This window comes from Scyliorhinus torazame, chromosome 2 (genome assembly GCF_047496885.1).
Source record: "Scyliorhinus torazame isolate Kashiwa2021f chromosome 2, sScyTor2.1, whole genome shotgun sequence".
NCBI lineage: Eukaryota > Metazoa > Chordata > Chondrichthyes > Carcharhiniformes > Scyliorhinidae > Scyliorhinus > Scyliorhinus torazame.
Window position 1 is genome coordinate 313,887,124 of NC_092708.1, and position 71,846 is coordinate 313,958,969.

Sequence of the window (71,846 nt, forward strand, 5' to 3'; positions counted from 1 at the left end):
GACTGATAGTTGATACGGCATGATTGGTACTGGTTCTGCTGTTATTAGTAGTTGTTATGGTTTGATGAGTAGTTGTTCTGGTGCGATTGGTAGTTGTTGTGGTGCGGTTGGTCATTGTTAGGGTGTGATTGGTCGTTGTTATGGCGTGATTGGTAGTTGTTATGGTATGATTGGTACTGGTTCAGGTGTTATTAGTAGTTGTTATGGTTTGATGAGTAGTTGTTCTGGTGCGATTGGTAGTTGTTATGGTGCGATTGGTCATTGTTATGGTGTGATTGGTAGTTGTTATGGTGTGATTGGTAGTTGTTATGGTGCGATTGGTCATTGTTATGGTGTGATTGGTAGTTGTTATGGTGTGATTGGTCGTTGTTATGGTGTGATTGGCAGTTGTTATGGAGTGATCGGTCGTTGTTATGGTTTGATGAGTAGTTGTTATGGTCTGATTGGTCGTTGTTATGGTGTGACTGGTCGTTGTTATAGTGTGATTGGTAGTTGTTATGGTATGATTGGTAGTTGCTCTGGTGCGATTGGTAGTTGTTATGATGTGATTGATAGTTGTTCTGGTGTGATTGGTACTGGTTCTGCTGTTATTAGTAGTTGTTATGGTTTGATGAGTAGTTGTTATGGTGTGATTGGTCATTGTTATGGTGTGATTGGTAGTTGTTATGGTATGATTGGTAGTTGTTATGGTGTGACTGATAGTTGATACGGCATGATTGGTACTGGTTCTGCTGTTATTAGTAGTTGTTATGGTTTGATGAGTAGTTGTTCTGGTGCGATTGGTAGTTGTTGTGGTGCGATTGGTCATTGTTAGGGTGTGATTGGTCGTTGTTATGGCGTGATTGGTAGTTGTTATGGTATGATTGGTACTGGTTCAGGTGTTATTAGTAGTTGTTATGGTTTGATGAGTAGTTGTTCTGGTGCGATTGGTAGTTGTTATGGTGCGATTGGTCATTGTTATGGTGTGATTGGTAGTTGTTATGGTATGACTGGTAGTTGTTATGGTGTGATTGATAGTTGATACGGCATGATTGGTACTGGTTCTGCTGTTATTAGTAGTTGTTATGGTTTGATGAGTAGTTGTTCTGGTGAGATTGGTAGTTGTAATGGTGTGATTGGTCGTTGTTATGGTGTGATTGGCAGTTGTTATGGAGTGATCGGTAGTTGTTATGGTTTGATGAGTAGTTGTTATGGTCTGATTGGTCGTTGTTATGGTGTGACTGGTCGTTGTTATAGTGTGATTGGTAGTTGTTATGGTATGATTGGTAGTTGCTCTGGTGCGATTGGTAGTTGTTATGATGTGATTGGTAGTTGTTCTGGTGTGATTGGCAGTTGTTATGGAGTGATCGGTAGTTGTTATGGTTTGATGAGTAGTTATTATGGTCTGATTGGTCGTTGTTATGGTGTGATTGGTAGTTGTTATGGTGTGATTGGTAGTTGTTCTGGTGCGATTGGTAGTTGTTATGATGTGATTGGTAGTTGTTATGGAGGGACTGGTAGTTGTTATGGTCTGAATGGTAGTTGTTATGGTGTGATTGGGTACTTATTATGTGTGGTTGGTAGTTTTAATGGAGGGACTGGTAGTTGTGATGGTGTGATTGGCAGGTGTTATGGAGTGATCGGTAGTTGTTATGGTCTGATTGGTAGTTGTTATGGAGTGATTGGCAGTTGTTATGGAGTGATCGGTAGTTGTTATGGACGATTGGTAGTTGTTATGGTGTGATTGGTAGTTGTTATGGTGTGATTGGGTAGTTGTTATGTTTGGTTGGTAGTTGTTATGATGTGATTGGTAGTTGTTATGGTGTGATTGGTAGTTGTTATGGAGTGATTGGCAGTTGTTATGGAGTGATCGGTAGTTGTTATGGTCTGATTGGTAGTTGTTATGGTGTGATTGGTAGTTGTTATGATGTGATTGGTAGTTGTTATGATGTGATTGGTAGATGTTATGGTGTGATTGATAGTTGTTATGGTGTGATTGGTAGTTGTTATGGTGTGATTGGTAGTTGTTATGGTCTGATTGGTAGTTGTTATGGTGTGATTGGTAGTTGTTATGGTGTGATCGGTAGTTGTTATCGTCTGATTGGTAGTTGTTGTGGTGGGATTGATAGTTGTTATGATGTGATTGGTAGTTGTTCGGGTGCGATTCGTTGTTGTTGTGGTGGGATTGATAGTTGTTATGGTGTGATTGATAGTTGTTATGGTGTGATTGATTGGTAGTTGTACTGGTGCGATTGGTAGTTGTTCGGATGCGATTGGTAGTTGTTGTGGTGTGATTGGTGGTTGTTGTGGTGTGATTGGTAGTTGTTCTGGTGTCATTGGGAGTGGTTGTGGCGGGATTGATAGTTGTTATGGTGGGATTAGTAGTTGCTACTCTGTGATTGGTAGTTGTTATGGCGCGATTGGTAATTGTTACGGTGTAACTATTTGTTGTTATGGTGCGACTGGTAGTTGCTCTGTTGCAATTGGTAGTTGTTCTGGTGTGATTGGTAGCTGTTACGGTGTTACCTATTGTTGTTAAGGTGTGATTGTTCGTTGTTATGATGTGATTGGTAGATGATACGGCTTGATTGGTACTGGTTCTGGTGTTATTAGTAGTAGTTATGGTTTGATAAGTAGTTGTTCTGGGGCGATTGGTAGTTGTAATGTTGTGATTGGTCTTTGTTATGGTGTGATTGGTAGTTGTTATGGTCTGATTGGTCATTGTTATGGTATGATTGGTAGTTGTTATGGTCTGATTGGTAGTTGTTATGGTCTGATTGGTCGTTGCTATGGTGTGATTGGTAGTTGTTATGGTCTGATTGGTAGTTGTTCTGGTGCGATTGGTAGTTGTTATGGTGTGATTGGTCGTTGTTATGGTGTGATTGGTAGTTGTAATGCTATGATTGGTACTGGTTCTGGTGTTATTAGTAGTTGTTATGGTTTGATGAGTAGTTGTTCTGGTGCGATTGGTAGTTGTTATGGTGTGATTTGTCGTTGTTATGGTGTGATTGATAGTTGTTATGGTATGATTGGTACTGGTTCTGGTGTTATTAGTAGTTGTGATGGTTTGATGAGTAGTTGTTATGGTCTGATTGGCAGTTGTTATGGAGTGATCGGTAGTTGTTATGGCCTGATTGGTAGTTGTCATGGTGTGATCGGTAGTTGTTATGATGTGATTGGTAGTTGTTATGTGTGGTTGGTAGTTGTAATGGTGTGATTGGCAGTTGTTATGGAGTGATCGGTAGTTTTTATGGCCTGATTGGTAGTTGTTATGATGTGATTGGTAGTTGTTGTGGTGAGATTGGTAGTTGTCATGGTGTGATAGGCAGTTGTTATGGTGTGATTGGTAGTTGTCGTGGTGTGATAGGTAGTTGTTATGGTGTGATTGATAGTTGATACGGCATGATTGGTACTGGTTCTCGTGTTATTAGTAGTTGTTATGGTTTGATGAGTAGTTGTTCTGGTGCGATTGGTAGTTGTTATGGTGTGATTGGTCATTGTTATGGTGTGATTGGTAGTTGTTATGGTGTGATTGGTCGTTGTTATGGCGTGATTGGTAGTTGTTATGGTATGATTGGTACTGGTTCAGGTGTTATTAGTAGTTGTTATGGTTTGATGAGTAGTTGTTATGGTTTGATTGGTCATTGTTATGTTGTGATTGGTAGTTGTTATGGTATGATTGGTAGTTGTTATGGTGTGATTGATAGTTGATACGGCATGATTGGTACTGGTTCTGCTGTTATTAGTAGTTGTTATGGTTTGATGAGTAGTTGTTCTGGTGAGATTGGTAGTTGTAATGGTGTGATTGGTCGTTGTTATGGTGTGATTGGCAGTTGTTATGGAGTGATCGGTAGTTGTTATGGTTTGATGAGTAGTTGTTATGGTCTGATTGGTCGTTGTTATGGTATGACTGGTCGTTGTTATAGTGTGATTGGTAGTTGTTATGGTATGATTGGTAGTTGCTCTGGTGCGATTGGTAGTTGTTATGATGTGATTGGTAGTTGTTCTGGTGTGATTGGCAGTTGTTATGGAGTGATTGGTAGTTGTTATGGTGTGATTGATAGTTGATACGGCATGATTGGTACTGGTTCTGCTGATATTAGTAGTTGTTATGGTTTGATGAGTAGTTGTTCTGGTGCGATTGGTAGTTGTTATTGTGTGATTGGTAGTTGTTATGGTGTGATTGGTAGTTGTTATGATGTGATTGATGGTTGATACGGCACGATTGGTACTGGTTCTGCTGTTATTCGTAGTTGTTATTGTTTGATGAGTAGTTGTTCTGGTGCGATTGGTAGTTGTTATGGTGTGATTGGTCGTTGTTATGGTGTGATTGGTAGTTGTCATGGTATGATTGGTAGTTGTCATGGTATGATTGGTAGTTGTTCTGGTGCGATTGGTAGTTGTTATGATGTGATTGGGAGTTGTTATGGTGTGATTGGCAGTTGTTATGGAGTGATCGGTAGTTGTTATGGTTTGATGAGTAGTTGTTATGGTCTGATTGGTCGTTGTTATGGTGTGACTGGTCGTTGTTATGGTGTGATTGGTAGTTGTTCTCGTGAGATTGGTAGTTGTTATGATGTGATTGGTAGTTGTTATGGTGTGATTGGCAGTTGTTATGGAGTGATCGGTCGTTGTTATGGTGTGATTGATAGTTGATACGGCATGATTGGTACTGGTTCTGCTGATATTAGTAGTTGTTATGGTTTGATGAGTAGTTGTTCTGGTGCGATTGGTAGTTGTTATGGAGTGATTGGCAGTTGTTATGGAGTGATCGGTAGTTGTTATGGTGTGATTGGTAGTTGTTATGGTCTGATTGGTAGTTGTTATGGTGGGATTGATAGTTGATACGGCATGATTGGTACTGGTTCTGCTGATATTAGTAGTTGTTATGGTTTGATGAGTAGTTGTTCTGGTGCGATTGGTAGTTGTTATGGAGTGATTGGCAGTTGTTATGGAGTGATCGGTAGTTGTTATGGTGTGATTGGTAGTTGTTATGGTCTGATTGGTAGTTGTTATGGTGGGATTGATAGTTGATACGGCATGATTGGTACTGGTTCTGCTGATATTAGTAGTTGTTATGGTTTGATGAGTAGTTGATCTGGTGCGATTGGTAGTTGTTATGGAGTGATTGGCAGTTGTTATGGAGTGATCGGTAGTTGTTATGGTGTGATTGGTAGTTGTTATGGTCTGATTGGTAGTTGTTATGGTGTGATTGATAGTTGATACGGCATGATTGGTACTGGTTCTGCTGTTATTAGTAGTTGTTATGGTTTGATGAGTAGTTGTTCTGGTGCGATTGGTAGTTGTTATGGTGCGATTGGTCATTGTTATGGTGTGATTGGTAGTTGTTATGGTGTGATTGGTCGTTGTTATGGTGTGATTGGCAGTTGTTATGGAGTGATCGGTCGTTGTTATGGTTTGATGAGTAGTTGTTATGGTCTGATTGGTCGTTGTTATGGTGTGACTGGTCGTTGTTATAGTGTGATTGGTAGTTGTTATGGTATGATTGGTAGTTGCTCTGGTGCGATTGGTAGTTGTTATGATGTGATTGGTAGTTGTTCTGGTGTGATTGGTACTGGTTCTGCTGTTATTAGTAGTTGTTATGGTTTGATGAGTAGTTGTTATGGTGTGATTGGTCATTGTTATGGTGTGATTGGTAGTTGTTATGGTATGATTGGTAGTTGTTATGGTGTGACTGATAGTTGATACGGCATGATTGGTACTGGTTCTGCTGTTATTAGTAGTTGTTATGGTTTGATGAGTAGTTGTTCTGGTGCGATTGGTAGTTGTTGTGGTGCGATTGGTCATTGTTAGGGTGTGATTGGTCGTTGTTATGGCGTGATTGGTAGTTGTTATGGTATGATTGGTACTGGTTCAGGTGTTATTAGTAGTTGTTATGGTTTGATGAGTAGTTGTTCTGGTGCGATTGGTAGTTGTTATGGTGCGATTGGTCATTGTTATGGTGTGATTGGTAGTTGTTATGGTGTGATTGGTCGTTGTTATGGCGTGATTGGTAGTTGTTATGGTATGATTGGTACTGGTTCAGGTGTTATTAGTAGTTGTTATGGTTTGATGAGTAGTTGTTATGGTTTGATTGGTCATTGTTATGTTGTGATTGGTAGTTGTTATGGTATGATTGGTAGTTGTTATGGTGTGATTGATAGTTGATACGGCATGATTGGTACTGGTTCTGCTGTTATTAGTAGTTGTTATGGTTTGATGAGTAGTTGTTCTGGTGAGATTGGTAGTTGTAATGGTGTGATTGGTCGTTGTTATGGTGTGATTGGCAGTTGTTATGGAGTGATCGGTAGTTGTTATGGTTTGATGAGTAGTTGTTATGGTCTGATTGGTCGTTGTTATGGTGTGACTGGTCGTTGTTATAGTGTGATTGGTAGTTGTTATGGTATGATTGGTAGTTGCTCTGGTGCGATTGGTAGTTGTTATGATGTGATTGGTAGTTGTTCTGGTGTGATTGGCAGTTGTTATGGAGTGATCGGTAGTTGTTATGGTTTGATGAGTAGTTATTATGGTCTGATTGGTCGTTGTTATGGTGTGATTGGTAGTTGTTATGGTGTGATTGGTAGTTGTTCTGGTGCGATTGGTAGTTGTTATGATGTGATTGGTAGTTGTTATGGAGGGACTGGTAGTTGTTATGGTCTGAATGGTAGTTGTTATGGTGTGATTGGGTACTTATTATGTGTGGTTGGTAGTTTTAATGGAGGGACTGGTAGTTGTGATGGTGTGATTGGCAGGTGTTATGGAGTGATCGGTAGTTGTTATGGTCTGATTGGTAGTTGTTATGGAGTGATTGGCAGTTGTTATGGAGTGATCGGTAGTTGTTATGGACGATTGGTAGTTGTTATGGTGTGATTGGTAGTTGTTATGGTGTGATTGGGTAGTTGTTATGTTTGGTTGGTAGTTGTTATGATGTGATTGGTAGTTGTTATGGTGTGATTGGTAGTTGTTATGGAGTGATTGGCAGTTGTTATGGAGTGATCGGTAGTTGTTATGGTCTGATTGGTAGTTGTTATGGTGTGATTGGTAGTTGTTATGATGTGATTGGTAGTTGTTATGATGTGATTGGTAGATGTTATGGTGTGATTGATAGTTGTTATGGTCTGATTGGTAGTTGTTATGGTGTGATTGGTAGTTGTTATGGTCTGATTGGTAGTTGTTATAGTGTGATTGGTAGTTGTTATGGTGTGATCGGTAGTTGTTATCGTCTGATTGGTAGTTGTTGTGGTGGGATTGATAGTTGTTATGATGTGATTGGTAGTTGTTCGGGTGCGATTCGTTGTTGTTGTGGTGGGATTGATAGTTGTTATGGTGTGATTGATAGTTGTTATGGTGTGATTGATTGGTAGTTGTACTGGTGCGATTGGTAGTTGTTCGGATGCGATTGGTAGTTGTTGTGGTGTGATTGGTGGTTGTTGTGGTGTGATTGGTAGTTGTTCTGGTGTCATTGGGAGTGGTTGTGGCGGGATTGATAGTTGTTATGGTGGGATTAGTAGTTGCTACTCTGTGATTGGTAATTGTTATGGCGCGATTGGTAATTGTTACGGTGTAACTATTTGTTGTTATGGTGCGACTGGTAGTTGCTCTGTTGCAATTGGTAGTTGTTCTGGTGTGATTGGTAGCTGTTACGGTGTTACCTATTGTTGTTAAGGTGTGATTGTTCGTTGTTATGATGTGATTGGTAGATGATACGGCTTGATTGGTACTGGTTCTGGTGTTATTAGTAGTAGTTATGGTTTGATAAGTAGTTGTTCTGGGGCGATTGGTAGTTGTAATGTTGTGATTGGTCTTTCTTATGGTGTGATTGGTAGTTGTTATGATCTGATTGGTCATTGTTATGGTATGATTGGTAGTTGTTATGGTCTGATTGGTAGTTGTTATGGTCTGATTGGTCGTTGCTATGGTGTGATTGGTAGTTGTTATGGTCTGATTGGTAGTTGTTCTGGTGCGATTGGTAGTTGTTATGGTGTGATTGGTCGTTGTTATGGTGTGATTGGTAGTTGTAATGCTATGATTGGTACTGGTTCTGGTGTTATTAGTAGTTGTTATGGTTTGATGAGTAGTTGTTCTGGTGCGATTGGTAGTTGTTATGGTGTGATTTGTCGTTGTTATGGTGTGATTGATAGTTGTTATGGTATGATTGGTACTGGTTCTGGTGTTATTAGCAGTTGTGATGGTTTGATGAGTAGTTGTTATGGTCTGATTGGCAGTTGTTATGGAGTGATCGGTAGTTGTTATGGCCTGATTGGTAGTTGTCATGGTGTGATCGGTAGTTGTTATGATGTGATTGGTAGTTGTTATGTGTGGTTGGTAGTTGTAATGGTGTGATTGGCAGTTGTTATGGAGTGATCGGTAGTTTTTATGGCCTGATTGGTAGTTGTTATGATGTGATTGGTAGTTGTTATGGTGAGATTGGTAGTTGTCATGGTGTGATAGGCAGTTGTTATGGTGTGATTGGTAGTTGTCGTGGTGTGATAGGTAGTTGTTATGGTGTGATTGATAGTTGATACGGCATGATTGGTACTGGTTCTCGTGTTATTAGTAGTTGTTATGGTTTGATGAGTAGTTGTTCTGGTGCGATTGGTAGTTGTTATGGTGTGATTGGTCATTGTTATGGTGTGATTGGTAGTTGTTATGGTGTGATTGGTCGTTGTTATGGCGTGATTGGTAGTTGTTATGGTATGATTGGTACTGGTTCAGGTGTTATTAGTAGTTGTTATGGTTTGATGAGTAGTTGTTATGGTTTGATTGGTCATTGTTATGTTGTGATTGGTAGTTGTTATGGTATGATTGGTAGTTGTTATGGTGTGATTGATAGTTGATACGGCATGATTGGTACTGGTTCTGCTGTTATTAGTAGTTGTTATGGTTTGATGAGTAGTTGTTCTGGTGAGATTGGTAGTTGTAATGGTGTGATTGGTCGTTGTTATGGTGTGATTGGCAGTTGTTATGGAGTGATCGGTAGTTGTTATGGTTTGATGAGTAGTTGTTATGGTCTGATTGGTCGTTGTTATGGTATGACTGGTCGTTGTTATAGTGTGATTGGTAGTTGTTATGGTATGATTGGTAGTTGCTCTGGTGCGATTGGTAGTTGTTATGATGTGATTGGTAGTTGTTCTGGTGTGATTGGCAGTTGTTATGGAGTGATTGGTAGTTGTTATGGTGTGATTGATAGTTGATACGGCATGATTGGTACTGGTTCTGCTGATATTAGTAGTTGTTATGGTTTGATGAGTAGTTGTTCTGGTGCGATTGGTAGTTGTTATTGTGTGATTGGTAATTGTTATGGTGTGATTGGTAGTTGTTATGATGTGATTGATGGTTGATACGGCACGATTGGTACTGGTTCTGCTGTTATTCGTAGTTGTTATTGTTTGATGAGTAGTTGTTCTGGTGCGATTGGTAGTTGTTATGGTGTGATTGGTCGTTGTTATGGTGTGATTGGTAGTTGTCATGGTATGATTGGTAGTTGTCATGGTATGATTGGTAGTTGTTCTGGTGCGATTGGTAGTTGTTATGATGTGATTGGGAGTTGTTATGGTGTGATTGGCAGTTGTTATGGAGTGATCGGTAGTTGTTATGGTTTGATGAGTATTTGTTATGGTCTGATTGGTCGTTGTTATGGTGTGACTGGTCGTTGTTATGGTGTGATTGGTAGTTGTTCTCGTGAGATTGGTAGTTGTTATGATGTGATTGGTAGTTGTTATGGTGTGATTGGCAGTTGTTATGGAGTGATCGGTCGTTGTTATGGTGTGATTGATAGTTGATACGGCATGATTGGTACTGGTTCTGCTGATATTAGTAGTTGTTATGGTTTGATGAGTAGTTGTTCTGGTGCGATTGGTAGTTGTTATGGAGTGATTGGCAGTTGTTATGGAGTGATCGGTAGTTGTTATGGTGTGATTGGTAGTTGTTATGGTCTGATTGGTAGTTGTTATGGTGGGATTGATAGTTGATACGGCATGATTGGTACTGGTTCTGCTGATATTAGTAGTTGTTATGGTTTGATGAGTAGTTGTTCTGGTGCGATTGGTAGTTGTTATGGAGTGATTGGCAGTTGTTATGGAGTGATCGGTAGTTGTTATGGTGTGATTGGTAGTTGTTATGGTCTGATTGGTAGTTGTTATGGTGTGATTGATAGTTGATACGGCATGATTGGTACTGGTTCTGCTGTTATTAGTAGTTGTTATGGTTTGATGAGTAGTTGTTCTGGTGCGATTGGTCGTTGTTATGGTGCGATTGGTCATTGTTATGGTGTGATTGGTAGTTGTTATGGTGTGATTGGTCGTTGTTATGGTGTGATTGGCAGTTGTTATGGAGTGATCGGTCGTTGTTATGGTTTGATGAGTAGTTGTTATGGTCTGATTGGTCGTTGTTATGGTGTGACTGGTCGTTGTTATAGTGTTTTTGGTAGTTGTTATGGTATGATTGGTAGTTGCTCTGGTGCGATTGGTAGTTGTTATGATGTGATTGGTAGTTGTTCTGGTGTGATTGGTACTGGTTCTGCTGTTATTAGTAGTTGTTATGGTTTGATGAGTAGTTGTTATGGTGTGATTGGTCATTGTTATGGTGTGATTGGTAGTTGTTATGGTATGATTGGTAGTTGTTATGGTGTGACTGATAGTTGATACGGCATGATTGGTACTGGTTCTGCTGTTATTAGTAGTTGTTATGGTTTGATGAGTAGTTGTTCTGGTGCGATTGGTAGTTGTTGTGGTGCGATTGGTCATTGTTAGGGTGTGATTGGTCGTTGTTATGGCGTGATTGGTAGTTGTTATGGTATGATTGGTACTGGTTCAGGTGTTATTAGTAGTTGTTATGGTTTGATGAGTAGTTGTTCTGGTGCGATTGGTAGTTGTTATGGTGCGATTGGTCATTGTTATGGTGTGATTGGTAGTTGTTATGGTGTGATTGGTCGTTGTTATGGCGTGATTGGTAGTTGTTATGGTATGATTGGTACTGGTTCAGGTGTTATTAGTAGTTGTTATGGTTTGATGAGTAGTTGTTATGGTTTGATTGGTCATTGTTATGTTGTGATTGGTAGTTGTTATGGTATGATTGGTAGTTGTTATGGTGTGATTGATAGTTGATACGGCATGATTGGTACTGGTTCTGCTGTTATTAGTAGTTGTTATGGTTTGATGAGTAGTTGTTCTGGTGAGATTGGTAGTTGTAATGGTGTGATTGGTCGTTGTTATGGTGTGATTGGCAGTTGTTATGGAGTGATCGGTAGTTGTTATGGTTTGATGAGTAGTTGTTATGGTCTGATTGGTCGTTGTTATGGTGTGACTGGTCGTTGTTATAGTGTGATTGGTAGTTGTTATGGTATGATTGGTAGTTGCTCTGGTGCGATTGGTAGTTGTTATGATGTGATTGGTAGTTGTTATGGTGTGATTGGTAGTTGTTCTGGTGCGATTGGTAGTTGTTATGATGTGATTGGTAGTTGTTATGGAGGGACTGGTAGTTGTTATGGTCTGAATGGTAGTTGTTATGGTGTGATTGGGTACTTATTATGTGTGGTTGGTAGTTTTAATGGAGGGACTGGTAGTTGTGATGGTGTGATTGGCAGGTGTTATGGAGTGATCGGTAGTTGTTATGGTCTGATTGGTAGTTGTTATGGAGTGATTGGCAGTTGTTATGGAGTGATCGGTAGTTGTTATGGACGATTGGTAGTTGTTATGGTGTGATTGGTAGTTGTTATGGTGTGATTGGGTAGTTGTTATGTTTGGTTGGTAGTTGTTATGATGTGATTGGTAGTTGTTATGGTGTGATTGGTAGTTGTTATGGAGTGATTGGCAGTTGTTATGGAGTGATCGGTAGTTGTTATGGTCTGATTGGTAGTTGTTTTGGTGTGATTGGTAGTTGTTATGGTCTGATTGGTAGTTGTTATGGTGTGATTGGTAGTTGTTATGATGTGATTGGTAGTTGTTATGATGTGATTGGTAGATGTTATGGTGTGATTGATAGTTGTTATGGTCTGATTGGTAGTTGTTATGGTGTGATTGGTAGTTGTTATGGTCTGATTGGTAGTTGTTATGGTGTGATTGGTAGTTGTTATGGTGTGATCGGTAGTTGTTATCGTCTGATTGGTAGTTGTTGTGGTGGGATTGATAGTTGTTATGATGTGATTGGTAGTTGTTCGGGTGCGATTCGTTGTTGTTGTGGTGGGATTGATAGTTGTTATGGTGTGATTGATAGTTGTTATGGTGTGATTGATTGGTAGTTGTACTGGTGCGATTGGTAGTTGTTCGGATGCGATTGGTAGTTGTTGTGGTGTGATTGGTGGTTGTTGTGGTGTGATTGGTAGTTGTTCTGGTGTCATTGGGAGTGGTTGTGGCGGGATTGATAGTTGTTATGGTGGGATTAGTAGTTGCTACTCTGTGATTGGTAGTTGTTATGGCGCGACTGGTAATTGTTACGGTGTAACTATTTGTTGTTATGGTGCGACTGGTAGTTGCTCTGTTGCAATTGGTAGTTGTTCTGGTGTGATTGGTAGCTGTTACGGTGTTACCTATTGTTGTTAAGGTGTGATTGTTCGTTGTTATGATGTGATTGGTAGATGATACGGCTTGATTGGTACTGGTTCTGGTGTTATTAGTAGTAGTTATAGTTTGATAAGTAGTTGTTCTGGGGCGATTGGTAGTTGTAATGTTGTGATTGGTCTTTGTTATGGTGTGATTGGTAGTTGTTATGATCTGATTGGTCATTGTTATGGTATGATTGGTAGTTGTTATGGTCTGATTGGTAGTTGTTATGGTCTGATTGGTCGTTGCTATGGTGTGATTGGTAGTTGTTATGGTCTGATTGGTAGTTGTTCTGGTGCGATTGGTAGTTGTTATGGTGTGATTGGTCGTTGTTATGGTGTGATTGGTAGTTGTAATGCTATGATTGGTACTGGTTCTGGTGTTATTAGTAGTTGTTATGGTTTGATGAGTAGTTGTTCTGGTGCGATTGGTAGTTGTTATGGTGTGATTTGTCGTTGTTATGGTGTGATTGATAGTTGTTATGGTATGATTGGTACTGGTTCTGGTGTTATTAGCAGTTGTGATGGTTTGATGAGTAGTTGTTATGGTCTGATTGGCAGTTGTTATGGAGTGATCGGTAGTTGTTATGGCCTGATTGGTAGTTGTCATGGTGTGATCGGTAGTTGTTATGATGTGATTGGTAGTTGTTATGTGTGGTTGGTAGTTGTAATGGTGTGATTGGCAGTTGTTATGGAGTGATCGGTAGTTTTTATGGCCTGATTGGTAGTTGTTATGATGTGATTGGTAGTTGTTATGGTGAGATTGGTAGTTGTCATGGTGTGATAGGCAGTTGTTATGGTGTGATTGGTAGTTGTCGTGGTGTGATAGGTAGTTGTTATGGTGTGATTGATAGTTGATACGGCATGATTGGTACTGGTTCTCGTGTTATTAGTAGTTGTTATGGTTTGATGAGTAGTTGTTCTGGTGCGATTGGTAGTTGTTATGGTGTGATTGGTCATTCTTATGGTGTGATTGGTAGTTGTTATGGTGTGATTGGTCGTTGTTATGGCGTGATTGGTAGTTGTTATGGTATGATTGGTACTGGTTCAGGTGTTATTAGTAGTTGTTATGGTTTGATGAGTAGTTGTTATGGTTTGATTGGTCATTGTTATGTTGTGATTGGTAGTTGTTATGGTATGATTGGTAGTTGTTATGGTGTGATTGATAGTTGATACGGCATGATTGGTACTGGTTCTGCTGTTATTAGTAGTTGTTATGGTTTGATGAGTAGTTGTTCTGGTGAGATTGGTAGTTGTAATGGTGTGATTGGTCGTTGTTATGGTGTGATTGGCAGTTGTTATGGAGTGATCGGTAGTTGTTATGGTTTGATGAGTAGTTGTTATGGTCTGATTGGTCGTTGTTATGGTATGACTGGTCGTTGTTATAGTGTGATTGGAAGTTGTTATGGTATGATTGGTAGTTGCTCTGGTGCGATTGGTAGTTGTTATGATGTGATTGGTAGTTGTTCTGGTGTGATTGGCAGTTGTTATGGAGTGATTGGTAGTTGTTATGGTGTGATTGATAGTTGATACGGCATGATTGGTACTGGTTCTGCTGATATTAGTAGTTGTTATGGTTTGATGAGTAGTTGTTCTGGTGCGATTGGTAGTTGTTATTGTGTGATTGGTAGTTGTTATGGTGTGATTGGTAGTTGTTATGATGTGATTGATGGTTGATACGGCACGATTGGTACTGGTTCTGCTGTTATTCGTAGTTGTTATTGTTTGATGAGTAGTTGTTCTGGTGCGATTGGTAGTTGTTATGGTGTGATTGGTCGTTGTTATGGTGTGATTGGTAGTTGTCATGGTATGATTGGTAGTTGTCATGGTATGATTGGTAGTTGTTCTGGTGCGATTGGTAGTTGTTATGATGTGATTGGGAGTTGTTATGGTGTGATTGGCAGTTGTTATGGAGTGATCGGTAGTTGTTATGGTTTGATGAGTAGTTGTTATGGTCTGATTGGTCGTTGTTATGGTGTGACTGGTCGTTGTTATGGTGTGATTGGTAGTTGTTCTCGTGAGATTGGTAGTTGTTATGATGTGATTGGTAGTTGTTATGGTGTGATTGGCAGTTGTTATGGAGTGATCGGTCGTTGTTATGGTGTGATTGATAGTTGATATGGCATGATTGGTACTGGTTCTGCTGATATTAGTAGTTGTTATGGTTTGATGAGTAGTTGTTCTGGTGCGATTGGTAGTTGTTATGGAGTGATTGGCAGTTGTTATGGAGTGATCGGTAGTTGTTATGGTGTGATTGGTAGTTGTTATGGTCTGATTGGTAGTTGTTATGGTGGGATTGATAGTTGATACGGCATGATTGGTACTGGTTCTGCTGATATTAGTAGTTGTTATGGTTTGATGAGTAGTTGTTCTGGTGCGATTGGTAGTTGTTATGGAGTGATTGGCAGTTGTTATGGAGTGATCGGTAGTTGTTATGGTGTGATTGGTAGTTGTTATGGTCTGATTGGTAGTTGTTATGGTGTGATTGATAGTTGATACGGCATGATTGGTACTGGTTCTGCTGTTATTAGTAGTTGTTATGGTTTGATGAGTAGTTGTTCTGGTGCGATTGGTAGTTGTTATGGTGCGATTGGTCATTGTTATGGTGTGATTGGTAGTTGTTATGGTGTGATTGGTCGTTGTTATGGTGTGATTGGCAGTTGTTATGGAGTGATCGGTCGTTGTTATGGTTTGATGAGTAGTTGTTATGGTCTGATTGGTCGTTGTTATGGTGTGACTGGTCGTTGTTATAGTGTGATTGGTAGTTGTTATGGTATGATTGGTAGTTGCTCTGGTGCGATTGGTAGTTGTTATGATGTGATTGGTAGTTGTTCTGGTGTGATTGGTACTGGTTCTGCTGTTATTAGTAGTTGTTATGGTTTGATGAGTAGTTGTTATGGTGTGATTGGTCATTGTTATGGTGTGATTGGTAGTTGTTATGGTATGATTGGTAGTTGTTATGGTGTGACTGATAGTTGATACGGCATGATTGGTACTGGTTCTGCTGTTATTAGTAGTTGTTATGGTTTGATGAGTAGTTGTTCTGGTGCGATTGGTAGTTGTTGTGGTGCGATTGGTCATTGTTAGGGTGTGATTGGTCGTTGTTATGGCGTGATTGGTAGTTGTTATGGTATGATTGGTACTGGTTCAGGTGTTATTAGTAGTTGTTATGGTTTGATGAGTAGTTGTTATGGTTTGATTGGTCATTGTTATGTTGTGATTGGTAGTTGTTATGGTATGATTGGTAGTTGTTATGGTGTGATTGATAGTTGATACGGCATGATTGGTACTGGTTCTGCTGTTATTAGTAGTTGTTATGGTTTGATGAGTAGTTGTTCTGGTGAGATTGGTATTTGTAATGGTGTGATTGGTCGTTGTTATGGTGTGATTGGCAGTTGTTATGGAGTGATCGGTAGTTGTTATGGTTTGATGAGTAGTTGTTATGGTCTGATTGGTCGTTGTTATGGTATGACTGGTCGTTGTTATAGTGTGATTGGTAGTTGTTATGGTATGATTGGTAGTTGCTCTGGTGCGATTGGTAGTTGTTATGATGTGATTGGTAGTTGTTCTGGTGTGATTGGCAGTTGTTATGGAGTGATTGGTAGTTGTTATGGTGTGATTAATAGTTGATACGGCATGATTGGTACTGGTTCTGCTGATATTAGTAGTTGTTATGGTTTGATGAGTAGTTGTTCTGGTGCGATTGGTAGTTGTTATTGTGTGATTGGTAGTTGTTATGGTGTGATTGGTAGTTGTTATGATGTGATTGATGGTTGATACGGCACGATTGGTACTGGTTCTGCTGTTATTCGTAGTTGTTATTGTTTGATGAGTAGTTGTTCTGGTGCGATTGGTAGTTGTTATGGTGTGATTGGTCGTTGTTATGGTGTGATTGGTAGTTGTCATGGTATGATTGGTAGTTGTCATGGTATGATTGGTAGTTGTTCTGGTGCGATTGGTAGTTGTTATGATGTGATTGGGAGTTGTTATGGTGTGATTGGCAGTTGTTATGGAGTGATCGGTAGTTGTTATGGTTTGATGAGTAGTTGTTATGGTCTGATTGGTCGTTGTTATGGTGTGACTGGTCGTTGTTATGGTGTGATTGGTAGTTGTTCTCGTGAGATTGGTAGTTGTTATGATGTGATTGGTAGTTGTTATGGTGTGATTGGCAGTTGTTATGGAGTGATCGGTCGTTGTTATGGTGTGATTGATAGTTGATACGGCATGATTGGTACTGGTTCTGCTGATATTAGTAGTTGTTATGGTTTGATGAGTAGTTGTTCTGGTGCGATTGGTAGTTGTTATGGAGTGATTGGCAGTTGTTATGGAGTGATCGGTAGTTGTTATGGTGTGATTGGTAGTTGTTATGGTCTGATTGGTAGTTGTTATGGTGGGATTGATAGTTGATACGGCATGATTGGTACTGGTTCTGCTGATATTAGTAGTTGTTATGGTTTGATGAGTAGTTGTTCTGGTGCGATTGGTAGTTGTTATGGAGTGATTGGCAGTTGTTATGGAGTGATCGGTAGTTGTTATGGTGTGATTGGTAGTTGTTATGGTCTGATTGGTAGTTGTTATGGTGTGATTGATAGTTGATACGGCATGATTGGTACTGGTTCTGCTGTTATTAGTAGTTGTTATGGTTTGATGAGTAGTTGTTCTGGTGCGATTGGTAGTTGTTATGGTGCGATTGGTCATTGTTATGGTGTGATTGGTAGTTGTTATGGTGTGATTGGTCGTTGTTATGGTGTGATTGGCAGTTGTTATGGAGTGATCGGTCGTTGTTATGGTTTGATGAGTAGTTGTTATGGTCTGATTGGTCGTTGTTATGGTGTGACTGGTCGTTGTTATAGTGTGATTGGTAGTTGTTATGGTATGATTGGTAGTTGCTCTGGTGCGATTGGTAGTTGTTATGATGTGATTGGTAGTTGTTCTGGTGTGATTGGTACTGGTTCTGCTGTTATTAGTAGTTGTTATGGTTTGATGAGTAGTTGTTATGGTGTGATTGGTCATTGTTATGGTGTGATTGGTAGTTGTTATGGTATGATTGGTAGTTGTTATGGTGTGACTGATAGTTGATACGGCATGATTGGTACTGGTTCTGCTGTTATTAGTAGTTGTTATGGTTTGATGAGTAGTTGTTCTGGTGCGATTGGTAGTTGTTGTGGTGCGATTGGTCATTGTTAGGGTGTGATTGGTCGTTGTTATGGCGTGATTGGTAGTTGTTATGGTATGATTGGTACTGGTTCAGGTGTTATTAGTAGTTGTTATGGTTTGATGAGTAGTTGTTCTGGTGCGATTGGTAGTTGTTATGGTGCGATTGGTCATTGTTATGGTGTGATTGGTAGTTGTTATGGTGTGATTGGTCGTTGTTATGGCGTGATTGGTAGTTGTTATGGTATGATTGGTACTGGTTCAGGTGTTATTAGTAGTTGTTATGGTTTGATGAGTAGTTGTTATGGTTTGATTGGTCATTGTTATGTTGTGATTGGTAGTTGTTATGGTATGATTGGTAGTTGTTATGGTGTGATTGATAGTTGATACGGCATGATTGGTACTGGTTCTGCTGTTATTAGTAGTTGTTATGGTTTGATGAGTAGTTGTTCTGGTGAGATTGGTAGTTGTAATGGTGTGATTGGTCGTTGTTATGGTGTGATTGGCAGTTGTTATGGAGTGATCGGTAGTTGTTATGGTTTGATGAGTAGTTGTTATGGTCTGATTGGTCGTTGTTATGGTGTGACTGGTCGTTGTTATAGTGTGATTGGTAGTTGTTATGGTATGATTGGTAGTTGCTCTGGTGCGATTGGTAGTTGTTATGATGTGATTGGTAGTTGTTATGGTGTGATTGGTAGTTGTTCTGGTGCGATTGGTAGTTGTTATGATGTGATTGGTAGTTGTTATGCAGGGACTGGTAGTTGTTATGGTCTGAATGGTAGTTGTTATGGTGTGATTGGGTACTTATTATGAGTGGTTGGTAGTTTTAATGGAGGGACTGGTAGTTGTGATGGTGTGATTGGCAGGTGTTATGGAGTGATCGGTAGTTGTTATGGTCTGATTGGTAGTTGTTATGGAGTGATTGGCAGTTGTTATGGAGTGATCGGTAGTTGTTATGGACGATTGGTAGTTGTTATGGTGTGATTGGTAGTTGTTATGGTGTGATTGGGTAGTTGTTATGTTTGGTTGGTAGTTGTTATGATGTGATTGGTAGTTGTTATGGTGTGATTGGTAGTTGTTATGGAGTGATTGGCAGTTGTTATGGAGTGATCGGTAGTTGTTATGGTCTGATTGGTAGTTGTTATGGTGTGATTGGTAGTTGTTATGGTGTGATTGGTAGTTGTTATGATGTGATTGGTAGATGTTATGGTGTGATTGATAGTTGTTATGGTCTGATTGGTAGTTGTTATGGTGTGATTGGTAGTTGTTATGGTCTGATTGGTAGTTGTTATGGTGTGATTGGTAGTTGTTATGGTGTGATCGGTAGTTGTTATCGTCTGATTGGTAGTTGTTGTGGTGGGATTGATAGTTGTTATGATGTGATTGGTAGTTGTTCGGGTGCGATTCGTTGTTGTTGTGGTGGGATTGATAGTTGTTATGGTGTGATTGATAGTTGTTATGGTGTGATTGATTGGTAGTTGTACTGGTGCGATTGGTAGTTGTTCGGATGCGATTGGTAGTTGTTGTGGTGTGATTGGTGGTTGTTGTGGTGTGATTGGTAGTTGTTCTGGTGTCATTGGGAGTGGTTGTGGCGGGATTGATAGTTGTGGTGGGATTAGTAGTTGCTACTCTGTGATTGGTAGTTGTTATGGCGCGATTGGTAATTGTTACGGTGTAACTATTTGTTGTTATGGTGCGACTGGTAGTTGCTCTGTTGCAATTGGTAGTTGTTCTGGTGTGATTGGTAGCTGTTACGGTGTTACCTATTGTTGTTAAGGTGTGATTGTTCGTTGTTATGATGTGATTGGTAGATGATACGGCTTCATTGGTACTGGTTCTGGTGTTATTAGTAGTAGTTATGGTTTGATAAGTAGTTGTTCTGGGGCGATTGGTAGTTGTAATGTTGTGATTGGTCTTTGTTATGGTGTGATTGGTAGTTGTTATGATCTGATTGGTCATTGTTATGGTATGATTGGTAGTTGTTATGGTCTGATTGGTAGTTGTTATGGTCTGATTGGTCGTTGCTATGGTGTGATTGGTAGTTGTTATGGTCTGATTGGTAGTTGTTCTGGTGCGATTGGTAGTTGTTATGGTGTGATTGGTCGTTGTTATGGTGTGATTGGTAGTTGTAATGCTATGATTGGTACTGGTTCTGGTGTTATTAGTAGTTGTTATGGTTTGATGAGTAGTTGTTCTGGTGCGATTGGTAGTTGTTATGGTGTGATTTGTCGTTGTTATGGTGTGATTGATAGTTGTTATGGTATGATTGGTACTGGTTCTGGTGTTATTAGCAGTTGTGATGGTTTGATGAGTAGTTGTTATGGTCTGATTGGCAGTTGTTATGGAGTGATCGGTAGTTGTTATGGCCTGATTGGTAGTTGTCATGGTGTGATCGGTAGTTGTTATGATGTGATTGGTAGTTGTTATGTGTGGTTGGTAGTTGTAATGGTGTGATTGGCAGTTGTTATGGAGTGATCGGTAGTTTTTATGGCCTGATTGGTAGTTGTTATGATGTGATTGGTAGTTGTTATGGTGAGATTGGTAGTTGTCATGGTGTGATAGGCAGTTGTTATGGTGTGATTGGTAGTTGTCGTGGTGTGATAGGTAGTTGTTATGGTGTGATTGATAGTTGATACGGCATGATTGGTACTGGTTCTCGTGTTATTAGTAGTTGTTATGGTTTGATGAGTAGTTGTTCTGGTGCGATTGGTAGTTGTTATGGTGTGATTGGTCATTGTTATGGTGTGATTGGTAGTTGTTATGGTGTGATTGGTCGTTGTTATGGCGTGATTGGTAGTTGTTATGGTATGATTGGTACTGGTTCAGGTGTTATTAGTAGTTGTTATGGTTTGATGAGTAGTTGTTATGGTTTGATTGGTCATTGTTATGTTGTGATTGGTAGTTGTTATGGTATGATTGGTAGTTGTTATGGTGTGATTGATAGTTGATACGGCATGATTGGTACTGGTTCTGCTGTTATTAGTAGTTGTTATGGTTTGATGAGTAGTTGTTCTGGTGAGATTGGTAGTTGTAATGGTGTGATTGGTCGTTGTTATGGTGTGATTGGCAGTTGTTATGGAGTGATCGGTAGTTGTTATGGTTTGATGAGTAGTTGTTATGGTCTGATTGGTCGTTGTTATGGTATGACTGGTCGTTGTTATAGTGTGATTGGTAGTTGTTATGGTATGATTGGTAGTTGCTCTGGTGCGATTGGTAGTTGTTATGATGTGATTGGTAGTTGTTCTGGTGTGATTGGCAGTTGTTATGGAGTGATTGGTAGTTGTTATGGTGTGATTGATAGTTGATACGGCATGATTGGTACTGGTTCTGCTGATATTAGTAGTTGTTATGGTTTGATGAGTAGTTGTTCTGGTGCGATTGGTAGTTGTTATTGTGTGATTGGTAGTTGTTATGGTGTGATTGGTAGTTGTTATGATGTGATTGATGGTTGATACGGCACGATTGGTACTGGTTCTGCTGTTATTCGTAGTTGTTATTGTTTGATGAGTAGTTGTTCTGGTGCGATTGGTAGTTGTTATGGTGTGATTGGTCGTTGTTATGGTGTGATTGGTAGTTGTCATGGTATGATTGGTAGTTGTCATGGTATGATTGGTAGTTGTTCTGGTGCGATTGGTAGTTGTTATGATGTGATTGGGAGTTGTTATGGTGTGATTGGCAGTTGTTATGGAGTGATCGGTAGTTGTTATGGTTTGATGAGTAGTTGTTATGGTCTGATTGGTCGTTGTTATGGTGTGACTGGTCGTTGTTATGGTGTGATTGGTAGTTGTTCTCGTGAGATTGGTAGTTGTTATGATGTGATTGGTAGTTGTTATGGTGTGATTGGCAGTTGTTATGGAGTGATCGGTCGTTGTTATGGTGTGATTGATAGTTGATACGGCATGATTGGTACTGGTTCTGCTGATATTAGTAGTTGTTATGGTTTGATGAGTAGTTGTTCTGGTGCGATTGGTAGTTGTTATGGAGTGATTGGCAGTTGTTATGGAGTGATCGGTAGTTGTTATGGTGTGATTGGTAGTTGTTATGGTCTGATTGGTAGTTGTTATGGTGGGATTGATAGTTGATACGGCATGATTGGTACTGGTTCTGCTGATATTAGTAGTTGTTATGGTTTGATGAGTAGTTGTTCTGGTGCGATTGGTAGTTGTTATGGAGTGATTGGCAGTTGTTATGGAGTGATCGGTAGTTGTTATGGTGTGATTGGTAGTTGTTATGGTCTGATTGGTAGTTGTTATGGTGTGATTGATAGTTGATACGGCATGATTGGTACTGGTTCTGCTGTTATTAGTAGTTGTTATGGTTTGATGAGTAGTTGTTCTGGTGCGATTGGTAGTTGTTATGGTGCGATTGGTCATTGTTATGGTGTGATTGGTAGTTGTTATGGTGTGATTGGTCGTTGTTATGGTGTGATTGGCAGTTGTTATGGAGTGATCGGTCGTTGTTATGGTTTGATGAGTAGTTGTTATGGTCTGATTGGTCGTTGTTATGGTGTGACTGGTCGTTGTTATAGTGTGATTGGTAGTTGTTATGGTATGATTGGTAGTTGCTCTGGTGCGATTGGTAGTTGTTATGATGTGATTGGTAGTTGTTCTGGTGTGATTGGTACTGGTTCTGCTGTTATTAGTAGTTGTTATGGTTTGATGAGTAGTTGTTATGGTGTGATTGGTCATTGTTATGGTGTGATTGGTAGTTGTTATGGTATGATTGGTAGTTGTTATGGTGTGACTGATAGTTGATACGGCATGATTGGTACTGGTTCTGCTGTTATTAGTAGTTGTTATGGTTTGATGAGTAGTTGTTCTGGTGCGATTGGTAGTTGTTGTGGTGCGATTGGTCATTGTTAGGGTGTGATTGGTCGTTGTTATGGCGTGATTGGTAGTTGTTATGGTATGATTGGTACTGGTTCAGGTGTTATTAGTAGTTGTTATGGTTTGATGAGTAGTTGTTCTGGTGCGATTGGTAGTTGTTATGGTGCGATTGGTCATTGTTATGGTGTGATTGGTAGTTGTTATGGTGTGATTGGTCGTTGTTATGGCGTGATTGGTAGTTGTTATGGTATGATTGGTAGTTGTTATGGTGTGATTGATAGTTGATACGGCATGATTGGTACTGGTTCTGCTGTTATTAGTAGTTGTTATGGTTTGATGAGTAGTTGTTCTGGTGAGATTGGTAGTTGTAATGGTGTGATTGGTCGTTGTTATGGTGTGATTGGCAGTTGTTATGGAGTGATCGGTAGTTGTTATGGTTTGATGAGTAGTTGTTATGGTCTGATTGGTCGTTGTTATGGTATGACTGGTCGTTGTTATAGTGTGATTGGTAGTTGTTATGGTATGATTGGTAGTTGCTCTGGTGCGATTGGTAGTTGTTATGATGTGATTGGTAGTTGTTCTGGTGTGATTGGCAGTTGTTATGGAGTGATTGGTAGTTGTTATGGTGTGATTGATAGTTGATACGGCATGATTGGTACTGGTTCTGCTGATATTAGTAGTTGTTATGGTTTGATGAGTAGTTGTTCTGGTGCGATTGGTAGTTGTTATTGTGTGATTGGTAGTTGTTATGGTGTGATTGGTAGTTGTTATGATGTGATTGATGGTTGATACGGCACGATTGGTACTGGTTCTGCTGTTATTCGTAGTTGTTATTGTTTGATGAGTAGTTGTTCTGGTGCGATTGGTAGTTGTTATGGTGTGATTGGTCGTTGTTATGGTGTGATTGGTAGTTGTCATGGTATGATTGGTAGTTGTCATGGTATGATTGGTAGTTGTTCTGGTGCGATTGGTAGTTGTTATGATGTGATTGGGAGTTGTTATGGTGTGATTGGCAGTTGTTATGGAGTGATCGGTAGTTGTTATGGTTTGATGAGTAGTTGTTATGGTCTGATTGGTCGTTGTTATGGTGTGACTGGTCGTTGTTATGGTGTGATTGGTAGTTGTTCTCGTGAGATTGGTAGTTGTTATGATGTGATTGGTAGTTGTTATGGTGTGATTGGCAGTTGTTATGGAGTGATCGGTCGTTGTTATGGTGTGATTGATAGTTGATACGGCATGATTGGTACTGGTTCTGCTGATATTAGTAGTTGTTATGGTTTGATGAGTAGTTGTTCTGGTGCGATTGGTAGTTGTTATGGAGTGATTGGCAGTTGTTATGGAGTGATCGGTAGTTGTTATGGTGTGATTGGTAGTTGTTATGGTCTGATTGGTAGTTGTTATGGTGGGATTGATAGTTGATACGGCATGATTGGTACTGGTTCTGCTGATATTAGTAGTTGTTATGGTTTGATGAGTAGTTGTTCTGGTGCGATTGGTAGTTGTTATGGAGTGATTGGCAGTTGTTATGGAGTGATCGGTAGTTGTTATGGTGTGATTGGTAGTTGTTATGGTCTGATTGGTAGTTGTTATGGTGTGATTGATAGTTGATACGGCATGATTGGTACTGGTTCTGCTGTTATTAGTAGTTGTTATGGTTTGATGAGTAGTTGTTCTGGTGCGATTGGTAGTTGTTATGGTGCGATTGGTCATTGTTATGGTGTGATTGGTAGTTGTTATGGTGTGATTGGTCGTTGTTATGGTGTGATTGGCAGTTGTTATGGAGTGATCGGTCGTTGTTATGGTTTGATGAGTAGTTGTTATGGTCTGATTGGTCGTTGTTATGGTGTGACTGGTCGTTGTTATAGTGTGATTGGTAGTTGTTATGGTATGATTGGTAGTTGCTCTGGTGCGATTGGTAGTTGTTATGATGTGATTGGTAGTTGTTCTGGTGTGATTGGTACTGGTTCTGCTGTTATTAGTAGTTGTTATGGTTTGATGAGTAGTTGTTATGGTGTGATTGGTCATTGTTATGGTGTGATTGGTAGTTGTTATGGTATGATTGGTAGTTGTTATGGTGTGACTGATAGTTGATACGGCATGATTGGTACTGGTTCTGCTGTTATTAGTAGTTGTTATGGTTTGATGAGTAGTTGTTCTGGTGCGATTGGTAGTTGTTGTGGTGCGATTGGTCATTGTTAGGGTGTGATTGGTCGTTGTTATGGCGTGATTGGTAGTTGTTATGGTATGATTGGTACTGGTTCAGGTGTTATTAGTAGTTGTTATGGTTTGATGAGTAGTTGTTCTGGTGCGATTGGTAGTTGTTATGGTGCGATTGGTCATTGTTATGGTGTGATTGGTAGTTGTTATGGTGTGATTGGTCGTTGTTATGGCGTGATTGGTAGTTGTTATGGTATGATTGGTACTGGTTCAGGTGTTATTAGTAGTTGTTATGGTTTGATGAGTAGTTGTTATGGTTTGATTGGTCATTGTTATGTTGTGATTGGTAGTTGTTATGGTATGATTGGTAGTTGTTATGGTGTGATTGATAGTTGATACGGCATGATTGGTACTGGTTCTGCTGTTATTAGTAGTTGTTATGGTTTGATGAGTAGTTGTTCTGGTGAGATTGGTAGTTGTAATGGTGTGATTGGTCGTTGTTATGGTGTGATTGGCAGTTGTTATGGAGTGATCGGTAGTTGTTATGGTTTGATGAGTAGTTGTTATGGTCTGATTGGTCGTTGTTATAGTGTGACTGGTCGTTGTTATAGTGTGATTGGTAGTTGTTATGGTATGATTGGTAGTTGCTCTGGTGCGATTGGTAGTTGTTATGATGTGATTGGTAGTTGTTCTGGTGTAATTGGCAGTTGTTATGGAGTGATCGGTAGTTGTTATGGTTTGATGAGGAGTTATTATGGTCTGATTGGTCGTTGTTATGGTGTGATTGGTAGTTGTTATGGTGTGATTGGTAGTTGTTCTGGTGCGATTGGTAGTTGTTATGATGTGATTGGTAGTTGTTATGGAGGGACTGGTAGTTGTTATGGTCTGAATGGTAGTTGTTATGGTGTGATTGGGTACTTATTATGTGTGGTTGGTAGTTTTAATGGAGGGACTGGTAGTTGTGATGGTGTGATTGGCAGGTGTTATGGAGTGATCGGTAGTTGTTATGGTCTGATTGGTAGTTGTTATGGAGTGATTGGCAGTTGTTATGGAGTGATCGGTAGTTGTTATGGACGATTGGTAGTTGTTATGGTGTGATTGGTAGTTGTTATGGTGTGATTGGGTAGTTGTTATGTTTGGTTGGTAGTTGTTATGATGTGATTGGTAGTTGTTATGGTGTGATTGGTAGTTGTTATGGAGTGATTGGCAGTTGTTATGGAGTGATCGGTAGTTGTTATGGTCTGATTGGTAGTTGTTATGGTGTGATTGGTAGTTGTTATGATGTGATTGGTAGTTGTTATGATGTGATTGGTAGATGTTATGGTGTGATTGATAGTTGTTATGGTCTGATTGGTAGTTGTTATGGTGTGATTGGTAGTTGTTATGGTCTGATTGGTAGTTGTTATGGTGTGATTGGTAGTTGTTATGGTGTGATCGGTAGTTGTTATCGTCTGATTGGTAGTTGTTGTGGTGGGATTGATAGTTGTTATGATGTGATTGGTAGTTGTTCGGGTGCGATTCGTTGTTGTTGTGGTGGGATTGATAGTTGTTATGGTGTGATTGATTGGTAGTTGTACTGGTGCGATTGGTAGTTGTTCGGATGCGATTGGTAGTTGTTGTGGTGTGATTGGTGGTTGTTGTGGTGTGATTGGTAGTTGTTCTGGTGTCATTGGGAGTGGTTGTGGCGGGATTGATAGTTGTTATGGTGGGATTAGTAGTTGCTACTCTGTGATTGGTAGTTGTTATGGCGCGATTGGTAATTGTTACGGTGTAACTATTTGTTGTTATGGTGCGACTGGTAGTTGCTCTGTTGCAATTGGTAGTTGTTCTGGTGTGATTGGTAGCTGTTACGGTGTTACCTATTGTTGTTAAGGTGTGATTGTTCGTTGTTATGATGTGATTGGCAGTTGTTATGGAGTGATCGGTAGTTGTTATGGACGATTGGTAGTTGTTATGGTGTGATTGGTAGTTGTTATGGTGTGATTGGGTAGTTGTTATGTTTGGTTGGTAGTTGTTATGATGTGATTGGTAGTTGTTATGGTGTGATTGGTAGTTGTTATGGAGTGATTGGCAGTTGTTATGGAGTGATCGGTAGTTGTTATGGTCTGATTGGTAGTTGTTATGGTGTGATTGGTAGTTGTTATGATGTGATTGGTAGTTGTTATGATGTGATTGGTAGATGTTATGGTGTGATTGATAGTTGTTATGGTCTGATTGGTAGTTGTTATGGTGTGATTGGTAGTTGTTATGGTCTGATTGGTAGTTGTTATGGTGTGATTGGTAGTTGTTATGGTGTGATCGGTAGTTGTTATCGTCTGATTGGTAGTTGTTGTGGTGGGATTGATAGTTGTTATGATGTGATTGGTAGTTGTTCGGGTGCGATTCGTTGTTGTTGTGGTGGGATTGATAGTTGTTATGGTGTGATTGATTGGTAGTTGTACTGGTGCGATTGGTAGTTGTTCGGATGCGATTGGTAGTTGTTGTGGTGTGATTGGTGGTTGTTGTGGTGTGATTGGTAGTTGTTCTGGTGTCATTGGGAGTGGTTGTGGCGGGATTGATAGTTGTTATGGTGGGATTAGTAGTTGCTACTCTGTGATTGGTAGTTGTTATGGCGCGATTGGTAATTGTTACGGTGTAACTATTTGTTGTTATGGTGCGACTGGTAGTTGCTCTGTTGCAATTGGTAGTTGTTCTGGTGTGATTGGTAGCTGTTACGGTGTTACCTATTGTTGTTAAGGTGTGATTGTTCGTTGTTATGATGTGATTGGTAGATGATACGGCTTGATTGGTACTGGTTCTGGTGTTATTAGTAGTAGTTATGGTTTGATAAGTAGTTGTTCTGGGGCGATTGGTAGTTGTAATGTTGTGATTGGTCTTTGTTATGGTGTGATTGGTAGTTGTTATGATCTGATTGGTCATTGTTATGGTATGATTGGTAGTTGTTATGGTCTGATTGGTAGTTGTTATGGTCTGATTGGTCGTTGCTATGGTGTGATTGGTAGTTGTTATGGTCTGATTGGTAGTTGTTCTGGTGCGATTGGTAGTTGTTATGGTGTGATTGGTCGTTGTTATGGTGTGATTGGTAGTTGTAATGCTATGATTGGTACTGGTTCTGGTGTTATTAGTAGTTGTTATGGTTTGATGAGTAGTTGTTCTGGTGCGATTGGTAGTTGTTATGGTGTGATTTGTCGTTGTTATGGTGTGATTGATAGTTGTTATGGTATGATTGGTACTGGTTCTGGTGTTATTAGCAGTTGTGATGGTTTGATGAGTAGTTGTTATGGTCTGATTGGCAGTTGTTATGGAGTGATCGGTAGTTGTTATGGCCTGATTGGTAGTTGTCATGGTGTGATCGGTAGTTGTTATGATGTGATTGGTAGTTGTTATGTGTGGTTGGTAGTTGTAATGGTGTGATTGGCAGTTGTTATGGAGTGATCGGTAGTTTTTATGGCCTGATTGGTAGTTGTTATGGTCTGATTGGTAGTTGTTATGGTGTGATTGATAGTTGATACGGCATGATTGGTACTGGTTCTGCTGTTATTAGTAGTTGTTATGGTTTGATGAGTAGTTGTTCTGGTGCGATTGGTAGTTGTTATGGTGCGATTGGTCATTGTTATGGTGTGATTGGTAGTTGTTATGGTGTGATTGGTCGTTGTTATGGTGTGATTGGCAGTTGTTATGGAGTGATCGGTCGTTGTTATGGTTTGATGAGTAGTTGTTATGGTCTGATTGGTCGTTGTTATGGTGTGATTGATAGTTGATACGGCATGATTGGTACTGGTTCTGCTGTTATTAGTAGTTGTTATGGTTTGATGAGTAGTTGTTCTGGTGCGATTGGTAGTTGTTATGGTGCGATTGGTCATTGTTATGGTGTGATTGGTAGTTGTTATGGTGTGATTGGTCGTTGTTATGGTGTGATTGGCAGTTGTTATGGAGTGATCGGTCGTTGTTATGGTTTGATGAGTAGTTGTTATGGTCTGATTGGTCGTTGTTATGGTGTGACTGGTCGTTGTTATAGTGTGATTGGTAGTTGTTATGGTATGATTGGTAGTTGCTCTGGTGCGATTGGTAGTTGTTATGATGTGATTGGTAGTTGTTCTGGTGTGATTGGTACTGGTTCTGCTGTTATTAGTAGTTGTTATGGTTTGATGAGTAGTTGTTATGGTGTGATTGGTCATTGTTATGGTGTGATTGGTAGTTGTTATGGTATGATTGGTAGTTGTTATGGTGTGACTGATAGTTGATACGGCATGATTGGTACTGGTTCTGCTGTTATTAGTAGTTGTTATGGTTTGATGAGTAGTTGTTCTGGTGCGATTGGTAGTTGTTGTGGTGCGATTGGTCATTGTTAGGGTGTGATTGGTCGTTGTTATGGCGTGATTGGTAGTTGTTATGGTATGATTGGTACTGGTTCAGGTGTTATTAGTAGTTGTTATGGTTTGATGAGTAGTTGTTCTGGTGCGATTGGTAGTTGTTATGGTGCGATTGGTCATTGTTATGGTGTGATTGGTAGTTGTTATGGTGTGATTGGTCGTTGTTATGGCGTGATTGGTAGTTGTTATGGTATGATTGGTACTGGTTCAGGTGTTATTAGTAGTTGTTATGGTTTGATGAGTAGTTGTTATGGTTTGATTGGTCATTGTTATGTTGTGATTGGTAGTTGTTATGGTATGATTGGTAGTTGTTATGGTGTGATTGATAGTTGATACGGCATGATTGGTACTGGTTCTGCTGTTATTAGTAGTTGTTATGGTTTGATGAGTAGTTGTTCTGGTGAGATTGGTAGTTGTAATGGTGTGATTGGTCGTTGTTATGGTGTGATTGGCAGTTGTTATGGAGTGATCGGTAGTTGTTATGGTTTGATGAGTAGTTGTTATGGTCTGATTGGTCGTTGTTATGGTGTGACTGGTCGTTGTAATAGTGTGATTGGTAGTTGTTATGGTATGATTGGTAGTTGCTCTGGTGCGATTGGTAGTTGTTATGATGTGATTGGTAGTTGTTATGGTGTGATTGGTAGTTGTTCTGGTGCGATTGGTAGTTGTTATGATGTGATTGGTAGTTGTTATGGAGGGACTGGTAGTTGTTATGGTCTGAATGGTAGTTGTTATGGTGTGATTGGGTACTTATTATGTGTGGTTGGTAGTTTTAATGGAGGGACTGGTAGTTGTGATGGTGTGATTGGCAGGTGTTATGGAGTGATCGGTAGTTGTTATGGTCTGATTGGTAGTTGTTATGGAGTGATTGGCAGTTGTTATGGAGTGATCGGTAGTTGTTATGGACGATTGGTAGTTGTTATGGTGTGATTGGTAGTTGTTATGGTGTGATTGGGTAGTTGTTATGTTTGGTTGGTAGTTGTTATGATGTGATTGGTAGTTGTTATGGTGTGATTGGTAGTTGTTATGGAGTGATTGGCAGTTGTTATGGAGTGATCGGTAGTTGTTATGGTCTGATTGGTAGTTGTTATGGTGTGATTGGTAGTTGTTATGGTGTGATTGGTAGTTGTTATGATGTGATTGGTAGATGTTATGGTGTGATTGATAGTTGTTATGGTCTGATTGGTAGTTGTTATGGTGTGATTGGTAGTTGTTATGGTCTGATTGGTAGTTGTTATGGTGTGATTGGTAGTTGTTATGGTGTGATCGGTAGTTGTTATCGTCTGATTGGTAGTTGTTGTGGTGGGATTGATAGTTGTTATGGTGTGATTGATTGGTAGTTGTACTGGTGCGATTGGTAGTTGTTCGGATGCGATTGGTAGTTGTTGTGGTGTGATTGGTGGTTGTTGTGGTGTGATTGGTAGTTGTTCTGGTGTCATTGGGAGTGGTTGTGGCGGGATTGATAGTTGTTATGGTGGGATTAGTAGTTGCTACTCTGTGATTGGTAGTTGTTATGGCGCGATTGGTAATTGTTACGGTGTAACTATTTGTTGTTATGGTGCGACTGGTAGTTGCTCTGTTGCAATTGGTAGTTGTTCTGGTGTGATTGGTAGCTGTTACGGTGTTACCTATTGTTGTTAAGGTGTGATTGTTCGTTGTTATGATGTGATTGGTAGATGATACGGCTTGATTGGTACTGGTTCTGGTGTTATTAGTAGTAGTTATGGTTTGATAAGTAGTTGTTCTGGGGCGATTGGTAGTTGTAATGTTGTGATTGGTCTTTGTTATGGTGTGATTGGTAGTTGTTATGATCTGATTGGTCATTGTTATGGTATGATTGGTAGTTGTTATGGTCTGATTGGTAGTTGTTATGGTCTGATTGGTCGTTGCTATGGTGTGATTGGTAGTTGTTATGGTCTGATTGGTAGTTGTTCTGGTGCGATTGGTAGTTGTTATGGTGTGATTGGTCGTTGTTATGGTGTGATTGGTAGTTGTAATGCTATGATTGGTACTGGTTCTGGTGTTATTAGTAGTTGTTATGGTTTGATGAGTAGTTGTTCTGGTGCGATTGGTAGTTGTTATGGTGTGATTTGTCGTTGTTATGGTGTGATTGATAGTTGTTATGGTATGATTGGTACTGGTTCTGGTGTTATTAGCAGTTGTGATGGTTTGATGAGTAGTTGTTATGGTCTGATTGGCAGTTGTTATGGAGTGATCGGTAGTTGTTATGGCCTGATTGGTAGTTGTCATGGTGTGATCGGTAGTTGTTATGATGTGATTGGTAGTTGTTATGTGTGGTTGGTAGTTGTAATGGTGTGATTGGCAGTTGTTATGGAGTGATCGGTAGTTTTTATGGCCTGATTGGTAGTTGTTATGATGTGATTGGTAGTTGTTATGGTGAGATTGGTAGTTGTCATGGTGTGATAGGCAGTTGTTATGGTGTGATTGGTAGTTGTCGTGGTGTGATAGGTAGTTGTTATGGTGTGATTGATAGTTGATACGGCATGATTGGTACTGGTTCTCGTGTTATTAGTAGTTGTTATGGTTTGATGAGTAGTTGTTCTGGTGCGATTGGTAGTTGTTATGGTGTGATTGGTCATTGTTATGGTGTGATTGGTAGTTGTTATGGTGTGATTGGTCGTTGTTATGGCGTGATTGGTAGTTGTTATGGTATGATTGGTACTGGTTCAGGTGTTATTAGTAGTTGTTATGGTTTGATGAGTAGTTGTTATGGTTTGATTGGTCATTGTTATGTTGTGATTGGTAGTTGTTATGGTATGATTGGTAGTTGTTATGGTGTGATTGATAGTTGATACGGCATGATTGGTACTGGTTCTGCTGTTATTAGTAGTTGTTATGGTTTGATGAGTAGTTGTTCTGGTGAGATTGGTAGTTGTAATGGTGTGATTGGTTGTTGTTATGGTGTGATTGGCAGTTGTTATGGAGTGATCGGTAGTTGTTATGGTTTGATGAGTAGTTGTTATGGTCTGATTGGTCGTTGTTATGGTATGACTGGTCGTTGTTATAGTGTGATTGGTAGTTGTTATGGTATGATTGGTAGTTGCTCTGGTGCGATTGGTAGTTGTTATGATGTGATTGGTAGTTGTTATGTTTGGTTGGTAGTTGTTATGATGTGATTGGTAGTTGTTATGGTGTGATTGGTAGTTGTTATGGAGTGATTGGCAGTTGTTATGGAGTGATCGGTAGTTGTTATGGTCTGATTGGTAGTTGTTATGGTGTGATTGGTAGTTGTTATGGTGTGATTGGTAGTTGTTATGATGTGATTGGTAGATGTTATGGTGTGATTGATAGTTGTTATGGTCTGATTGGTAGTTGTTATGGTGTGATTGGTAGTTGTTATGGTCTGATTGGTAGTTGTTATGGTGTGATTGGTAGTTGTTATGGTGTGATCGGTAGTTGTTATCGTCTGATTGGTAGTTGTTGTGGTGGGATTGATAGTTGTTATGGTGTGATTGATTGGTAGTTGTACTGGTGCGATTGGTAGTTGTTCGGATGCGATTGGTAGTTGTTGTGGTGTGATTGGTGGTTGTTGTGGTGTGATTGGTAGTTGTTCTGGTGTCATTGGGAGTGGTTGTGGCGGGATTGATAGTTGTTATGGTGGGATTAGTAGTTGCTACTCTGTGATTGGTAGTTGTTATGGCGCGATTGGTAATTGTTACGGTGTAACTATTTGTTGTTATGGTGCGACTGGTAGTTGCTCTGTTGCAATTGGTAGTTGTTCTGGTGTGATTGGTAGCTGTTACGGTGTTACCTATTGTTGTTAAGGTGTGATTGTTCGTTGTTATGATGTGATTGGTAGATGATACGGCTTGATTGGTACTGGTTCTGGTGTTATTAGTAGTAGTTATGGTTTGATAAGTAGTTGTTCTGGGGCGATTGGTAGTTGTAATGTTGTGATTGGTCTTTGTTATGGTGTGATTGGTAGTTGTTATGATCTGATTGGTCATTGTTATGGTATGATTGGTAGTTGTTATGGTCTGATTGGTAGTTGTTATGGTCTGATTGGTCGTTGCTATGGTGTGATTGGTAGTTGTTATGGTCTGATTGGTAGTTGTTCTGGTGCGATTGGTAGTTGTTATGGTGTGATTGGTCGTTGTTATGGTGTGATTGGTAGTTGTAATGCTATGATTGGTACTGGTTCTGGTGTTATTAGTAGTTGTTATGGTTTGATGAGTAGTTGTTCTGGTGCGATTGGTAGTTGTTATGGTGTGATTTGTCGTTGTTATGGTGTGATTGATAGTTGTTATGGTATGATTGGTACTGGTTCTGGTGTTATTAGCAGTTGTGATGGTTTGATGAGTAGTTGTTATGGTCTGATTGGCAGTTGTTATGGAGTGATCGGTAGTTGTTATGGCCTGATTGGTAGTTGTCATGGTGTGATCGGTAGTTGTTATGATGTGATTGGTAGTTGTTATGTGTGGTTGGTAGTTGTAATGGTGTGATTGGCAGTTGTTATGGAGTGATCGGTAGTTTTTATGGCCTGATTGGTAGTTGTTATGATGTGATTGGTAGTTGTTATGGTGAGATTGGTAGTTGTCATGGTGTGATAGGCAGTTGTTATGGTGTGATTGGTAGTTGTCGTGGTGTGATAGGTAGTTGTTATGGTGTGATTGATAGTTGATACGGCATGATTGGTACTGGTTCTCGTGTTATTAGTAGTTGTTATGGTTTGATGAGTAGTTGTTCTGGTGCGATTGGTAGTTGTTATGGTGTGATTGGTCATTGTTATGGTGTGATTGGTAGTTGTTATGGTGTGATTGGTCGTTGTTATGGCGTGATTGGTAGTTGTTATGGTATGATTGGTACTGGTTCAGGTGTTATTAGTAGTTGTTATGGTTTGATGAGTAGTTGTTATGGTTTGATTGGTCATTGTTATGTTGTGATTGGTAGTTGTTATGGTATGATTGGTAGTTGTTATGGTGTGATTGATAGTTGATACGGCATGATTGGTACTGGTTCTGCTGTTATTAGTAGTTGTTATGGTTTGATGAGTAGTTGTTCTGGTGAGATTGGTAGTTGTAATGGTGTGATTGGTTGTTGTTATGGTGTGATTGGCAGTTGTTATGGAGTGATCGGTAGTTGTTATGGTTTGATGAGTAGTTGTTATGGTCTGATTGGTCGTTGTTATGGTATGACTGGTCGTTGTTATAGTGTGATTGGTAGTTGTTATGGTATGATTGGTAGTTGCTCTGGTGCGATTGGTAGTTGTTATGATGTGATTGGTAGTTGTTCTGGTGTGATTGGCAGTTGTTATGGAGTGATTGGTAGTTGTTATGGTGTGATTGATAGTTGATACGGCATGATTGGTACTGGTTCTGCTGATATTAGTAGTTGTTATGGTTTGATGAGTAGTTGTTCTGGTGCGATTGGTAGTTGTTATTGTGTGATTGGTAGTTGTTATGGTGTGATTGGTAGTTGTTATGATGTGATTGATGGTTGATACGGCACGATTGGTACTGGTTCTGCTGTTATTCGTAGTTGTTATTGTTTGATGAGTAGTTGTTCTGGTGCGATTGGTAGTTGTTATGGTGTGATTGGTCGTTGTTATGGTGTGATTGGTAGTTGTCATGGTATGATTGGTAGTTGTCATGGTATGATTGGTAGTTGTTCTGGTGCGATTGGTAGTTGTTATGATGTGATTGGGAGTTGTTATGGTGTGATTGGCAGTTGTTATGGAGTGATCGGTAGTTGTTATGGTTTGATGAGTAGTTGTTATGGTCTGATTGGTCGTTGTTATGGTGTGACTGGTCGTTGTTATGGTGTGATTGGTAGTTGTTCTCGTGAGATTGGTAGTTGTTATGATGTGATTGGTAGTTGTTATGGTGTGATTGGCAGTTGTTATGGAGTGATCGGTCGTTGTTATGGTGTGATTGATAGTTGATACGGCATGATTGGTACTGGTTCTGCTGATATTAGTAGTTGTTATGGTTTGATGAGTAGTTGTTCTGGTGCGATTGGTAGTTGTTATGGAGTGATTGGCAGTTGTTATGGAGTGATCGGTAGTTGTTATGGTGTGATTGGTAGTTGTTATGGTCTGATTGGTAGTTGTTATGGTGGGATTGATAGTTGATACGGCATGATTGGTACTGGTTCTGCTGATATTAGTAGTTGTTATGGTTTGATGAGTAGTTGTTCTGGTGCGATTGGTAGTTGTTATGGAGTGATTGGCAGTTGTTATGGAGTGATCGGTAGTTGTTATGGTGTGATTGGTAGTTGTTATGGTCTGATTGGTAGTTGTTATGGTGTGATTGATAGTTGATACGGCATGATTGGTACTGGTTCTGCTGTTATTAGTAGTTGTTATGGTTTGATGAGTAGTTGTTCTGGTGCGATTGGTAGTTGTTATGGTGCGATTGGTCATTGTTATGGTGTGATTGGTAGTTGTTATGGTGTGATTGGTCGTTGTTATGGTGTGATTGGCAGTTGTTATGGAGTGATCGGTCGTTGTTATGGTTTGATGAGTAGTTGTTATGGTCTGATTGGTCGTTGTTATGGTGTGACTGGTCGTTGTTATAGTGTGATTGGTAGTTGTTATGGTATGATTGGTAGTTGCTCTGGTGCGATTGGTAGTTGTTATGATGTGATTGGTAGTTGTTCTGGTGTGATTGGTACTGGTTCTGCTGTTATTAGTAGTTGTTATGGTTTGATGAGTAGTTGTTATGGTGTGATTGGTCATTGTTATGGTGTGATTGGTAGTTGTTATGGTATGATTGGTAGTTGTTATGGTGTGACTGATAGTTGATACGGCATGATTGGTACTGGTTCTGCTGTTATTAGTAGTTGTTATGGTTTGATGAGTAGTTGTTCTGGTGCGATTGGTAGTTGTTGTGGTGCGATTGGTCATTGTTAGGGTGTGATTGGTCGTTGTTATGGCGTGATTGGTAGTTGTTATGGTATGATTGGTACTGGTTCAGGTGTTATTAGTAGTTGTTATGGTTTGATGAGTAGTTGTTCTGGTGCGATTGGTAGTTGTTATGGTGCGATTGGTCATTGTTATGGTGTGATTGGTAGTTGTTATGGTGTGATTGGTCGTTGTTATGGCGTGATTGGTAGTTGTTATGGTATGATTGGTACTGGTTCAGGTGTTATTAGTAGTTGTTATGGTTTGATGAGTAGTTGTTATGGTTTGATTGGTCATTGTTATGTTGTGATTGGTAGTTGTTATGGTATGATTGGTAGTTGTTATGGTGTGATTGATAGTTGATACGGCATGATTGGTACTGGTTCTGCTGTTATTAGTAGTTGTTATGGTTTGATGAGTAGTTGTTCTGGTGAGATTGGTAGTTGTAATGGTGTGATTGGTCGTTGTTATGGTGTGATTGGCAGTTGTTATGGAGTGATCGGTAGTTGTTATGGTTTGATGAGTAGTTGTTATGGTCTGATTGGTCGTTGTTATGGTGTGACTGGTCGTTGTTATAGTGTGATTGGTAGTTGTTATGGTATGATTGGTAGTTGCTCTGGTGCGATTGGTAGTTGTTATGATGTGATTGGTAGTTGTTCTGGTGTGATTGGCAGTTGTTATGGAGTGATCGGTAGTTGTTATGGTTTGATGAGTAGTTATTATGGTCTGATTGGTCGTTGTTATGGTGTGATTGGTAGTTGTTATGGTGTGATTGGTAGTTGTTCTGGTGCGATTGGTAGTTGTTATGATGTGATTGGTAGTTGTTATGGAGGGACTGGTAGTTGTTATGGTCTGAATGGTAGTTGTTATGGTGTGATTGGGTACTTATTATGTGTGGTTGGTAGTTTTAATGGAGGGACTGGTAGTTGTGATGGTGTGATTGGCAGGTGTTATGGAGTGATCGGTAGTTGTTATGGTCTGATTGGTAGTTGTTATGGAGTGATTGGCAGTTGTTATGGAGTGATCGGTAGTTGTTATGGACGATTGGTAGTTGTTATGGTGTGATTGGTAGTTGTTATGGTGTGATTGGGTAGTTGTTATGTTTGGTTGGTAGTTGTTATGATGTGATTGGTAGTTGTTATGGTGTGATTGGTAGTTGTTATGGAGTGATTGGCAGTTGTTATGGAGTGATCGGTAGTTGTTATGGTCTGATTGGTAGTTGTTATGGTGTGATTGGTAGTTGTTATGATGTGATTGGTAGTTGTTATGATGTGATTGGTAGATGTTATGGTGTGATTGATAGTTGTTATGGTCTGATTGGTAGTTGTTATGGTGTGATTGGTAGTTGTTATGGTCTGATTGGTAGTTGTTATGGTGTGATTGGTAGTTGTTATGGTGTGATCGGTAGTTGTTATCGTCTGATTGGTAGTTGTTGTGGTGGGATTGATAGTTGTTATGATGTGATTGGTAGTTGTTCGGGTGCGATTCGTTGTTGTTGTGGTGGGATTGATAGTTGTTATGGTGTGATTGATAGTTGTTATGGTGTGATTGATTGGTAGTTGTACTGGTGCGATTGGTAGTTGTTCGGATGCGATTGGTAGTTGTTGTGGTGTGATTGGTGGTTGTTGTGGTGTGATTGGTAGTTGTTCTGGTGTCATTGGGAGTGGTTGTGGCGGGATTGATAGTTGTTATGGTGGGATTAGTAGTTGCTACTCTGTGATTGGTAGTTGTTATGGCGCGATTGGTAATTGTTACGGTGTAACTATTTGTTGTTATGGTGCGACTGGTAGTTGCTCTGTTGCAATTGGTAGTTGTTCTGGTGTGATTGGTAGCTGTTACGGTGTTACCTATTGTTGTTAAGGTGTGATTGTTCGTTGTTATGATGTGATTGGTAGATGATACGGCTTGATTGGTACTGGTTCTGGTGTTATTAGTAGTAGTTATGGTTTGATAAGTAGTTGTTCTGGGGCGATTGGTAGTTGTAATGTTGTGATTGGTCTTTGTTATGGTGTGATTGGTAGTTGTTATGATCTGATTGGTCATTGTTATGGTATGATTGGTAGTTGTTATGGTCTGATTGGTCGTTGTTATGGTCTGATTGGTCGTTGCTATGGTGTGATTGGTAGTTGTTATGGTCTGATTGGTAGTTGTTCTGGTGCGATTGGTAGTTGTTATGGTGTGATTGGTCGTTGTTATGGTGTGATTGGTAGTTGTAATGCTATGATTGGTACTGGTTCTGGTGTTATTAGTAGTTGTTATGGTTTGATGAGTAGTTGTTCTGGTGCGATTGGTAGTTGTTATGGTGTGATTTGTCGTTGTTATGGTGTGATTGATAGTTGTTATGGTATGATTGGTACTGGTTCTGGTGTTATTAGCAGTTGTGATGGTTTGATGAGTAGTTGTTATGGTCTGATTGGCAGTTGTTATGGAGTGATCGGTAGTTGTTATGGCCTGATTGGTAGTTGTCATGGTGTGATCGGTAGTTGTTATGATGTGATTGGTAGTTGTTATGTGTGGTTGGTAGTTGTAATGGTGTGATTGGCAGTTGTTATGGAGTGATCGGTAGTTTTTATGGCCTGATTGGTAGTTGTTATGATGTGATTGGTAGTTGTTATGGTGAGATTGGTAGTTGTCATGGTGTGATAGGCAGTTGTTATGGTGTGATTGGTAGTTGTCGTGGTGTGATAGGTAGTTGTTATGGTGTGATTGATAGTTGATACGGCATGATTGGTACTGGTTCTCGTGTTATTAGTAGTTGTTATGGTTTGATGAGTAGTTGTTCTGGTGCGATTGGTAGTTGTTATGGTGTGATTGGTCATTGTTATGGTGTGATTGGTAGTTGTTATGGTGTGATTGGTCGTTGTTATGGCGTGATTGGTAGTTGTTATGGTATGATTGGTACTGGTTCAGGTGTTATTAGTAGTTGTTATGGTTTGATGAGTAGTTGTTATGGTTTGATTGGTCATTGTTATGTTGTGATTGGTAGTTGTTATGGTATGATTGGTAGTTGTTATGGTGTGATTGATAGTTGATACGGCATGATTGGTACTGGTTCTGCTGTTATTAGTAGTTGTTATGGTTTGATGAGTAGTTGTTCTGGTGAGATTGGTAGTTGTAATGGTGTGATTGGTCGTTGTTATGGTGTGATTGGCAGTTGTTATGGAGTGATCGGTAGTTGTTATGGTTTGATGAGTAGTTGTTATGGTCTGATTGGTCGTTGTTATGGTATGACTGGTCGTTGTTATAGTGTGATTGGTAGTTGTTATGGTATGATTGGTAGTTGCTCTGGTGCGATTGGTAGTTGTTATGATGTGATTGGTAGTTGTTCTGGTGTGATTGGCAGTTGTTATGGAGTGATCGGTAGTTGTTATGGTTTGATGAGTAGTTATTATGGTCTGATTGGTAGTTGTTATGGTGTGATTGGTAGTTGTTCTGGTGCGATTGGTAGTTGTTATGATGTGATTGGTAGTTGTTATGGAGGGACTGGTAGTTGTTATGGTCTGAATGGTAGTTGTTATGGTGTGATTGGGTACTTATTATGTGTGGTTGGTAGTTTTAATGGAGGGACTGGTAGTTGTGATGGTGTGATTGGCAGGTGTTATGGAGTGATCGGTAGTTGTTATGGTCTGATTGGTAGTTGTTATGGAGTGATTGGCAGTTGTTATGGAGTGATCGGTAGTTGTTATGGACGATTGGTAGTTGTTATGGTGTGATTGGTAGTTGTTATGGTGTGATTGGGTAGTTGTTATGTTTGGTTGGTAGTTGTTATGATGTGATTGGTAGTTGTTATGGTGTGATTGGTAGTTGTTATGGAGTGATTGGCAGTTGTTATGGAGTGATCGGTAGTTGTTATGGTCTGATTGGTAGTTGTTATGGTGTGATTGGTAGTTGTTATGATGTGATTGGTAGTTGTTATGATGTGATTGGTAAATGTTATGGTGTGATTGATAGTTGTTATGGTCTGATTGGTAGTTGTTATGGTGTGATTGGTAGTTGTTATGGTCTGATTGGTAGTTGTTATGGTGTGATTGGTAGTTGTTATGGTGTGATCGGTAGTTGTTATCGTCTGATTGGTAATTGTTGTGGTGGGATTGATAGTTGTTATGATGTGATTGGTAGTTGTTATGATGTGATTGGTAGTTGTTATGATGTGATTGGTAAATGTTATGGTGTGATTAATAGTTGTTATGGTCTGATTGGTAGTTGTTATGGTGTGATTGGTAGTTGTTATGGTCTGATTGGTAGTTGTTATGGTGTGATTGGTAGTTGTTATGGTGTGATCGGTAGTTGTTATCGTCTGATTGGTAATTGTTGTGGTGGGATTGGCAGTTGTTGTGGTGGGATTGGTAGTTGTTCGGGTGCGATTCGTTGTTGTTGTGGTGGGATTGGTAGTTGTTATGGTGTGATTGATTGGTAGTTGTACTGGTGCGATTGGTAGTTGTTCGGATGCGATTGGTAGTTGTTGTGGTGTGATTGGTGGTTGTTGTGGTGTGATTGGTAGTTGTTCTGGTGTCATTGGGAGTGGTTGTGGCGGGATTGATAGTTGTTATGGTGGGATTAGTAGTTGCTACTCTGTGATTGGTAGTTGTTATGGCGTGATTGGTAATTGTTACGGTGTCACTAGTTGTTGTTATGGTGTGACTGGTAGTTGCTGTGTTGCAATTGGTAGTTGTTCTGGTGTGATTGGTAGTTGTTACGGTGTAACCCATTGTTGTTAAGGTGTGATTGCTCATTGTTATGGTGTGATTGGTAGTTGATACGGTGTGATTGGTACTGGTTCTGTTGTTATTAGTAGTAGTTATGGTTTGATGAGTAGTTGTTCTGGTGCGATTGGTAGTTGTTGTTGTGTGATTGGTAGTTGTTATGGTGTGATTGGTAGTTGTTATGGTGTGATTGATAGTTGATACGGCATGATTGGTACTGGTTCTGTTGTTATTAGTAGTAGTTATGGTTTGATGAGTAGTTGTTCTGGTGCGATTGGTAGTTGTTATTGTGTGATTGGTAGTTGTTATGGTGTGATTGGTAGTTGTTATGATGTGATTGATGGTTGATACGGCATGATTGGTACTGGTTCTGCTGTTATTCGTAGTTGTTATTGTTTGATGAGTAGTTGTTCTGGTGTGATTGGTCGTTGTTATGGTGTGATTGGTCGTTGTTATGGTGTGATTGGTAGTTGTCATGGTATGATTGGTAGTTGTTCTGGTGCGATTGGTAGTTGTTATGATGTGATTGGGAGTTGTTATGGTGTGATTGGCAGTTGTTATGGAGTGATCGGTAGTTGTTATGGTTTGATGAGTAGTTGTTATGGTCTGATTGGTCGTTGTTATGGTGTGACTGGTCGTTGTTATGGTGTGATTGGTAGTTGTTCTCGTGAGATTGGTAGTTGTTATGATGTGATTGGTAGTTGTTATGGTGTGATTGGTCGTTGTTATGGTGTGATTGGCAGTTGTTATGGAGTGATCGGTCGTTGTTATGGTGTGATTGATAGTTGATACGGCATGATTGGTACTGGTTCTGCTGATATTAGTAGTTGTTATGGTTTGATGAGTAGTTGTTCTGGTGCGATTGGTAGTTGTTATGGTGTGATTGGTAGTTGTTATGGTGTGATTGGTAGTTGTTATGATGTGATTGATGGTTGATACGGCACGATTGGTACTGGTTCTGCTGATATTAGTAGTTGTTATGGTTTGATGAGTAGTTGTTCTGGTGCGATTGGTAGTTGTTATGGTGTGATTGGTAGTTGTTATGATGTGATTGGTAGTTGTTATGGTGTGATTGATAGTTGATACGGCATGATTGGTACTGGTTCTGCTGATATTAGTAGTTGTTATGGTTTGATGAGTAGTTGTTCTGGTGCGATTGGTAGTTGTTATTGTGTGATTGGTAGTTGTTATGGTGTGATTGGTAGTTGTTATGATGTGATTGATGGTTGATACGGCACGATTGGTACTGGTTCTGCTGTTATTCGTAGTTGTTATTGTTTGATGAGTAGTTGTTCTGGTGCGATTGGTACTTGTTATGGTCTGATTGGTCGTTGTTATGGTGTGATTGGTCGTTGTTATGGTGTGATTGGTAGATGTCATGGTATGATTGGTAGTTGTTCTGGTGCGATTGTTAGATGTTATGATGTGATTGGGAGTTGTTATGGTGTGATTGGCAGTTGTTATGGAGTGATCGGTAGTTGTTATGGTTTGATGAGTAGTTGTTGTGGTCTGATTGGTCGTTGTTATGGTGTGACTGGTCGTTGTTATGGTGTGATTGGTAGTTGTTCTCGTGAGATTGGTAGTTGTTATGATGTGATTGGTAGTTGTTATGGTGTGATTGGCAGTTGTTATGGAGTGATCGGTCGTTGTTATGGTGTGATTGATAGTTGATACGGCATGATTGGTACTGGTTCTGCTGATATTAGTAGTTGTTATGGTTTGATGAGTAGTTGTTCTGGTGCGATTGGTAGTTGTTATGGAGTGATTGGCAGTTGTTATGGAGTGATCGATAGTTGTTATGGTGTGATTGGTAGTTGTTATGGTCTGATTGGTAGTTGTTATGGTGTGATTGATAGTTGATACGGCATGATTGGTACTGGTTCTGCTGTTATTAGTAGTTGTTATGGTTTGATGAGTAGTTGTTCTGGTGCGATTGGTAGTTGTTATGGTGCGATTGGTCATTGTTATGGTGTGATTGGCAGTTGTTATGGAGTGATCGGTAGTTGTTATGGTTTGATGAGTAGTTGTTATGGTCTGATTGGTCGTTGTTATGGTGTGACTGGTCGTTGTTATAGTGTGATTGGTAGTTGTTATGGTATGATTGGTAGTTGCTCTGGTGCGATTGGTAGTTGTTATGATGTGATTGGTAGTTGTTCTGGTGTGATTGGTACTGGTTCTGCTGTTATTAGTAGTTGTTATGGTTTGATGAGTAGTTGTTATGGTGTGATTGGTCATTGTTATGGTGTGATTGGTAGTTGTTATGGTATGATTGGTAGTTGTTATGGTGTGACTGATAGTTGATACGGCATGATTGGTACTGGTTCTGCTGTTATTTGTAGTTGTTATGGTTTGATGAGTAGTTGTTCTGGTGCGATTGGTAGTTGTTGTGGTGCGATTGGTCATTGTTATGGTGTGATTGGTAGTTGTTATGGTGTGATTGGTCGTTGTTATGGCGTGATTGGTAGTTGTTATGGTGTGATTGGTCGTTGTTATGGCGTGATTGGTAGTTGTTATGGTATGATTGGTACTGGTTCAGGTGTTATTAGTAGTTGTTATGGTTTGATGAGTAGTTGTTCTGGTGCGATTGGTAGTTGTTATGGTGCGATTGGTCATTGTTATGGTGTGATTGGTAGTTGTTATGGTGTGATTGGTCGTTGTTATGGCGTGATTGGTAGTTGTTATGGTATGATTGGTACTGGTTCAGGTGTTATTAGTAGTTGTTATGGTTTGATGAGTAGTTGTTATGGTTTGATTGGTCATTGTTATGTTGTGATTGGTAGTTGTTATGGTATGATTGGTAGTTGTTATGGTGTGATTGATAGTTGATACGGCATGATTGGTACTGGTTCTGCTGTTATTAGTAGTTGTTATGGTTTGATGAGTAGTTGTTCTGGTGAGATTGGTAGTTGTAATGGTGTGATTGGTCGTTGTTATGGTGTGATTGGCAGTTGTTATGGAGTGATCGGTAGTTGTTATGGTTTGATGAGTAGTTGTTATGGTCTGATTGGTCGTTGTTATGGTGTGACTGGTCGTTGTTATAGTGTGATTGGTAGTTGTTATGGTATGATTGGTAGTTGCTCTGGTGCGATTGGTAGTTGTTATGATGTGATTGGTAGTTGTTCTGGTGTGATTGGCAGTTGTTATGGAGTGATCGGTAGTTGTTATGGTTTGATGAGTAGTTATTATGGTCTGATTGGTCGTTGTTATGGTGTGATTGGTAGTTGTTATGGTGTGATTGGTAGTTGTTATGGTATGATTGGTAGTTGTTATGATGTGATTGGTAGTTGTTATGGTGTGATTGGTAGTTGTTCTGGTGCGATTGGTAGTTGTTATGATGTGATTGGTAGTTGTTATGGAGGGACTGGTAGTTGTTATGGTCTGAATGGTAGTTGTTATGGTGTGATTGGGTACTTATTATGTGTGGTTGGTAGTTTTAATGGAGGGACTGGTAGTTGTGATGGTGTGATTGGCAGGTGTTATGGCGTGATCGGTAGTTGTTATGGTCTGATTGGTAGTTGTTATGGAGTGATTGGCAGTTGTTATGGAGTGATCGGTAGTTGTTATGGACGATTGGTAGTTGTTATGGTGTGATTGGTAGTTGTTATGGAGTGATTGGCAGTTGTTATGGAGTGATCGGTAGTTGTTATGGTGTGATTGGTAGTTGTTATGATGTGATTGGTAGTTGTTATGATGTGATTGGTAGATGTTATGGTGTGATTGGTAGTTGTTATGATGTGATTGGTAGTTGTTATGGTGTGATTGGTAGTTGTTATGATGTGATTGGTAGTTGTTATGATGTGATTGGTAGATGTTATGGTGTGATTGATAGTTGTTATGGTCTGATTGGTAGTTGTTATGGTGTGATTGGTAGTTGTTATGGTCTGATTGGTAGTTGTTATGGTGTGATTGGTAGTTGTTATGGTGTGATCGGTAGTTGTTATGATGTGATTGGTAGTTGTTATGATGTGATTGGCAGTTGTCATGGAGTGATTGGTAGTTGCTATGGTCTGATTGGTAGCTGTTATGGAGTGATTGGCAGTTGTTATGGTGTGATCGGTAGTTGTCATGGTCTGATTGGTAGTTGTTATGGAGTGATAGGCAGTTGTTATGGAGTAATCGGTAGTTGTTATGGTCTGCTTGGTCGTTGTTATGGTTGTGATTGGTAGTTGTTCTGGAGTGATTGGGTAGTTGTTATGTGTGGTTGGTAGTTGTTATGGTGTGATTGGGGAGTCGTTTTGTGTGGTTGGTAGTTGTTATGGTGTGATTGGTAGTTGTTAGAGTGTGATTGGTAGTTGTTATGGTGTGATTGGTGGTTGTTATGGTGTGATTTTTAGTTGTCATGGTGTGATAGGTAGTTGTTATGGTGTGATTGGTAGTTGTTATGGTGTGATTGGTAGTTGTCATGGTGTGATAGGTAGTTGTTATGGTGTGATTGGTAGTTGTTATAGTGTGATTGGTAGTTCTTACGGCATAATTGGTACTAGTTGTTATGGTTTGATGAGTAGTTGTTCTGGAGCGAATGGTAGATGTTATGGCGAGATTGGTAGTTGTTATGGTGTGATTGGTAGTTGTTATGGTGTGATTGGTTCTCGTTATGATGTGTTTGGTACTTATTATCTTGTGATTGGTAGTTGTTACGGTGTGATTGGTAATTGTTATGGTGTAACTAGTTGTTGTTATGGTGCGACTGGAAGTTGCTATGTTGCGATTTGTAGTTGTTTTGGTGTGATTGGTAGTTGTTACGGTGTAACCCATTGTTGTTAAGGTGTGATTGTTTGTTGTTATGGTGTGACTGGTAGTTGTTATGGTGTGATTGATAGTTCATACGGCATGATTGGTACTGGTTCTGCTGTTATTAGTACGTGTTATGGTTTGATGAGTAGTTGTTCTGGTGCGATTGGTAGTTGTTATGGTGTGATTGGTCTTTGTTATGGTATGATTGGTAGTTGTTATGGTGCGATTGGTAGTTGTTATGATGTGGTTGGTAGTTGTTATGGAGTGATTGGTAGTTCTGATGGTGTGATTGGCAGTTGTTTTGGAGTGATCGGTAGTTGTTATGGTACGATTGGTAGTTGTTATGGTATGATTGGGTAGTTGTTATGTGTGGTTGGTAGTTGTAATGGAGTGATTGGCAGTTGTGATGGTGTGATTGGCAGTTGTTGTGGAGTGATCGGTAGTTGTTATGGCCTGATTGGTAGTTGTCATGCTGTGATTGGTAGTTGTTATGATGTGATTGGTAGTTGTGATGGTGTGATTGGTAGTTTTTCGGGTGCGATTCGTAGTTGTTGTGGTGGGACTGGTAGTTGTTATGTTGTTATTGATTGGTAGTTGTACCGGTGCGATTTGTAGTGGTTGTGTCAGGATTGATAGTTGTTATGGTGTGATTAGTAGTTGCTACTCTGTGATTGGTAGTTGTTATGGCGAGACTGGTAATTGTTACGGTGTAACTACTTGTTATTATGGTGCGACTGGTAGTTGCTGTGTTGCAATTGGTAGTTGTTCTGGTGTGATTGGTAGTTGTTACGGTGTTACCTATTGGTGTTAAGGTGTGATTGTTTGTTGTTATGGTGTGATTGGTAGTTGATACGGCATGAATGGTACTGGTTCTGGTGTTATTAGTAGTAGTTATGGTTTGATAAGTAGTTGTTCTGGTTCGATTGGTGGTTCTAATGGTATGATTGGTCTTTGTTTTGGTGTGATTGATTGGTAGTTGTACCGGTGCGATTGGGAGTTGTTCGGGTGCGATTGGTAATTGTTGTGGTGTGATTGGTAGTTGTTGTGGTGTGATTGGTAGTTGTTCTGGTGTCATTGGTAGTGGTAGTTTTGGGATTGATCGTCGTTATGGTGTGATTAGTAGTTGCAACTCTGTGATTAGTAGTTGTTATGAAGTGATTGGTAATCGTTACAGTGTAACTAGTTGATGTTATGATGCGACTGGTAGTTGCTATGGTGCAATTGGTAGTTGTTCTGGTGTGATTGGTATCTGTTACGGTGTTACCTATTGTTGTTAATGTGTGATTGTTCGTTGTTCTGGTGTGATTGATAGTTGATACGGCATGATTGGTACTGGTTCTGGTGTTATTAGTAGTTGTTATGGTTTGATGAGTAGTTGTTATGGTGTGATTGGTCTTTGTTATGGTGTGATTGGTAGTTGTTATGGTCTGATTGGTCGTTGTTATGGTTTGATTGGTAGTTGATACGGCACGATTGGTACTGGTTCTGGTGTTATTAGTAGTTGTTATGGTTTGATGAGTAGTTGTTCTGGTGCAATTGGTAGTTGTTATGGTGTGATTGGTCGTTGTTATGGTGTGATTGGTAGTTGTATTGCTATGATTGGTACTGGTTCTGGTGTTATTAGTAGTTGTTATGGTTTGATGAGTAGTTGTTATGGTGTGATTGGGCGTTGTTATGGTGTGATTGGGTAGTTGTTATGTTTGGTTGGTAGTTGTTATGATGTGATTGGTAGTTGTTATGGTGTGATTGGTAGATGTTATGGTGTGTTTGGTAGTTGTTATGCTGTGATTGGTAGTTGTTATGGAGTGATTGACAGTTGTTATGGAGTGATCGGTAGTTGTTATGGTTTGATTGGTAGTTGTTATGGTGTGATAGGTAGTTGTTATGATGTGATTAGTAGATGTTATGGTGTGATTGATAGTTGTTCTGTGTGGTTGGTAGTTGTTATGGAGTGATTGGCAGTTGTTATGGAGTGATCGGTAGTTGTTATTGTCTGATTGCTGGTTGTTATGGAGTGATTGGCAGATGTTATGGTGTGATTGGGTAGTTGTTATGTTTGGTTGGTAGTTGTTATGATGTGATTAGTAGTTGTTATGGTGTGATTGGTAGATGTTATGGTGTGTTTGGTAGTTGTTATGGTGTGATTGGTAGTTGTTATGGAGTGATTGGCAGTTGTTATGGAGTGATCGGTAGTTGTTATAGTCTGATTGGTAGTTGTTATGGTGTGATTGGTAGTTGTTATGATGTGATTGGTAGATGTTATGGTGTGATTGATAGTTGTTATGGAGTGATTGGCAGTTGTAATGGAGTGATCGGTAGTTGTTATGGTCTGATTGGTAGTTGTTATGGTGTGATTGGTAGTTGTTATGGAGTGATTGGCAGTTGTTATGGAGTGATCGGTAGTTGTAATGGTATGATTGGCCGTTGTTATGGTGTGATTGGTAGTTGTTATGGTATGATTGTTAGTTGTTCTCGTGCGATTGGTAGTTGTTATGGAGTGATTGGTAGTTGTTATGGTCTGATTGGTAGTTGTTATGGTATGATTGGGTAGTTGTTATGTGTGGTTGGTAGTTGTAATGGAGTGATTGGCAGTTGTGATGGTGTGATTGGCAGTTGTTGTGGAGTGATCGGTAGTTGTTATGGTCTGATTGGCAGTTGTTATAGAGTGATCGGTAGCTGTTATGGCCTGATTGGTAGTTGTCATGGTGCGATTGGTAGTTGTTATGAATTGGTTGGTAGTTGTTATGATGGGATTGGTAGTTCTGATGGTGTGATTGGCAGTTGTTATGGAGTGATCGGTAGTTGTTATGGTCTGATTGGTAGTTGTTATGGTATGATTGGGTAGTTGTTATGTGTGGTCGGTAGTTGTAATGGAGTGATTGGCAGTTGTGATGGTGTGATTGGCAGTTGTTGTGGAGTGATCGGTAGTTGTTATGGTCTGATTGGCAGTTGTTATAGAGTGATCGGTAGCTGTTATGGCCTGATTGGTAGTTGTCATGGTGTGATTGGTAGTTGTTATGAATTGGTTGGTAGTTGTTATGATGGGATTGGTAGTTCTGATGGTGTGATTGGCAGTTGTTATGGAGTGATCGGTAGTTGTTATGGTCTGATTGGTAGTTGTTATGGTATGATTGGGTAGTTGTTATGTGTGGTCGGTAGTTGTAATGGAGTGATTGGCAGTTGTGATGGTGTGATTGGCAGTTGTTGTGGAGTGATCGGTAGTTGTTATGGCCTGATTGGTAGTTGTCATGGTGTGATTGGTAGTTGTTATGATGTGATTGGTAGTTGTTATGTGTGGTTGGTAGTTGTAATGGAGTGATTGGCAGTTGTGATGGTGTGATTGGCAGTTGTTGTGATGTGATTGGCAGTTGTTATGATGTGATTGGTAGTTGTTCGGGTGCGATTCGTAGTTGCCGTGGTGGGATTGGTAGTTGTTATGGTGTGATTGATTGGTAGTTGTACCGGTGCGATTGGTAGTTGTTCGGATACGATTGGTAGTTGTTGTGGTGTGATTAGTGGTTGTTGTGGTGTGATTGGTAGTTGTTCTGGTGTCATTGGTAGTGGTTGTGGCGGGATTGATAGTTGTTGTGGTGTGATTAGTAGTTGCTACTCTGTGATTGGTAGTTGTTATGGCGTGATTGCTAATTGTTACGGTGTAACTAGTTGTTGTTATGGTGCGACAGGTAGTTGCTGTGTTGCAATTGGTAGTTGGTCTGGTGTGATTGGTAGTTGTTACGGTGTTACCTATTGTTGTTGAGGTGTGATTGTTCGTTGTTATGGTGTGATTGGTAGTTGAAACGGCGTGATTGGTACTGGTTCTGGTGTTATTAGTAGTAGTTATGGTTTGTAAGTAGTTGTTCTGGTGCGATTGGTAGTTGTAATGGTGTGATTGGTCTTTGTTATGGTGTGATTGGTAGTTGTTATGGTGTGATTGATAGTTGATACGGCACGATTGGTACTGGTTCAGGTGTTATTAGTAGTTGTTATGGTTTGATGAGTAGTTGTTCTGGTGCGATTGGTAGCTGTTATGGTGTGATTGGTCGTTGTTATGGCGTGATTGGTACTTGTTATGGTATGATTGGTACTGGTTCTGGTGTTATTAGTAGTTGTTATGGTTTGGTGAGTAGTTGTTATGGTGTGATTGGGCGTTGTTATGGTGTGATTGGTCGTTGTTATGGTGTGATTGGTAGTTGTTATGGTATGATTCGTAGTTGCTATGGTGTGATTGGCAGTTGTTATTGAGTGATCGGTATTTGTTATGGTCTGAATGGTAGCTGCAATGGTGTGATTTGGTAGTTGTTATGTGTGGTTGGTAGTTGTTATGGAGAGACTGGTAGATGTTATGGTGTGATTGGTATTTGTTATGGTCTGATTGGTAGTTGTTATGGTGTGATTGGTAGTTGTTATGATCTGATTGGTAGTTGTTATGGTGTGATTGGTAGTTGTTATGGTGTGATTGGGTAGTTGTTATGTTTGGTTGGTAGTTGTTATGGTGTGATTGGTAGTTGTTATGGTGTGATTGGTAGTTGTTATGGTCCGATTGGTAGTTGTTATGGTGTGATTGGTAGTTGTTATGGTCCGATTGGTAGTTGTTATGATGTGATTGGTAGTTGCTATGGTGTGATTTGGTAGTTGTTATGTGTGGCTGGTAGTTGTTATAATGTGATTGGTAGTTGCTATGGTGTGATTTGGTAGTTGTTATGTGTGACTGGTAGTTGTTATGGTGTGATTGGTAGTTGTTATGGTGTGATTGATAGTTGTTATGATGTGATTGGTAGTTGCTATGGTGTGATTTGGTAGTTGTTATGTGTGGCTGGTAGTTGTTATGGTGTGATTGGTAGTCGTTATCGTCTGATTGGTAGGTGTCATGGTGTGATTGGTACTTGTTATCGTCTGATTGGTAGTTACTATCATGTGAATGGTCATTATTATGGTGTGATTGGTAGTTGTGCTCGTGTGATTGGTAATTGTTATGGTATCATTTGTTGTTACGCTGTGATTGGTAGTTTCTTGGGTGCGATTGTTAGTTGTGGTTGGATTGGTAGTTGTTATGGTATGATTGGTAGTTGCTGTGGTGGGATTGGTAGTTGTTATGGTGCGTTTGGTAGTTGTTGTGGTGTGATTGGTAGTTGTTATGATGTGATTGGTAGTTGTTCGGGTGCGATTCGTTGTTGTTGTGGTGGGATTGGTAGTTGTTATGGTGTGATTGATTGGTAGTTGTACCGGTGCGATTGGTAGTTGTTCGGGTGCGATGGGTAATTGTTGTGGTGTGATTGGTAGTTGTTGTGGTGTGATTGGAAGTGGATGTGGTGGGATTGACAGTCGTTACGGTGTGATTAGTAGTTGCTGCTCTGTGATTGGTAGTTGTTATGGCGTGATTGGTAATTGTTAAAGTGTAACTAGTTGTTGTTATGGTGCGACTGGTAGTTGCTATGGTGCAATTGGTAGTTGTTCCGGTGTGATTGGTACCTGTTACGGTGTTACCTATTGTTGTTAAGGTGTGATTGTTCGTTGTTATGCTGTGATTGGTAGTTGATATGGCGTGATTGGTACTGGTTCTGGTGTTATTAGTAGTAGTTATGGTTTGATGAATAGTTGTTCTGGTGCGATTGGTAGTTGTTATGGTGTGATTTGTCGTTGTTATGGTGTGATTGGTAGTTGTTATGGTGTGATTGGTAGTTGATACGGCACAATTGGTACTGGTTCTGGTGTTATTAGTAGTTGTTATGGTTTGATGAGTAGTTGTTCTGGTGCGATTGGTAGTTGTTATGGTGTGATTGGTCGTTGTTATGGTATGATTGGTAGTTGTTATGGTATGATTGGTACTGGTTCCAGCGTTATTAGTAGTTGTTATGATTTGATGAGTAGTTGTTATGGTCTGATTGGTCTTTGTTATGGTGTGTTTGGTAGTTGTTGTGGTCTGATTGGTAGTTGTTATAATGTGATTGGTAGTTGTTATGGTGTGATAGGCAGTTGCTATGGAGTGATTGGTAGTTGTTATGGTCTAAATGGTAGTTGTTATGGTGTGATTGGCAGTTGTCATGGAGTGATCGGTAGTTGTTATGGTCTGATTGGTAGTTGTTTTGGAGTGATTGGCAGTTGTTATGGAGTAATCAGTAGTTGTTATGGTCTGATTGGTAGTTGTTATGGTTGTGATTGGTAGTTGTTATAGTGTGATTGGTAGTTGTTACGGTGTGATTGGGTATTTGTTATGTTTGGTTGGTAGTTGTTATGATGTGATTGGTAGTTGTTCTGGTGTGATTGGTAGTTGTTATGGTGTGATTGGTAGTTGTTATGGAGTTATTGGCAGTTGTTATGGAGTGATCGGTAGTTGTTATGTTCTGATTGGTAGTTGTTATGGTGTGATCGGTAGTTGTTATGGTCTGATTGGTAGTTGTTATGGAGTGATTGGCAGTTGTTATGGAGTGATCGGTAGTTGTTATGGTCTGATTGGTAGTTGTTATGGTGTGATTGGTAGTTGTTATGATGTGATTGGTAGTTGTTATGGTGTGATCGGTAGTTGTTATGGTCTGATTGGTAGTTGTTATGGAGGGACTGGTAGTTGTTATGGAGTGATTGGCAGTTGTTATGGAGTGATCGGTAGTTGTTATGGTCTGATTGGTAGTTGTTATGGTGTGATTGGTAGTTATTATGATGTGATTGGTAGTTGTTATGGTGTGATCGGTAGTTGTTATGGTCTGATTGGTAGTTGTTATGGAGTGATTGGCAGTTGTTATGGAGTGATCGGTAGTTGTTATGGTCTGATTGGTAGTTGTAAAGGTCTGATTGGTGGTTGTTGTGGTGTGATTGGTAGTTGTTATGGTGTGATTGGTAGTTGTTATGGTGTGATTGGGTAGTTGTTATGGAGTGATCGGTAGTTGTTATCGTCAGATTGGTAGTTGTTATGGTGTGATTGGTAGTTGTTATGATGTGATTGGTAGTTGTTATGGTGTGATTGGGTAGTTGTTATGAGTTGTTGGTAGTTGTTATGGTGTGATTGGGTAGTTGTTATGAGTTGTTGGTAGTTGTTATGGTGTGATTGGTAGTTGTTATGGTGTGATTGGCAGTTGTTATTGAGTGATCGGTAGTTATTATGGTCTGATTGGTAGTTGTTATGGTGTGATTGGTAGTTGTTATGATGTGGTTGGTAGTTGTTATGGTGTGAATCGGTAGTTGTTACGAGTTGTTGGTAGTTGTTATGGTCTGATTGGTAGTTGTTATGGTGTGATTGGTAGTTGATACGGCATGATTGGTACTGGTTCTCGTGTTATTAGTAGTTGTTATGGTTTGATGAGTAGTTGTTCTGGTGCGAATGGTAGTTGTTATGATGTGATTGGTAGTTGTTATGATGTGACTGGTAGTTGTGATGGTGTGATTGGCAGTTGCTATGGAGTGATTGGTAGTTGTTATGGTGTGACTGATAGTTGTTATGGTGTGATTGGGTAGTTTTTATGTTTGTTTGGTAGTTGTTATGATGTGATTGGTAGTTGTTATGATGTGATTGGCAGTTGTTATGGAGTGATCGGTAGTTATTATGGTGTGATTGGTAGTTGTTCTTGTGCGATTGGTAGTTGTTATGATGTGATTGGTAGTTGTTATGATGTGATTGGTAGTTGTGATGGTGTGATTGGCAGTTGTTATGGAGTGATTGGTAGTTGTTATGGTGTGACTGGTCATTGTTATGGTGTGATTGGTTAGTTGTTATGTTTGTTTGGTAGTTGTTATGATGTGATTGGTAGTTGTTATGGTCTGATTGGTAGTTGTTCTGATGTGTTTGGTAGTTGTTATGGTGTGATTGTTAGTTGTCATGGTGTGATAGGTAGTAGTTATGCTGTGATTGGTAGTTGTTATGGTGTGATTAGTCATTGTTACGGCATGATTGGTACTGGTTCTGGTGTTATTTGTAGTTGTTATGGTTTGATGAGTAGTTCTTCTGCTGCGATTAGTAGTTGTTATGCCGTGATTGGTAGTTGTTATGGTGTGATTGGTACCTATTATGTTGTGATTGGTAGTTGTTACGGTGTGATTGGTAGTTGCTACACTGTGATTGGTAGTTGTTATGGCGTGATTGGTAATTGTTACGATGTAACTAGTTGTTGTTATGGTGCAACTGGTTGTTGCTATGTTGCGATTGGTAGTTGTTATGGTGTGATTGGCAGTTGTTACGGTGTGATTGGTAGTTGTTATAGTGTGATTGGTAATTGTTCTGGTGCAATTGGTGGGTGTTATGATGTGATTGGTAGTTGTTATGGTGTGATTGGCAGTTGTTATGGAGTGATTGGTAGTTGTTATTGTGTGATTGGTAGTTGTTATGGTCTGATTGGTAGTTGTTATGGTGTGATTGATAGTTGCTATGGTGTGATTGGTAGTTGTTATGGTGTGATTGGGTAGTTGTTATGTGTGGTTGGTAGTTGTTATGATGTGGTTGGTAGTTGTTATGATGTGATTGTTAGTTGTTTTGGTGTGATTGGTCGTTGTTATGGAGTTATTAGCAGTTGTTATGGAGTGATTGGTAGTTGTTATGGTCTGATTGGTAGTTGTTATGGTGTTATTGGTAGTTGTTATGATATGATTGGTCGTTGTTATGGTGTGATTGAGTAGTTGTTATTTGTGGTTGGTAGTTGTTATGGTCTGATTGGTAGTTGTTATGGTGTGATTAGTAGTTGTTCTGGTCTGATTGGTAGTTGTTATGGAGTGATCGGTAGTTGTTATGGTCTGATTGGTAGTTGTTATGGTGTGATTGATAGTTGCTATGGTGTGATTGGTAGTTGTTATGGTCTGATTGTTAGTTGTTATGTACTGATTGGTAGTTGTTATGATGTGATTGGTAGTTGTTATGGTGTGATTGGTAGTTGTTATGGTGTGATTGGTACTTGTTATGGTCTGATTGGTAGTTGTTATGGTGTGATTGATAGTTGCTATGGTGTGATTGGTAGTTGTTATGGTGTGATTGGGTAGTTGTTATGTGTGGTTGGTAGTTGTTATGATGTGATTGGTAGTTGTTATGGTGTGATTGTTAGTTGTTTTGGTGTGATTGGTCATTGTTATGGAGTGATTAGCAGTTGTTATGGAGTGTTTGGTAGTTGTTATGGCCTGATTGGTAGTTGTTATGGTGTTATTGGTAGTTATTATGGTGTGATTGGTAGTTGTTTTGGTGTGATTGGTCGTTGTTATGGAGTGATTAGCAGTTGTTATGGAGTGTTTGGTAGTTGTTATGGTCTGATTGGTAGTTGTTATGGTGTGATTGGTAGTTGTTATGGTCTGATTGGTAGTTGTTATGGTGTGATTGATAGTTGCTATGGTGTGATTGGTAGTTGTTATGGTGTGATTGGGTAGTTGTTATGTGTGGTTGGTAGTTGTTATGATGTGATTGGTAGTTGTTATGGTCTGATTGGGTAGTTGTTATGTGTGGTTGGTAGTTGTTATGATGTGATTGGTAGTTGTTATGGTCTGATTGGTAGTTGTTATGGTGTGATTGGTAGTTGTTATGGTCTGATTGTTCGTTGTTATGATCTGATTGGTAGTTGTTATGGTGTGATTGGTAGTTGTTATGGTCTGATTGGTAGTTGTTATGGAGTGATCGGTAGTTGTTATGGTCTGATTGGTAGTTGTTATGGTGTGATTGGTAGTTGTTATGATGTCATTGGTAGTTGTTATGGTCTGATTGTTAGTTGTTATGATGTGATTGGTAATTGCTATGTACTGATTGGTAATTGTTCTGATGTGATTGGTAGTTGTTATGGTGTGATTGGTAGTTGTTTTGGTGTGTTTGGTAGTTGTTATGGTGTGATTGGTTGTTATTTTGGTGTGATTGGTCGTTGTTATGGAGTGATTGGCAATTGTTGTGGAGTGATTGGTAGTTGTTATGGTGTGATTGGGTAGTTGTTATGTGTGGTTGGTAGTTGTTATGGTGTGATTGGTAGTTGTTATGGTCTGATTGGGTAGTTGTTATGATGTGATTGGTAGTTGTTATGGTGTGATTGGTAGTTGTTATGGTGTGATTGGTAGTTGTTATGGTGTGATTGGTAGTTGTTCTTGTGCAATTGGTAGTTGTCATGGTGTGATTGTGTAGTTGTAATGTGTAGTTTGTAGTTGTTATGGAGTGATTGGTAGTTGTTATGGTGTGATTGGTACTTGTTATGGTCTGATTGGTAGTTGTTATGGTGTGATTGGGTACTTGTTATGTGTGGTTGGTAGTTGTTATGATGTGATTGGTAGTTGTTATGGAGTGATTGGTAGTTGTTATGGTGTGATTGATAGTTGCTATGGTGTGATTGGTAGTTGTTATGGTGTGATTGGGTAGTTGTTATGTGTGGTTGGTAGTTGTTATGATGTGATTGGTAGTTGTTATGGTGTGATTGGTCGTTGTCATGGAGTGATTAGCAGTTGTTATGGAGTGTTTGGTAGTTGTTATGGTCTGATTGGTAGTTGTTATGGTGTGATTGGTAGTTGTTATGGTCTGATTGGTAGTTGTTATGGTGTGATTGATAGTTGCTATGGTGTGATTGGTAGTTGTTATGGTGTGATTGGGTAGTTGTTATGTGTGGTTGGTAGTTGTTATGATGTGATTGCTAGTTGTTATGGTCTGATTGTTAGTTGTTATGATGTGATTGGTAATTGTTATGTACTGATTGGTAGTTGTTCTGATGTGATTGGTAGTTGTTATGGTGTGATTGGTAGTTGTTTTGGTGTGTTTGGCAGTTGTTATGGTGTGATTGGTTGTTATTTTGGTGTGATTGGTAGTTGTTATGGAGTGATTGGCAATTGTTGTGGAGTGATTGGTAGTTGTTATGGTGTGATTGGGTAGTTGTTATGTGTGGTTGGTAGTTGTTATGGTGTGATTGGTAGTTGTTATGGTCTGATTGGGTAGTTGTTATGTGTGGTTGGTAGTTGTTATGATGTGATTGGTCGTTGTTATGGTGTGATTGTTAGTTGTTTTGGTGTGATTGGTCGTTGTTATTGAGTGATTAGCAGTTGTTATGGAGTGTTTGGTAGTTGTTATGTTCTGATTGGTAGTTATTATGGTGTGATTAGTAGTTGTTTTGGTGTGATTGGTCATTGTTATGGAGTGATTGGCAGTTGTTATGGAGTGATTGCTAGTTGTTATGATATGATTGGTCGTTGTTATGGAGTGATCGGTCGTTGTTATGGTCTGAATGGTAGTTGTTATGGTGTGATTGTTAGTTGTTATGGTCTGATTGTTCGTTGTTATGATCTGATTGGTAGTTGTTATGGTGTGATTGGTAGTTGTTATGGTCTGATTGGGAGTTGTTATGGAGTGATCGGTAGTTGTTATGGTCTGATTGTTCGTTGTTATGATCTGATTGGTAGTTGTTATGGTGCGATTGGTAGTTGTTATGATGTCATTGGTAGTTGTTATGGTCTGATTGTTAGTTGTTATGATGTGATTGGTAATTGTTATGTACTGATTGGTAGTTGTTCTGATGTGATTGGTAGTTGTTATGGTGTGATTGGTAGTTGTTTTGGTGTGTTTGGTAGTTGTTATGGTGTGATTGGTTGTTATTTTGGTGTGATTGGTCGTTGTTATGGAGTGATTGGCAATTGTTGTGGAGTGATTGGTAGTTGTTATGGTCTGATTGGTAATTGTTATGTGTGGTTGGTAGTTGTTATGGTCTGATTGGCAGTTGTTATGGAGTGATTGGTAGTTGTTATGATGTCATTGGTAGTTGTTATGGTGTGATTGGGTAGTTGTTATGTGTGGTTGGTAGTTGTTATGGTGTGATTGGTAGTTATTATGTTTGGTTGATTATGGTGTGAAGGCTGAATGAAAAATCATAGCAACATCTCAGAACATCTGAAACTGAACTGAAGTTACTGACTCAACAATCTGGAATTTGAAGCTGAGAGACCAGAAGTAGGTCCCCACGAGTTATGAGGAAAATGAATCTGAACTGGTGTCAGTGTACAGGCTGCAGCTAATATCAATTGAGAAAGCTTTCCCTATTTTAAGCATTTAGGCAACCTAGCCTGAGTGCTGGGACGTGCGATCTGACATCAGAAGCAATGTAAGCAAAAGCAAAATTTAAGCACCTGAAAGAAGCTAGAAGTGATAATCCTCCAACTCTGATCGATACTAAAATAATTAATCATACAGCACTTCTGTACTTTCACTACTGATGTACTATAAAATTATACCTTTCTCAGCCAACTGAGCCAGCAGATCCAGCAGAGGGCAGTAGAGCGGAGCTGCTGATTGGCTGTTGCGGGGGAATTTTGCATACGTCCGTGTGCTCACCCTAACTTGAACGTGTACCTCAGCAAGCGACCCTAGCTGTTCAAGTGAAGACAAGTTCCAGCAGAGGGCAGTAGAGCGGAGATGCTGATTGGCTGTTAAAGGGGAAATTTGCATACGTTCGTGTGCTCACCCTGACTTGAAGGTGGTTTGTGGAGGAGCTGTTGTCAAGTGACACTTAAACCCGAAACACTTCTTCAGTGTTTCCCTCCCTACCCCCTCCTCTAACCAAAAAAAAACAGTCGCTGTAAAGATCAAGAGGAAGGCTCGAGGGAGGTAGAAGTCGAAAGAAGTTGAACCGTGACGTCACAGCCTGCAGGTAAGGGACTGGCTGGTAACTGGTAAGTAGTTTTTCTTTTCTTTTCCGTCATGTGTTATCGTGTGGAGCGCAGAGGTTGCTGAGTGAGTGCTTGCTGAGAAGGGGAGTGAAGAACAGGTAAGCTCTTTCTTTCTTTTTCTTTTATTATCTAGAGGGGATGGCAATGTTCCTCCTGCAGAATGTTTGAGGTGAGGGACGCCGTCAGTGTCCCTGCTGATTTCATCTGTGGGAAGTGCACCCATCTCCAGCTCCTCAGAAAACACGTTCGGGAACTGGAGCTGGAGCTGGATGAACTTCAGATCATTCGGGAGGCAGAGGTGGCCATAGATAGAAGCTTCAGGGATGTAGTTACTCAGAAGAATAAAGATCGATGGGTGCCGGTGAGAGGGGCTGGGAGGAAGCAGTCAGTACAGGGATCCCCTGTAGTCGTTCCCCTTAGTAACAAGTATACCGCTTTGGATACTGTTGGGTGGGGGACTTACCAGGGGTAAGCCATGGGGTACAGGTCTCTGGCACAGAGTCTGTCCCTGTTGCTCAGAAGGGAAGAGGGGAGAGGAGTAGAGCATGAGTCATTGGAGACTCCATAGTTCAGGGGATAGATAGGAGATTCTGTGGGAACGAGAGAGACTCGCGGTTGGTGTGTTGCCTCCCAGGTGCCAGGGTGCATGATGTCTCAGATCGTGTTTTTGGGATCCTTAAGGGGGAGGGGGAGCAGCCCCAAGTCATGGTCCACATAGGTACCAATGACATAGATAGGAAAAGGGATAGGGATGTAAGGCAGGAATTCAAGGAGCTAGGGTGGAAACTAGATCTAGGACAAACAGAGTTATTATCTCTGTGTTATTACCCGTGCCACGTGATAGCGAGACGAGGACTAGGGAGAGAGAGGAGTTGAACACGTGGCTACAGGGATGCTGCAGGAGGGAGGGTTTCAGATTTCTGGATAATTGGGGCTCATTCTGGGGTCAGTGGGACCTCTACAAACGGGATGGTCTACACCTGGACCAGAGGGGTACCAATATCCGGGGGGGGGGGTGGAAATTTGCTAATGCTCTTTGGGAGGGTTTAAACTAGTTCAGCAGGGGCTTGGGAACCTTAATTGTAGCTCCAGTATACAGGAGGTTGAGAGTAGTGAGGTCATGAGTAAGGTTTCAAAGTTACAGGGAATAAGGTGGGTGAACTTCGGGTTGGTACCTCGGACTTCGATGTTGTGGCCATTTCGGAGACATGGATAGAACAGGGACAGGAATGGTTGTTGCAGGTGCCGGGGTTTAGATATTTCAGTAAGCTCAGGGAAGGTGGTAAAAGAGGGGGAGGGGTGGCATTGTTAGTCAAGGACAGGGTTACGTGGCAGAAAGGACGTTTGATGAGGACACGTCTACTGAGGTACTTTGGGCTGAGGTTAGAAACAGGAAAGGAGAGGTCACCCTGTTAGGGGTTTTCTATAGGCCTCCAAAAAGTTCCAGGGGAAAGGATTGCAAAGATGATTCTGGATAGGAGCGAAAGCAACAGGGTAGTTGTTATGGGGACTTTAACTTTCCAAATATTGACTGGAAACGCTATAGTTCGAGTACTTTTGATAGGTCTGTTTTTGTGCAATGTGTGCAGGAGGGTTTCCTGACACAGTATGTAGATAGGCCAACGAGAGGCAAGGCCATATTGGATTTGGTACTGGGTAATGAACCAGGACAGGTGTTAGATTTGGAGGTAGGTGAGGACTTTGGTGATAGTTGTAGAAGCCAAGTATTTCGAATACAACTAGTATAGGTAAAAGATAGCTGTTTAAGCATAAATGTTGAGCCCCAGTTTTAAATACCCATTTATACAGCATAATTCACTTTTACTGAAGTCCGTTGTTCTGGCAAATGCATATTTTCAAGATAATTTGACACTGCTTGTGCTAATTGTCAAGGACAGGGACTGACTACACGGCAACATGAAGGCACCATTGTTCACAATGCAGATAACAGCTAGGTCAGAAAAGCTGATGTTGCACATTGAAGATGGACGGCTTGCCATCAAATCAAATGTGTTTGAGTCTAACCCAAACCAATTAGGATTATATTGGGGTGTGATTAGATGACTTAAGACAGATATGAAAGTGTATAACTGAAAAGTTTCCCCCGCCATTTTAGGTTTAGTTTTTAGTGTGTTGTCTGTGGTGTATTGTCTTTGGGGGTGTGTTGTGCTGTGTTGTCTTTCTGTTAGTTTAGTGTTTTTTGCCTTTGATTCTAGTCTCCATTTTAGTTTATGTCTTTTGGGGGTTGTCGGTTTAACAGTCTGTGTCAGTGATGTTAGTCCACTTTTGACTTTGAGTTTGAGTTTAGCTGAAGATTAGCTTTCTCTCTCTCTTCATGTTTCATTGCCAGACTTTGACCTTTTAAAAGTTACTTTCGAGCTGTCTGCCTAAGCAAAGAAAGATAATGTCTGTAATTCTATGAAAGCTTCGAATTGTCTACGAATTGCCTTTTAAATGACTTTCAAATTGTAATCAAGCGACTACAAATAAAACAATTCTTTTTTGGCACCTGAGGAGTTTATACTGCAAATTTCTGCTGAGTACCAGTATTCGCAAAGTGCTACTGATAACCGAATAGCAGAGATGATATAAATTCCTTCAACTTTACACGGTCAAATAATACAAGGAATCGAACAACTTAACACAGTCTAGAAATAGTACAAATCTTACAACTTGTCGTATTGCGTCAGGACTTGATTCATCAACTAAGCTTCCCCCAAACTTGGCGTCGTTCGACAGGTTAAGATACTTATAATTTAAAGTTTCATTCAATAGTGACCACAATTCGATTACGTTTACTTTAGCGATGGAAAGGCATAGGTATATACCGCAGGGCAAGAGTTATATCTAGGGGAAAGGCAATTATGATGCGATGAGGCAAGACTTAGGATGCAACGGATGGAGAGGAAAACTGCAGGGGATGGGCACAATGGAAATGTGGAGATTGTTCAAGGAACAGCTACTGCGTGTCCTTGATAAGTATGTACCTGTCAGGCAGGGAGGAAGTGGTCGAGCAAGGGAACCGTGGTTTACTAAAGCAGTCAAAACACTTGTCAAGAGGAAGAAGGAGGCTTATGTAAAGATGAGACATGAAGATTCAGTTAGGGCGCTCAAGAGTTACAAGTTAGCTAGGTAGGACCTAAAGAGAGAGCGAAGAAGAGCCAGGAGGGGACATGAGAAGTCTTTGACAGGTAGGATCAAGGATAACCCTAAAGCTTTCTATAGATATGTCAGGAATAAACGAATGACTAGGGTAAGAGTAGGGCCAGTCAAGGACAGTAGTGGGAAGTTGTGCTTGGAGTCCGAGGAGATAGGAGAGGTGCTAAATGAATATTTTTCGTCAGTATTCACACAAGAAAAAGACAATGTTGTTGAGGAGAATACTGAGATTCAGGCTACTAGACAAGAAGGGCTTGAGATTCATAAGGAGGAGGTGTTAGCAATTCTGGAAAGTGTGAAAATAGATAAGTCCCCTGGGCCGGATGGGATTTATCCTAGGATTCTCTGGGAAGCTAGGGAGGAGATTGCTGAGCCTTTGGCTTTGATTTTTAAGTCATCTTTGTCTACAGGAATAGTGCCAGAAGACTGGAGGATAGCAAATGTTGTCCCCTTGTTCAAGAAGGGGAGTAGAGACAACCCCGGTAACTATAGACCAGTGAGCCTTACTTCTGTTGTGGGCAAAATCTTGGAAAGGTTTATAAGAGATAGGATGTATAATCATCTGGAAAGGAATAATTTGATTAGAAATAGTCAACACGGTTTTGTGAAGGGTCGGTCGTGACTCACAAACTTTATTGAGTTCTTTGAGAAGGTGACCAAACAGGTGGATGAGGGTAAAGCAGTTGATGTGATGTATATGGATTTCAGTAAAGCGTTTGATAAGGTTCCCCATGGTAGGCTACTGCAGAAAATACAGAGGCATGGGATTCAGGGCGATTTAGCAGTTTGGATCAGAAATTGGCTAGCTGGAAGAAGACAAAGGGTGGTGGTTGATGGGAAATGTTCAGACTGGAGTTCAGTTACTAGTGGTGTACCACAACGATCTGTTTTGGGGCCACTGCTGTTTGTCATTTTTATAAATGACCTGGAGGAGGGCGTAGAAGGATGGGTGAGTAAATTTGCAGATGACACTAAAATCGGTGGAGTTGTGGACAGTGCGGAAGGATGTTACAAGTTACAGAGGGACATAGATAAGCCGCAGCGCTGGGCTGAGAGGTGGCAAATGGAGTTTAATGCAGAAAAGTGTGAGGTGATTCATTTTGGAAGGAATAACAGGAAGACAGAGTACTGGGCTAATGGTAAGATTCTTGGCAGTGTGGATGAGCAGAGAGATCTCGGTGTCCATGTATATAGATCCGTGAAAGAGGGTTGTTAAGAAGGCGTACGGTGTGTTAGCTTTTATTGGTAGAGGGATTGAGTTTCGGAGCCATGAGGTCATGTTGCAGCTGTACAAAACTCTGGTGCGGCCGCATTTGGAGTATTGCGTGCAATTCTGTTCGCCGCATTATAGGAAGGATGTGGAAGCATTGGAAAGGGTGCAGAGAAGATTTACCAGAATGTTGCCTGGTATGGAGGGAAGATCTTATGAGGAAAGGCTGAGGGTCTTGAGGCTGTTTTCGTTAGAGAGAAGAAGGTTAAGAGGTGACTTAATTGAGGCATACAAGATGATCAGAGGATTGGATAAGGTGGACAGTGCGAGCCTTTTTCCTCGGATGGTGATGTCTAGCACGAGGGGACATTGCTTTAAATTGAGGGGAGATAGATATAGGACAGATGTCAGAGGTAGGTTCTTTACTCAGAGTAGTAAGGGCGTGGAATGCCCTGCCTGCAACAGTAGTGGACTCGCCAACACTAAGGGCATTCAAATGGTCATTGGATAGACATATGGACGATAAGGGAATAGTGTAGATGGGCTTTAGAGTGGTTTCACAGGTCGGCGCAACATCGAGGGCCAAAGGGCCTGTACTGTGCTGTAATGTTCTAGGTTCTAAAATCCCCCTCAATTTGTATTGGAAATAACAGAATATTTTAAATATACTCAGTAAAAGGAGATTAATGGTAAAATGGTTACTTAAGTGACTTCTCTGAAATTGCCAAATGCAGCTGGAGATAAGCCTGTGGGAAAATGTTCAGAATGGTCAATACCTCATAGTTCAATAATGCAGTTGTCCCTTTGAAATGCTGTTGTTCACTCTGGCATGCTATTACCTGTGGCTGTTCACTTTGCAACAATTATTTTTTCGTCTATGACTGGAGCTTTGATTCCACAACATGGTGCAAAAGCAGCTGAGATAAGAACTTCAAAAAGCTGCTCTTGATTTCCCATGAGGCTCAATTCCTTGCACATAGATCAGACATCGGCAGGAATCTAAGTTAGGATGGGTTTTGCATCCTAACATGAATTATTATTCTTACACTAATCGATATCAAGCATCCCAATTGAAGAGGCTTGACTTGAAAACTCTGCAATTGCGGTATGATTTCTGCAGACAACTTCCAAGGCCTGGACAGATAAATGGAATAATAACCCAAAGTAGATGGTGAACTTTATCGACCTGACTGAAGAAAAATAAATTTTAATAAACCTGTTCTGCAGACAATATCTGACAATAACGAGTTCTATCATTCTGATTGCACAAACAGTATGAGGACGTTTTTTACTGACAATAACCTCAAATTGTTTAGTCCGTTTAACATTCCCCAGCGAGATGGCATACACAGGAGAATAGAATATAATTCTTGTGAAACCTGAAAGTAGTTAATAAATCTTGATTGACCAACTCTTGCAAAAAACATCACCATAGAATATAATGGCACATCAATAGCAAAACAAATTTAATTTGATTTGATTTATTATTGTCACATGTATTAGTATACATTGAAAAGTATTGTTCCTTGCATGCTATACAGACAACACATACCATACATAGGGAAGGAAGGAGAGACTGCAGAATGTAATGTTACAGTCATAACTAGGGTGTAGAGAAAAGATCAACTTAATACGAGGTAGGTCCATTCAAAAGTCTGATGTCAGCAGGGAAGAAGCTGTTCTTGAGTCAGTTGGTACGTGACCTCAAACTTTTGTATATTTTTCCTGACAGAAGAAGGTGGAAGAGACTACGTCCGGGATGCGTGGGGTCCTTAATTATGCTGGTTGACTTTCCGAGGCAGCGGGGATTAAAGGCAGAGTAAATGGATAGGAGGTTGGATTACGTGATGAACTGGGCTCCATTCACAACCTTTTGTAGTTTCCTGCGGACTTGGGCAGAGCAGGAACCATATCAAGCTGTGATACAACCAGAAAGAATGCTTTCAATAATGCATCTGTAAAAGTTGGTGAGAGTCGTAGCTGACATGCCAAATTTCCTTAGTCTTCTGAGAAAGTAGAGTCGTTGGTGGACATTACCTGAAAACAGTGAGGATCCAAAGATTTCTGTCAAGGCCTCAGCAATTTCCTCTCTAGCCTCCTTCAGTATTCTGGGGTAGATCCCATCAGGCCCTGGGCACTTATCTACCTTAATATTTTTCAAGACGCCCAACACCTCGTCTTTTTGGATCTCAATGTGACCCAGGCTATCTACACACCCTTCTCCAGAACCAGCACGGTAGCACAAGTGATTAGCACTGTGGCTTCACAGCGCCAGGGTCCCAGGTTCGATTCCCCGCTGGGTCACTGTCTGTGTGGAGTTTGCACGTTCTCCCCGTGTCCGCGTGGGTTTCCTCCGGGTGCTCCGGTTTCCTCCCACAGTCCAAAGACGTGCAGGTTAGGTGGATTGGCCATGCTAAATTACCCGTAGTGTCCATAAGGGTTGGGAGGGGTTATTGGGTGGAAGTGGGGGATTAATGTGGGTCGGTGCAGACTCGATGGGCCGAATGGCCTCCTTCTGCACTGTATGTTCTATGTAATCTATGTAAACATCTACCAATTCCTTCTCTTTGGTGAATACTGATGCAAAGTATTCATTTAGTACCTCGCCCATTTCCTCTGGCTCCAGACATAGATTCCCTTCCCTATCCTTCAGTGGGCCAACCCTTTCCCTGGCGACCCTCTTGCTTTTTATGTAAGTGTAAAAAGCCTTGGGATTTTCCTTAACCCTATTTGCCAATGACTTTTCGTGACCCCTTCTAGCCCTCCTAACTCCTTGCTTAAGTTCCTTCCTACTTTCCTTATATTCCACACAGGCTTTGTCTGTTCCCAGCCTTTTAGCGCTGACAAATGCCTCCTTTTTCTTTTTGACGAGGCCTACAATATCTCTCGTTATCCAAGGTTCCCGAAAATTGCCGTATTTACCCTTCTTCCTCACAGGAACATGCCGGTCCTGAATTCCTTTCAACTGACACTTGAAAGCCTCCCACATGTAAGATGTTAATTTACACTCAAACATCCACCCCCAATCTAGGTCCCCACCTAATATTGTTCTAATTAGCCTTCCCCCAATTTAGCACATTCACCCTAGGACCACTCTTATCCTTGTTCACCAGCACTTTAAAACTTACTGAATTGTGGATCCGCACATTTAAAGCGGCAATGTCCAGCAAAGAACAGTCAATGCCTCTGCTGTGGCAAGATGGGCCACTACGCTGCCTGCTGTCGAGCAGCTCAACCTGCCAACGCTCCCCAATTCCGCCAGCCTCGCAGGGACGTGCGGACCATTCAGCCTCCATACACCGAGTCATACCCTGACGATATAGAGACCAGTGATACAGACGACCGGGAAGCCTTCCGCATTGCGGTCATTGACAGGAACCGGATGTCCCCAAGCAGGACCCACCAGCCGATGCCAGTGAACAGTGTCAATCCGGGTGATGAATGGTGTGCCACCCTAACGGTCAACCGATCACCAATCACATTCCGTTTAGACACTGGTGCCTCTGCCAACCTAATAGCATGGTCAGCCTTCTACGCCTTGAAGGTCAGACCACCAATTCGGCCATCCCGTTGTAAGATGGTCGACTACAACGGAAACATTCTCAAGGCCATGGGATCCTGCCAGCTCCAGGTGACACACAATGCATATAAGGCCACACTGTCCTTTGAGATAGCTGGATCATCGAAGGACTCCCTGCTAGGCGCACAGGCATGAAAGGTTCTCCACCTCGTTCAGCGGGTACACGCTCTGTCTCCAGAAGGCACGTCAGACTTCCCGGATGCAGAATTCAGGGCACAGCTCAACTCGCTCCTCGCCCACAACCAGGAGGCATTCGAGGGCATGGGCACACTGCCCTACATTTAGAGAACACGGCTCAAACCGGACGCCACCCCGGTCATTCACACACCTCGTAGAGTCCCAACACCACTCAAGGACCACCTCAAGCAGCAGCAGCAGGATCTCCAGGACCAAGGAGTGCTTTCCCGGGTCACGGAGCCCACGCCATGGGTCAGCTCCATGGTGTGCGTTAAAAAGCCCTCTGGCGAACTCCGGATCTGCATCAACCCGAAAGACCTGAACAACATCATGAGGGAACACTACCCCATACCCAAACGGGAAGAGATCACGAGCGAAATGGCCCGGGCTAAAATCTTCACAAAACTGGATGCCTCGAAGGGTTTTTGGCAGATTCAACTGGATCAGTCCAGCAGGAAGCTGTGCACCTTCAAAACTCCTTTCGGCAGGTACTGCTACAACAGAATGCCATTTGGCATCATTCGGCATCCGAGGTGTTTCACAGAATCATGGAACAGATGATGGAGGGCATCGAAAGGGTGCGCGTCTATGTTGACGATGTCATCATCTGGTCCACCACACCACAGGAGCACATCAGTCGTCTCCAGAGTGTCTTTGCTCGGATACGGGAACACGGCCTGCGCCTCAACCGAGCCAAGTGTTCTTTTGGCCAAACTGAACTAAAGTTTCTGGGGGACCACATATCCCGGTCAGGAGTGCGTCCGGATGCAGACAAAGTTAGCGCCATTACAGCCATGCCGCAGCCGGCAGACAAGAAAGCAGTGCTACGCTTTCTCGGGATGGTCAACTTCCTGGGGAAGTTCATTCCCAACCTTGCCTTCCACACAACGGCTCTTCGCCACCTAGTGAAGAAGACCACGGAGTTCCAGTGGCTCCCCGCACACCAGAAGGAATGGGAGGAGCTCAAAATTAAGCTCACCACAGCCCCGGTGTTGGCGTTCTTCAACACCTCTCGAGATACGACGATCTCGACTGTTGCCAGCCAGTCCGGCATTGGGGCGGTACTCCTGCAACGGGATGACACTGCATCATGGGCCCCGGTCGCCTATGCCTCGCGGGCCATGACCCCCACAGAACAGCGCTATGCGCAGAATCGAGAAAGAGTGCCTGGGTTTGTTAACTGGCATAGATAAGTTCCACGACTACGTGTATGGTCTCCCTCAGTTTACTGTGGAAACCGACCATCGCCCCCTGGTCAGCATCATACAAAAGGACCTGAATGAGATGACCCCTCGCCTCCAGCGCATTCTGCTCAAGCTCCGGAGGTACGACTTCCAACTGGTCTACACCCTGGGTAAGTACCTCATCATTGCGGATGTCCTATCAAGAGCAGTAAGCACACTGCCCGATTTGGAGGGGTTCGTCTGTCAGGTCGAAGCGCATGTGGCCTTCACATCGGCCAATCTGCCAGCTGATCATTCAAGTCTGGCCCGTATTCGCCGGGAGACTGCGGCTGACCCCCTTCTACAACGTGTGATGCGCCACATGACGGGAGGGTGGCTCAAAGGACAGTGCCCACAATTCTACAATGTCCGGGACAACTTGGCCGTCATTGACGGTGTCCTCCTAAAGCTGGACCGGATTGTGATTCCACACAGCATGCACAAGCTGGTCCTCGACCAATTGCACAAAGGCCATCTGGGGGTTGAGAAGTGCAGTCGGAGGGCCCGAGAAGCTGTATACTGGCTGGGCATCAGCGATGACATTGCCAACATGGTGCTCAACTGCCCCACCTGCCAAAGGTTTCAGCCGGTGCAACCCCCTGAGACGCTTCAGCCCCGTGAGTTGGTGACGTCCCCCTGGGCGAAGGTGGGTGTGGACCTTTTTCATGCACTTGGCAGAGACTACGTCATCATCATAGATTACTTTTCGAACTACCCAGAGGCCATACGCCTGCACGATTTGACATCGTCCGCTGTCATCAGGGAATGCAAAGAGACCTTCGCTCGCCATGGCATTCCACTTACTGTCATGTCGGACAATGGGCCCTGTTTTGCGAGCCAAGAATGGTCTTCTTTTGCTGCTTCGTATGGCTTCACACACGTGACGTCCAACCCTCTGCATCCCCAGTCAAATGGCAAGGCAGAAAAGGGCGTTCATATCATCAAGCGGCTCCTCCGCAAGGCTGCGGATGCCGGATCGGATTTCTGCTTAGCCCTGCTGGTCTATCGCTCGGCCCCACTAGCCACTGGCCTCCCACCAGCCCAGCTATTGATAGGTCACGCCCTCAGGACCACTGTGCCATCCATTCTTGTTCCTACACCCGACTATGCTCCAGTACTGCAAATGATGTGACAGCAGCATGCTCAGCAGAAGGTGGCACATGACACTCGGGCAACTGATCTTCCTGCCTTGGCGTCTGGAGACAACGTCCGCATCCACCTACCAGAGGGTGGCTGGTCGGCAACTGCCGAAGTTCTCCAACGTGTGGCTCCCCGCTCGTTCCTGGTTCGCATGCCTGATGGCTCCATTCGCCGGCGCAAGCGCCGGGCTCTTCGCCTGCTTCCGAGCTCGCTACATGATCATACACCGGTGCCACGCCCTCCTGTTGTTCCTGGTGTCGACTTCGTGGAGCTTCCTGCCACCATGTCCATTCCTTTGTCGCCTGTGGCCAGGCCCATTCCTCAGCCGGTGGATCCTGACCCACCCTTGAGGCGGTCAACCCAAATTCGCACCCACCGACTAGGCTGGACTTATGAGCCTGTTTGAACATTGGACTCACTAAAGTATTCTGCCACAATGTTAATATGTTTCTCTTTTGTCGTTACAGGGGTTCATTTTGATGCTTGATGTTTACACTTGTTTTGTTTATGGTACAACCTCGTTGCTATGTTGCACCTGACACCTTCCTATGTATACAGTTTAGCCTCATGTACATGTTGTAGATATTGCACACACCCATTCAGCTACACTCAGTACACATCTATATATATTACCACATAGGCACATATTCTTGTAAAAAAGGGGGGATTCATGATATTCAGATACATATCATGGTGCAAACACACATGCACACTGATGGACAGATCAACGGACCAATCAACACACATGCAACATCACAGCCAATCACAGGCAGGGGCACACGCACTATAAAATGGGGAACACCACAGTTCCCGCTCACTGCAGCAGGAGACAGCTCAGGGCACAGAGCTCACAGCAAGCCACTCAGACATCCACCATGTGCTGAGTGCCTCTCTATGATAGTGTTAGGGCTGGGTCCACAGATTAAAGGGGAATGAACGAACCAAAGTAACAAGTTTACAAATGTTGTTATTGTTAGTAATAAAACAGAGTTGTACCATCTGCAACCGTGTTGGTTCGTCTGTGTAGCAGAGCACCCAACACGACAACTAGCAAACCTCGCGGCTAGGATATTTAAGCCTCTCCAGTTTAGATGCAACCCGTCCTTCTTATATAGGTCACACCTGCCCCGGAAGAGCTCCCAGTGGTCCAGATAACTGAAACCCTCCCTCCTACACCAGCTGTTTAGCCACGTGTTTAGCTGCTCTATCTTCCTATTTCTAGCCTCACTGGCACGTGGCACAGGGAGTAATCCCGAGATTACAACCCTAGAGGTCCTGTCTTTTAACTTTCTGCCTAACTCCCTGAACTCCTGCTGCAGGACATCATGCCCCTTCCTGCCTATGTCGTTAGTACCAATATGTACAACGACCTCTGCCTGTTTGCCCTCCCCCTTCAGGATTCCCTCTACCCGTTCGGAATAGATTCTGAAAACCTTGAGCTTGACTACCTGGCGTGTGCTTACAATTAGAATATTTAGGATAAAAATTAGTCTGTAAATTAAAATAGCTTCTGAATTGTCAGTCGTTCCTGAGGAAAGTTTAGTTTTGCAAAGCTTGTCATTTAATTGTCACATTCTGCTTTCCTTTGCAAAACCACTTTACCATCCAATCGGTGCAAACTTGCTGGGCGGGATTCTCCATTGGCTGACGCTGTAATTGCGAAACGCGATTGGGCGGAGAACGGGTTCCCATGCTAAAACCAATGTGTTGGCAGTGCAAGCGGCCAAGACCTTAAAGGAATCGATTATAAAGCAGCCCCAGGGCTCCCTGCAAACTAAAATTTTGAGGTTTCTGATGGCTTTCTGGACAATCCCTTATGCCATGGGGTATCCCCTGCTCAATTGTTGATTGGTATGTGTCGGCAGACCTGGATCTCGTAGTTGCAAACATTGCGGGAGGGGAGGAGATAAAGCTTGGTGACCTAACGGGATGTCACAATCCAAGCAACCTGGAGAGAGCTTTCAGGGTGGGCCAGCTGGTTTCCACAAGGAACTTTGGGAGAGGTCCAGAGTGGATCCCAGGGAAGTCATCGAAAAAAGTGGGCCGGTGTCATATGTCATCGATGTTCGAGGAAATAGAGTGCGAAAACATAGGGGGCGGGATTCTCCGAGCCCCATGCCGAGGAGCGGTGAGTCGGCGCCATTTGCGCAGGCGCTGTCCGCGGCCGGCCGCTGATTCTCTGGCCTTGATGGGCCGAGCGGCCGTGCGGAAACGGCAGAGTCCCACCGGCGCCGTCCACATCTGCTCACAGCCGGCGGGAACTCTGCGCGCAGGGTCGGGGGTGGCCTGTGGGGGGGGGGGGCTCCTTCACCGGGGGGAGGCCTCCGATGGGGTCTGGCCCACGGGCCGGCCTCTCCAGCCCCGGCCCTATTTTGTTACGTGACTGGCCCCTGAGCCCCCACGCCATGTTGCGTCGGGGCCAGCGCGTTGAGGAAGTCCACCGCGCATGCGTGGGTTGGCGCGGCGCCACTGCACATGCGTGGGTTGGCGCGGCGCCACTGGGCATGCGTGGGTTGGCACAGCGCCACTGCGCATGCACGGGTTGGAGCTGCGCCACTGCGCATGCGTGAGTTGGCACAGCGCCACTGCGCATGCGCGGGTTGGCACAGCGCCCAGTTGGCGCTGGGAAGGGAGCTGGAGCGGTGTGAACATTGTGCCTCCAGCTCGGATAATCCCACCCAGGGTTCGTGTAAGGGGTGACAAACGAACGTTGCTCCGAAGGAGCAGTCAAGTAGGGTCAAGCCGGTAATGCTGGCCCAATCCAAGGCAAGTGGGGGTGAAGTGCGAGCCTGAGCAATAGAAAAAACCTAAGCAGCATCGGCAAGTGAAGAGGGCACTTGCCAAGAAATTCGTCCAGCTGAGACCGGGGATAGTTTGCTCCAACAGGAGAGGAGCCTGCCGAGGAGCTTCATCGCTCACAGCGAGTTTGGAAGTCATCGGACAGACTAGATTTATAATGGACTGGATTCCCTCCTACATTTACATTATATTTTTGTAACTTGTCGCTCATCTGTTGTGGTGTATATAGTTCGACTTGACTCTAGAAGGGGGAGGGAAGTGGTGTTGAAGCTCCTTTAAGAGGCGTTTCCCTGAAAGGATCATGTGACCCATTCATCCAGTGGGGAGCCAAGTTTGAGAGTTGCTTGGACATGATCTAGCAGTCGGAGTTTTGTGCCCCTGTGCTCATTAGTTCCGTTAATAAACTTTGTTAATTCACTGATCCGAGTTTGACCATACGTCGCTACATTACGTAATCTCATAGCTATCAATTGGCACAGGCCTATCTGCCACATTGTACCCGTGCTATGACCTCTACACATGGCTTGTCACAAGGCAGGAATTAGACCATAAAATGTAGGAACTGAAGTAGACCATCCGGCCCATCAAGACTGTTATTCAATAAGATTATGACTGATCGGATATGTTAATCATTCACTCCA

The 71,846-nt window shown here is 41.4% G+C and overlaps 1 long non-coding RNA gene across 1 annotated transcript in view; it reads left to right on the forward strand.

Moving 5' to 3' along the window:
- Nucleotides 1-71,037: 71,037 nt before the first annotated feature.
- Nucleotides 71,038-71,846, forward strand: part of LOC140407891 (uncharacterized) — a 4,828-nt gene continuing 4,019 nt past the window's right edge. The window contains exon 1 of the long non-coding RNA XR_011939867.1: nucleotides 71,038-71,846. This exon is cut by the window's right edge and continues 1,162 nt beyond it. This is a non-coding gene — a long non-coding RNA (uncharacterized lncRNA).